This window comes from Oryctolagus cuniculus, chromosome X, assembly GCF_051225735.1.
Source record: "Oryctolagus cuniculus isolate XC-2025 breed Fujian yellow rabbit chromosome X, ASM5122573v1, whole genome shotgun sequence".
Lineage (NCBI taxonomy): Eukaryota > Metazoa > Chordata > Mammalia > Lagomorpha > Leporidae > Oryctolagus > Oryctolagus cuniculus.
In genome coordinates this window covers 53018835-53083295 of record NC_142888.1, presented here as the reverse complement: position 1 = coordinate 53083295, position 64461 = coordinate 53018835, and the positions used below count along the sequence as shown (strand labels likewise).

General features: G+C 39.4%; 1 pseudogene; it reads left to right on the top strand.

Moving 5' to 3' along the window:
* Window positions 1-33353: 33353 nt before the first annotated feature.
* Window positions 33354-33532, top strand: LOC127485097 (small nucleolar RNA U3; annotated as a pseudogene).
* The last annotated feature ends 30929 nt before the right edge of the window (window positions 33533-64461 follow it).

Genomic DNA, 64461 nt, shown 5'->3' with positions numbered 1-64461 from the left:
GCTGGGACACAAACTGGCTCCCATATGGGATGCTGACTTCATGGGCAGAGGCTTAGCACACTGCGCTACAGCGCCAGCTCCTGATTCAACCTCTGAACTTGTTCTGTACCTATTCAATGTTTCTATTTCTTCTTGTGTGAATTTATATACAATGCGTGATTCTAGGAACTTGTTTATTTCACCCAAGTTATCTAATTGTTAGTGTATAATTATTCATACAATTCTCTTAAATCCTTTTTATTTCTGGAAGATGCTTGTAATATCCCTATTTTTTTGTAATCTTTTTTATTAGCATTACTAAACTTTTATTAATTTTGTTGATGATTTCTAAGAATCAACTTTTTGTTTTGTTAATTCTGTTTTTATGCTCTCACTTCTCTCTGATGTGAACTTATTAAGAAATAATAATTTCCATCCTTATCATTTCTGCAGGTTTTATTTGCATTTGTTTTTCTCATTCCTTAAAGAAAAGTTAGGTTATTGATTTGCGATATTCTCTCAATATGGACATTTCAAGATATAAGTATCCATCGATATTGCTTTCCCCATATTCAATAAGTTTTTACATACTGTGTTTTGTTTCTATCCTTCTCCAGGTAATTTCCGATTACACTTACAATTTCTTTTTTAAAGATTTATTTATTTGGAAGGCAGAGTAACAGAGAGAGGAGAGATGGGGGTAAAGAGAGAGAGAGTTCTTCCACTCACTGGTTCACTCTCTAAATGGCTACAAGAGCTGGGGCTGGGCCAGGTCAAAGCCAGGAGCCTGGAACTCCATCCAGGTCTCTTGCATAGGTTCAGGGCCCCAAGCATTTGGGCTGTCTTCTACTGATTTCTCAGGCTCATTAGCAGGGAGATGGATTGGAAATGGAGAATCCAGGACTAGAATAATATGGGAAGCTGGTGTTGCAGGCAGTGACTTAACTAGCTGTGCCACAACACCGGCTCCTAACCTTGTAATTTCTTTTCTGATTCATATATTTTTTAATGGTGTATTGTTTAATTTCATTTACTTGTGACTTGTACATTTAAGCTATTATTAATTTCTATTTTTTAATCTGTTGTCTATGAAGAAGTTACTTTGATTTAAATACTTTAAATTTATAGAGCTTTTTTTTGGCCTAATATTTTGTGTATACTAGGGATTATTTCATGTGTATTTGAGAAAAATGTCGATTGTGGTATTTTGCAGTGGCATGTTCTGTTTTTTAAGTCTCACTAATTTACAATTGTTTTCAAGTATTCTATTTCTTTATTGATCTATTTTCTAGTTCTTATTAATTAAAGTACATTATTGAAGTTTCCAACTATTACTGTAGAACTGTGTTTCTCCCTTTAATTCTATCTGTTTTTGCTTTGTATAGTTTGGGGATACTTTTGTTAGATGTGTGTATGTTTCTAATTGTTATATTTTCTTGATGTATAGAGTTGCAATCTTAAATAAAATAATGCTGTCTTCTGTATATACCTATATAGTTGCTTTTATGAGTGTTCTTTATTGGTATAGCTTCAAACTATTATCTAGTGTCCTTTCATATCAGCCTGAAAGACTTTGCTACTGTTTGTACGATAGTTCTACTTCAGATGAACTCCCTCAGTCCTTACTTATTTGAAAGTCTTTATTCCCTTTACATTCTTTTTTTTTTTTTTTTTGACAGGCAGAGTGGACAGTGAGAGAGAGAGAGAGACAGAGAGAAAGGTCTTCCTTTTCCATTGGTTCACCCCCCAATGGCCTCTGCGGCCGTGCTGATCCACAGCCAGGAGTCAGGTGCTTCTCCTGGTCTCCCATATGGGTGCAGGGCCCAAGGACTTGGGCCATCCTCCGCTGCACTCCCTGGCCACAGCAGAGAGCTGGACTGGAAGAGGGGCAACCGGGACAGAATCCGACGCCCTTACTAGGACTAGAACCCGATGTGCCGGCGCCGCAGGTGGAGGATTAGCCTATTGAGCTGTGGCGCCGGCCTCCTCTACATTCTTGAAGCATTGCTTTTTTTCTGCCAAAAATGCAAATCTTCACACTTGATCTTAGCCAAAAGGCCGAGAAGCGATTCAAAAATGCAAATCTTGATTGATAGTGTTTTTTTTTTTTTCCTTCCAAGACTTTAAGTATGACACCCACTGCTTTATAAACTTCCTGGTTTCTGAGGAGAAATTGGATTTTTTAAAAAGATTTATTTTATTTATTTGAAAGACAGAGTTACAGAGAGAGGTAGAGATAGAGAGAGAGGCCTTCCATCTGCTGGTTCACTCCCTAGATGGCTGCAATGGCCAGAGCTGCGCCGATCCGAAGCCAGGAGCCAGGAGCCTCTTCTGGGTCTCCCACTTGGGTGCAGGGGCCCAAGGACTTGGACCATTTTCCACTGCCTTCCCAGGCTATAGCAGAGAGCTGGATTGGAAGTGGAGTATCCGGGTCTCGAACCGGTGCCCATATGGGATGCCGGTGCTTCAGGCCAGGGCGTGAACCCGCTGCGTCACAATGCCGGCCCCGAGAAATTAGATTTTAACATTATTGAGAATACTTTCTCTGTTGAAAAACCTCTTGTTTCTTGTTGTTCTCAAGATTCTTTCTTTGTTTTCTAACAGGTGGATTATGATGTATGAGTATGTAAAACTCTGATTCTAGTTTGATTTTGTTAAGATTTGAATGTTTACGTTCATGGCTTTCATTAAGTTTGGCAATTTGTCAGCTATCATTTAATCAGATATTATTTTTGCTTCTTTCTCTTTGTTCTCTCATGCTCATAAACTTATGTTGGCCCATAGGTCTTGGAGGTTCTGTTTAGTTTTTTCTTCCTCAGACTGGATAATCTCCTTTGATCTATCTTGATGTTTGCTGATTGTTTCTCCTGCCTATTCAAAGCTGCTGTTGAATCACTTGGTGAACTTTTCATTTCTGTTATTGTGCTTTTCACTCTACAATTTCTAATTCACTCATCATTGTAATTTCTACATTCTTTATAATATTGTTCAGACATCATTTTCCTTGATTTAGTTCTTTGTCCATGATTCATTTTAGCTCTGAGCATATTTAAGATTTGAAGTCTTTGTCTCATATACTTAATACTTTTGCTTATTCTGTGACACTTTTTTTTTTGTTTCCTATGAATGGATGTATTTTCTTGTTTCCTTGAATACCTTATAACTTTAAGAAAAGCTAGAGACTTTAATGTTTTAACTCTAGAAGTGAGACATCTTCCCTTCCCCTTGGGTTTTTGTTGCTGCATGGTGTAGGTTGTAATTTATTGTATGTTTAATGACTATTCTGAACTGTTTTCAAAAGACTGCATATTTCATTGTGTGTGGTTACTGATATCTCTGTTCCAATAACTTAGTGGTCAACTACTTATTAGGCATATATTTTCTCAAATGACTTGAACTAACAAAATCATCTTGCTCTTTTCATTTTGGCTCTGTGTTGAGGGGCTCCTTCTTTACCCAACCACTTACAAATCTTCTTTAGTTTTCAATTTCTGCCTCTTTGGAGCCTAAAGGTCAGTCAAAGACAAAAGCTTAGGGCTTTGTAGGATATTTTCTGAGAATTCGTTCAGTCTTGGCCTGGCTTGGTCTTCTAGATTACCCTATGTATGCAAGAACTTTCTAAGCCTTTATTACCCCATAGGTCTTCCTCTCCAACTTCTTCCTTCCTAGTTTTCTCCATCTGTCTCTGTTTATCCTATCTTTTATGTTGTTTGAGGCTGGTATAGTAGTTTTTAAGAATATTTGAAATTGAAACATGGAGATCATTCAAGCCCTGAGAAAATTTTGAGGTGGACTAAATCAAAGCAATCTCCTTAGCCAAACCCCCAGGGCAGAACCTGACAAGACAAAACACATAACCAGTGTTCTTTGACAAGGTCTATAGTGCTCTCTCTGGTAATGGCAAGTCATAAAAGGAGTATCTTCAAAGCTGAGGAGTGGATGTACTAGGCAGATTTGTTATATCACACACTCCCTTATGAGATTTAGTGGCAGGCTTCTCTTTCCTTTATTTTTTTTTAAAGATTTATTTATTTATTTGAAAGTCAGAATTACACAAAGAGAGGAGAGGCAGAGAGAGAGAGAGAGAGGTCTTCCATCCGCTGGTTTACTCCTCAACTGGCTGCAACAGCCGGAGCTGCGCCGATCCGAAGACAGGAGTCAGGAGCTTCTTCCAGGTCTTCCATGTGGGTGCAGGAGCACAAGGACTAGGGCCATCTTCTACTGCTTTCCCAGGTCATAGCAGAGAGCTGGATCAGAAATGGAGCAGCCAGGTCTCAAACCAGCACCCAAATTGGATGCTGGTGCTTCAGGCCATGGCATTAACCCACTGCACCACAGGGACAGCCCCATGGCTTCTCTTTTCATTAAACATTTGCATTGTTGTTTTAAATTTTGGACTAGATTCCAAAGTGCCAAAAATGCTGATTCTGACAGGTTTTGCCACTATAATAGTTGCTATTATTAAGGATAGGGTTTGGGGGGTATTCTTTAATGTCATTTTCTGTGATGTCAGTTTATTTTTCCTTCCTTAAAAATAGTTTTGCTAGATATATTTATAGTTAATTTTTCTTTCAACACTGTCAATGTGTCATTACCCACTGCTGTTTGATTTCAATTATTTCTAATGAAAAAGTTGCTTTTTATCTTCCTGAGATTCTATTCCTGCTGAGTCACTTTTTTCCTCACTGCTTTAAAGATTTTCGTACTACCTATGGTTTCTAACTTTTTGATTAGGTTGTATCTATGTGTGAATCTCTTAGTGATTGTCTTACTTGAAGTTTATTGAGCTTCTCAAGTAGGTTGATTAATATTTTTAATCAAATTTAAGGGATTTTAATCATTAATTCTTCAAATATTGTTTTTATTATTTATTTCTCTTCTTTAGTATTCTCATTATTTGAGTTTGGTGCACTAAATAGTGTCCCACATTTTTCTGAGGCTTTGTTCACGTCCTTCATTATGTTTTCTCTGTTTTTTTTTTTTTTTTGATAGGCAGAGTGGACAGTGAGAGAGACAGAGAGAAAGGTCTTCCTTTTGCCGTTGGTTCACCCTCCAATGGCCGCCGCAGCCGGCGCGCTGCGGCTGGCGCACCGCACTGATCCGAAGGCAGGAGCCAGGTGCTTATCCTGGTCTCCCATGGGGTGCAGGGCCCAAGCACTTGGGCCATCCTCCACTGCCTTCCCAGGCCATAGCAGAGAGCTGGACTGGAAGAGGGGCAACTGGGACAGAATCTGGCGCCCCGACTGGGACTAGAACCCGGTGTGCCAGAGCCGCTAGGCGGAGGATTAGCCTATTGAGTCACGGCGCCAGCCATTCTCTCAGTTCTTAAGATTTAATTTTCTCTATTGATCCCTCTTGAAGTTTGATGATTATTTCTTCTGCCAGCTCAAATCTCCACTTGAGTCACCATAGTGAATTTCCATTTATGTTATATTTTTTAACTTCAGACCTTATATTTGATTCTGCTTCATGAATTCTATATCTGATTAATATATATTTCATGAAATATGCTTTCCTTTAATTCCTGAAACATGATTTTCTTTATTTTTGAACATATTCATAATAGCTTCTTTTCAATCTTATCTGTTCAGTCTAAAATTAGGGCCTGATCAGAGAAAAATTTCCCTTTTCCTGTCTTTGGATCATATTTTCCTATTTCTTTACCTATCTTACAATTTTTTGTATAACTGAACTCTTTGGACAATATTGCTTAGCAAATCTGAATACCTATTTACTACTTCCTCTGTGGCTTATTGCTATCGTTTCTTTTGGTCTTTTTAAAAGAGATTTAGCTGTCCTTAATCTCTGAAATCTCCCCATCCACTCTGAAATCTCCCTCCATTCTTGTACTGTCTAGCTCCTAATGTCCAGGCTCATATTGTTCTCCTAATTTTCTTTTCGACTGAGTTTTGGGTGGGGGGGAATCTTCTTTGGGTCAGCATGAGTTAATTTTTGCTCAAAGGCTGTACTTACAATCCTTCAGAAGTTAGCATCACCTTCTCTATTGATTATGTCTATGGCTTGGAAGACTGCTTTAGTTTTCTGGGAATTTACGATTCTGTTCATTATTCTGCTAGGGAATAACAACTTGAATGTTTTCCCTCAAATTGCTTTTGAGAGTGTGCTTGTATATGGCCTTCAAGTAGTCCAAGAATGAGTATTGGTTTTACTTTAAGTCTGGATTTCTATGAGTTGCTCCAGGGTCAGCTAGTGATTGATCAGAGGTTGTGCTTAAGTATCTCAAGTCAGTACTGCTTTTGTCTTCCATTCTTTGCTGATGAATCGGAGTATGCCTTGTACAGAATTTCAAAGATTTTCCCACACCATAACTCTGATTCCTTTTGAATAGGTGAGTCCTAGAACATACACACAGCCTTCCTGATCCTCAGATTTCAGTGTGCTCCTTAGAGGGCTTTTGCAAGTTCTTTTATGTTTCTGTTGGTTAAACTTCTAGTTGTTCTGCCATTACAGCTATTGTTGCAAGTATTATAGAGACATCAGTTCCCTCATAATTGCTATTCCTCAAGATCTTCACTGTTTTGAGAAAGAAGTAAAGTATGAAACCTCCCTTGCTGGCTCTCAGCTCTTTACTGAGATGTCTGCATGTCCTGTCAGGGGTACTCTCTTCATTAAACTTTGCTAGCATATTCATCACTAAAAAAAAGAAACATCTTCTGCTCTGATTCAAACAAAGTCAGGAAGAACTGATCATTTTCCATCATTAAGGTGTATTCTAAGCATAACCTAAGCATAATCTTTACCACTGTGCTGGACCTGGGGGCAGGGACCATGGCCTACTTCTTGCAGAGTGACATCCTTACTCTGTGAGTGAGTACTGAACAGAGATTATAATGCCTGATTTTCTTGATTTGCCTTTTATAACACTTATTCCTTACTTTATGAAGAAACTGGCCCGAGACAATCAAAACATCAGTATTCTTGGCTCCCTGTGACTGAGATAAAGCTATAGATCCACAAGTGACGGTTCAGTGGGAAAAGGGAGACCCTGTACTTTCTTCTGTGCCTATTCACAATGGAGTTCTCATAGTATGCATCTGGGAGTAGACGTGACTATGGTAGGCCTCTCCCCTCAGTGCAAAACTGCAACTCTAGACTCAGATCTGGAGGGAGAGGAAACCCCTATCTTGGCTATTTTCAAAATGTAGAGGTCCTGTAGTAGTGCTTCCATCGCAGGGAGCTAGAAACAGGGTTAGGAGCAATTTCTGGCTCAAATGCCACAGCTTATCACTATATTGCTGAAATATAGTAGGTATTCTTGAATAAAAGACCACTATGGATGCAAACCTATTAGGACAATTTCCAGAGACTATTTTTAATCTTTAATTTATTTTCACTTGACAGATAATAATTGTCAGTTTGTGTTATTTTGGTATATTATATTATTACATCGTGTAATCATTAAATAAGGATCTTCAAGCTATCTATCATCTTAACATTTATTATTTTCTTTGTAATGAGATCTTTTAAATTTCTCTCTTCTAGCTATTTTCATTTATATAATTTTTTAAAGATTTATTTATTTATTTGAAAGTCAGAATTACACAGAAAGAGTAGAGAGATAGAGAGGTCTTCCATCTGATGGTTCACTTCCCCCATTGGCCACAACGGCTGGAGCTGCGCCAATCTGAAACCAGGAGCCAGGAGCTTCTTTTGGTCTCCCACGTGGGTTCAGGGACCCAAGGATTTGGGCCATCTTCTACTGCTTTCCCAGGCCATAGCAGAGAGCTGGAAAGGAGGTGGAGCAGCCAGGTCTCAAACTGGTGCTCATATGGGATGCTGGCACTCAGGCCAGGGCATTAACCTGTTGTGCCACAGTGCCGGCCCTAATATAATATAATATAATATAATATAATATAATATTGTCAAGCATACTCATCCTACTTTGTAATATACACTAGAACTTATTCCTCCTATCTAGCTGTGGCTTTGAATCCATTAACCAATGTCTCCTTTTCCCCAGTTCCCTTTTCTCCCCACCCACTAGTAATCGCTATTCTATCCTCCGCTTCAGTGAGCTCAGCTTTTATATGATTTCACATGTGAGCAAAATCAAGCGGTATTTTTCTTCTGTTCTGGGCTTGCTTCCCTTAAATTTTTGATATCCGAGTCCATTATTTGCTTAAAATGACAATATTTCATTCTTTTAAATTGCTGAATAATATTCCATTTTGTGTGTGTGTGTGTATCCCACATTTTCATTATTCATTGATCTAGTGATTAATGCCTAGGTTAGTTCCATAGCTTTCCTATTGAGAGTAGTGCTGTAATAAACATGGGAGTATAGATGTATTTTTAATATATTGATTTCATTGCCTTTAAATAAATACTCATTAGTGAGATTGCTAGATCATGCGATAGTTCTATTTTTAATTTCTTGAGGAATATTTACATTGTTTTCCATACTGGCTTTAAATAGTTGTTTGTTTTTAAAACATTTACCAGTTAAATGATTATTTCACTAGGGAGATGGTATAGTAAGCTTGTCATGCTGCTATTCAGAGGTCCTGCAGTTGTTTCAGTTGAGTTGCCGATTAAGTGTGCAACTGTCACTTCATTGGATGCATTGTATTCCTCAAGTTAAATGTATGCATCACCTGTCTTTATTTATTATAAACAACTTGTGGAACACTTCTTTGTTTCATCCCCATTTACATCTATTAGGCCTGAATTTGGTGGCAGGACTGAGGAAATCAAGTTCTGTTAACAATATAAGCAATCTATTGAGTCTGAGCCCCTGAACACCACTTTCTCCTAGTAACTGATCAGAGCTTTCAGGAAGTTAATCTCAGAATGTACCCTTAGCAATGAAGAAATAAAGCAAAGCAAAATCATGATAAACTGTCTTCTTTTTCTCAATTTTTATGTTGTAAAGATCCTGATCGTGCTGTATATTTAGCTGCTGAAGTTTTTGAAGTACTTGTGCAAATCTGAGGAAAAATATCTTCCTGTCACGCTGTAGGCAAATGTGTAGGGCTCAAACTTGTCCTATCTGGGATGAAATCAATTAGATGGGGGACTTTGTCTTTTCAATCTTTGGAGTCCTTATGTGTCAGGTAAGGCAACTTTTATAAAAGTAGGATGGGAAAAGAAGCAAAAGAAAATAAACTGTGGCTTTTTAGATTTTCTGTTATTTTGTTGAAGTGCAAATGGAATCCCTGAGAACAGACACTAACCTATTTCAAGCTCTACACTTACTCGTCAATATTCAGGATAGATTGGACTTAGCAGAGAGATTTTAAGGTGGCAGACTTAAACATGAGTGAGAAGAGAAAGCAATTCTATATAGACCTGTGATAATATTGTACAGAAATATTTTGGAGATGTACAGTTTGGCACATGCTCAATAGGATTTACCCCTAATGGTAGAGTTAGAAACGTGCCAGGGGATTCCAATTCAATCCCATCAAGGTGGCATGTACCAGTGCCATCTCACTAGTCAAAGTGATCAGTTTCAGTTCATAATTGATCATAATGATAGGATTAAGTGTCAAAGGGATCACATAAACAAGACTAGAGTCTGTTAATACTAACTGATAGAATTTAAAAGGAGAGAACAATCCAACATGGGAAGTGGGATACACAGCAGACTCACAGAATGGCAGATGTCCTAAATAGCACTCTGGGCTCAGAATCAGCCCTTAAGGCATTCAGATCTGGCCAAAATTCCCTGAGAGTATTTTAGGCATGGAAAGCCAAGACACTCTGGGGAAAAAAAAAAACACAACAACAACAAAAAAACACTAAATCAAAGATCTCTGCGAGTGAGATCCCAGCGGAAAGAACAGGCCATCAAAGGAGGTACCTTTCTCTGAAGGGAGGAGAGAACTTCCACTTTGACTATGGCCCTGTCTAAATATGATTAGAGTTGGCGAACTCAAAAGGCTTCCATAGCTCTGGCAGCTGATGACAAGAGCCTCGGGTGATTACTGACGTCATAAATAAGAGTGTAAATTGTTAAATCAACAATAGTAGTCACTGTGCACTTACTCCCCATGTAGCATCTCTGTCCTTAATGTGTTGTACTATGTGAATTAACGGTATAACTAGTACTCAAACAGTACTTTATACTTTGTGTTTCTGTGTGAGTGCAAACTGTTGAAATCTTAGTATATACTAAGTTGGTCTTCTGTATATAAAGATAATTTAAAATGAATCTTGATGAAGAATGGGATGGGAGAGGGAGTGGGAGATGGGATGGTTGCTGGTGGGAGGGTGGTTATGGGGGGGAGATCTGCTATAACTCAAAAGTTGTACTTTGCAAATTTATATTTATTAAATAAAAGTTAAGAAAAAGAAATATTTTGGAGAGAAAAAAAATCTGCAGGTATCCTGGGAGCAACAATAGCAGCCATAGCAGTAGTTGCAGTGGCAGCTGTCATTCAGCATTCCCTGAACAGGTTAAGCCTAGGTTTCTTACAAACCCAGAATAGCTGTATATGAGGTGGTCTTCAATTAGTTCATTGGAAATGAGTTTTATAAACAACCAATGTATGGATTTCAAATACTTTTTGCACCTAAAATAAACTTATTTTTGAATTTCACTTTCCATGATCTTTTTGAAGTACTCATATATGCAACCAATAGGGATTTGGGGAGATCCCCATATTGCTCTCTGGAAAGCTCTGGAAATTCTGTTGAAAGAGTCTCAGATTAGTGACTGGTGTCTCTGGATAACTATAGGCCCCAAGTTCCTAACTATTCTCAAATAAAGCAACCTCTGAAAACAGTAAGCTGCTTTATTTTGAGACTGAAGAGTGGGGGATGTTGTTGTGGCATAAGGGGTAAAGCCACCACCTGCAGGGCCGGCATCCCACATGAGTGCCGGTTTGAGTCCTGGCTGCTTCACTTCTGATCCAGCTCTCTGTTTTGGCCTGGGGAAGTAGTAGAAGATGGCCCAATTCCTTGGGCCACTGCACCTGTGTGGGAGCCCCAGAATAAGCTCCTGGCTCCTGGCTTCAGATTGGCTCAGCTCCAGCCATTGTGGCCAATTGGAGAGTGAACCAGTGGATGGAAGACCTCTCTCTCTGCCTCTCCTTCTCTCTCTGTGTAACTCTTTAAAATAAATAAATAAATCTTTTAAAAAATGAAAGAGTGGACCTGTCTCTAAATTAGTAGCTTTTCTTTCCCACATGATGGCCCTCCTACTGTGGTCTGCAGGTTTTCTTCTCATGTAAAATAGGTCTTTTCTACAAATACTCTCCTTTCCTCTCTACCTGATGAATTACCTTCCACTAACTAACATTCTTTCTTCTCTGATAGTAAGACTTCCGGCTCAAACATTACATATTTGCTTCGTTTTAGCTAGGTTTTGTTTCATTTTTAAAAAAGATTTATTTATTTATTTGAAAGGCAGAGCAAGAGAGAAAGAGGGCTTTTATCTGTTGGTTCACTTCCCAAATTGCTGCAATGAACATGGCTGGGCTTAGTCAAAGCCAAGAGTCTGGAAATCCATATGGGTCTCTCAAGTAGGTATAGGGGCCCAAGCACTTAGGGCATATTTCACTGCTTTCCCAGGCGCATTAGCAGGAAGCTGGATTGGAAGCAGAGTAACCAAGACTTGAATCAGTGCCCTCATAATGTGATGCCAGCATTGCAGGTCATGGCTTTAACTGCAATACCACAATGCCATCCCCTTTAGCCTGATTTTCTTCTGCAGATTTTAGGGTTTTTCTTTTGGCCTGTACATATTCTCTTTGAGCAATCAGATTCTCAGAGTTTGAAGGTAGATTCTTCCCCCATCTTGGAAAAGTGAAGTTTTTCAGCCAGTAGGCAAGTGACCTGTCCCATTTGGTCCATTCTCTACCCAAGAAGGGTGGTTATCATTTCCCACTAGTTGTGTTTTTCACTAGTGGAGGAATGACTCTCCACCCTTTCCCAGACTGGTGAATTTTCCCTTTAGCTTGGTGAGAAGTCTTTGCTATAGAAATCAATCTCTTCAAAAATTGCAATGGCTTTTTCCTAGGTATGTGGGGTCTTTTTCCAGGAGTCAGGTTCTCTGGTTGAATATAGGAGCTTCCCTATTCTGTGAGTACTTCTGCTTCTACTAGCGGTCCCTTTATACCTGCAGATGTCTAGTGAGGAGCACCAGACCACAAATTCAAATGCTTACAGTGAATGCAGACAAATATTTTTCAAATAGATGATGGTAACCTCACATCCACAATCCCAGATAAGCAGACCTTCTCATGGCTGTAAATAGCTTGTTTTCTTACCTGGAATGTTTCTTGCATGGGAAGGGACCTCTCTCAAGAGCAGCTTTTCATATATGAAGCTCTTACAAATTCAGACTAAAATAGGATTTATTGAATGCTGTGGGCATGAATATGGTTTATTTGCTCTGAAACTTATGTTGAAATATAATCATCATATGAGATATTAAGAAGTGGGACCAAATGGAAACTTTAGGAGGTGAATAGGGCTCTGCCTTCAGGAATAGGCTATTCCACTTATGTGGTTACTGGATTAACAGATTAATGAGTTTATAGATTATCTCAAGAACGGGTGTTCTACAAAGGTCAGTTTGGCTAGGTGTCTCACATACTTCTTATCTTTTGCCACATGATACCCTATATCACTTCAGAACTCTGCCAGCAAGGAGGGCATCACCAGATGTGGCCCCTTGACCCTGGACCAGAACTGTGAGTCAAAATAAACCTTTATTCATAATAATGTGTCTATTCTGGTGTATTGAGTTATTAGCAAAAACAAATGGATGAAGACACTGCATATGTGAAGACACACATAATATATTTATGTGTGAGTGGAGGTAGGGGATTACTGGTCATGGGAGACTGGCAAACTTTTCTCATTTATAGGATCATCAACCTTTAAAAAAGACTTATTTGAAAGTCAGAGCTACAGAGGGAGATGGAGGGAGGGAGAGAGAGAGAGAGAGAGAGACTTTCCTTCTGCTTCTAGCCAGGGCTGGACCAGGCAAAAGTCAGGAGCCAGAAGCTTCATCCAGTTCTCCCAATATGGGTGTCAGGGGCCCAAACACTTTGGGACATCTCTTATTTTTCCAAGGCCATTAGCAGAGTGCTGTATCAGAAGTGGAGCAGACAAGACACAAATTGGCACACATATGGGATGCTGGCAAGATAGGCAGTGGATTTACTTGCTACGCCACAACATGGGCCCCAGGAACATCAGCCTTTAATTATTTTAGATTTTTTTTTACTTATTTGAAAGGCAGAGTTACAGAGGAGGAGAGACAGATCTTCCATCTGCTGGTTCACTCCCCAAATGGCTACAGTGGTCAGGGCTGGGCCAGGCTGAAGCCAGAAGCTAGGAGCCTCCTTCAGGTCTCCCACATGGCTGCAGGGGCCAAAGCACTTGGGCCATCCTCTTACTGCCTTCTCAGGCACATCAGCAGGGAGCCAGATCAGAAGTAGAGCAGCTAGGAATCAAACCAGCACCCATATGGGATGCTGCATCACAGGAGGCAGCTTTACCCATTATGCCACAATGCTGCCTTCCACTTTATGCTATTCAAAGCAACACTATATCATCTCATAATTTTCACAATAGTCTGACATATCTACATGAAACTAAAGAGTTTGTTTGGAAACCAAAAGGCTATATATTCTAGTGGGTGATTTTCTGTTAAGAAATAATTTATAATTTAATTTTGTTTGCTTATAAGATAAAATATGATACAAAATGAATAAAGTAATATATGCTTAGTTATATATATATTATTATGTATCACAATATATAGTTATCTTTTTTGTGGTGAGAATTCTTGATATCCAAAATTTTTCAAGAATACAATATTTTGTCATTAACGATAGTCACCATATTGTATACTAGATCTATTGAACATTTCTTCTATCCAGCTGTAATTTTGTATTTTTTGAATAACAGCTCTCCAATTCTCCTCTCCTCCAACCATTCTAGTCTCTGCTAGCCATCATTTTATTTGCCACTTCCATGAGGTAAACTTTTTAAAAATGTACATAAACCTAGCTTATTGCATTTAACACAATGTCTTTCAGGTCCACACATGTTGCCACAAATGACAGTATTTCCTTCTTTGTTCATGAATGAGTAGTATTTCATTAAATATATGGCACAATTTCTTTATTCATTCATTTATGAACACTTAAGTTTATTACATATTCTGACAATTGAGAATAAAGCTGCAGAAAACACAGGGATGGAAATATGTTTTTGATTTATGAATTTCATTGCCTTATGGAGAAATACTTAGTTGTAAAATTGCTGGATAATATGTTAGCTGTATTTTTATTTTTTGAGGAACCTCAAATGGCTGTTCAAATTTACACTCCTAACAACAGTGTGAAAGTGCTCATTTTCCTCTACATCCTTACTAACATTTATTAACATTTTATTTTTTGGTAGTAACTATCCTTACAAGAATGAGATGGTAATAATTGTGGTTTTAAACTGCATTTCCTGACTGTTAATGGTGTTAAGCATTTTTTCATATACCTGTTATCTATTTACATATTTTCTTCTGGTAAATGTCTATTCAAACTCTTTACTCATTTTAAATTATATTATTTGTTTTCTTGCTATTAAATTGAGTCTATTATACATTTTGGACATTAACCCCTTATCGTATGTATAGCTTACAAACATTTTCTCTCAGTTTGTAGGATGTATCTTCACTCTGTTGGGTGTTTCGTTTGCTGTGCAGAAGTCTTTGATTTTTTTAAAAAATTGTAAAACAGTGCTCTTAAACACCAAAATCTACCACCATGATTTAAATAAGTTATTTCCTGTTTGGTCTCAAGCTAGATGGATTTTAAAACATCCCCCAATTCTCAAATTCTATGGGATCCCTCCTGCTTCAGAAAGGCCTTCAGAACAGCATAAACTCAATGAGTCTATTTGAAGATCAAACCCACAGTGCTGGTCTCCCAGGCATAGAGTTCAATTCAACTTAGTATTAGATTCAGGAAAATTAAGCATTCATCTTACTTTTTACTCTTTGGCAACTTAGCACATTTATTCCTTTTAATTTCTGCTTCTTTAGCTGCAAAATGAGTATTCTCTGTCAAATTTTCCTGGAGTTGATGTGAGGAGACTGTTCATCACCATGGGGCCCCCTGGTGGGAAGAAGGTGCATTTCCCACTGGGATGTTACTTCATTGTCCTGTCCCTCTTATTTCCTCATTTATTCAATCTGAAGGTAACATTCTTAGCCATGTTCACTAAAGAACGCTGAGAGATAAGCCCAAGACTAAGCTTCTCTTGAATGCTAACGTTTCTTTGTACAAGAATTATGAGGTCTAAGAACATAGCTTCTTACTTTGTCTAGGAGGTCTGAGGTCTTATCTGTCATATTGGAGCAACAGACTCCTTCAACATTTCACATAGCTTTGATATGCAGCAGGGTTCCTCTTTGCCCCTCCTTTCTTCAGGGGTTATATTGCAGGAAAAGGTGTGGATTTTCACAGCAAATAAAAAGGGCTATCCTAGTCTTTATTGTTTTCAGGAAAAAAAAACTGTTAGAAGGGAAGTGTTTATGACCCATGAGTTACACTAGAATAAACCCTACCAGTTCCTTTCTCTCATCAATGTGGGTCTGGCCTCCGGTGGATATATAATTGAGGAAGGTCTAATAATCTTTCCAGGAGAAGTGGACTCTCCTCTTTATCCAAAGAGCAAAGAGGGGGGGAGGGAGGGTGAGTTGTTTGGAAGGAAGTCTCCTAGATTAGTGAGGAAAAGAGCTGGATAGCGATGTTATCTGCCACACTTTCACAACTCTCACTATCCTGGTATTTGCCCTTTGGTGAGGAGATGGCTTATACTGATAATTTGCCTGTGCAAGTTTGTGAGTTTGAGTAGTTTTCTGACTTTGTTTTTCTGACTTTTAAAGGTAGGCAAGCAGCATTAAAAAGTAGGAGATGACTTTAACAATTCAGAGGGAAAGGTCAAGGATTTTCATTCAGAATCAGAAAGTGTTTCCTAGATCAAAAGGGTTGTTGGTGGGTGGGGAATCCAAAGAAGCAATACAACATCCCCAGTGACCATATGCTAAATAAACACTTTATGTTCTCAGGGACCTAAAACCCTGACAGTTCAGCTAGTTGACTTAAACTTCATGCAGTGCTTTTCTGGAACTGTGTCTTTAGCATGCTGAAGGAGGCTCACATATTAATAGTTTGGGAAGAGAAAGAAGGAAAGGAAAGAAAATGATAGAAAAATTGTTATCTGACCTAATGCAAGAGTTCTCCAGTTTTACAGTGCTTCCTTTTAGTGTTCTGTACTATCTTTCCAATCTTCCATTACTCTGTTTACTTATTCTTTGTCTTTTTATTCTTTCCCCTGTTTAAATCCTCATTTTTATTTCAGGAACACTGCTCATTCTTCTACGCTTCTTACTGGACTTTCAAGAAGAATCTAGTCCAAGTTCTGCCACTTGAACAATTCCATTTTCCTTTACATATATCAGTTTCCTCATCTATAAACAAGGAAGTTGGACTTCAAGGGGCATTTCAGTTTAGCTATTCTCTGAACTTGTGAATCCAATTAAGTTCTGGAATAAGTGAAGAAAATGGGAGATCAGGGTAAATAAAAATGGAGTATGTTAGAAATGCAAATAAACCAACTTCTCCGAACATGTTGTCTACACAAGATGTCAGAAACTAGAAATTGGAAAAAGGATTTTATCTACAACACTATATTATTTGACTAAGCAAGACTTAACTAGATACTGTTCTATGACTTGCTGAGAAGTAGGTGGAGTAAAAAAAATTCTCTCAGGGAGAATTAGCAGAGGACTGATGGTGGGAGGGGGAATATGTGAAATATATTGAGAGTTACCATAGTAGCATGGATAAACATTGAAGTACAGGGTAGAACCTTTAGATTCTTTTAAAAAGAAAAGTCTCATTTAGCTGGAAAATTTGTACATGCTATGCTTTACATTAAGAGTTTAAGGGTTCCTAAACCTGACTATACATTTGGGTGAGCTTTATAAAAACAAAAATACCTGGGTCCCACTTCAACTTCAGTTGATTAGAATATCTGGATATTTAAATCCCCCTAAGCAACATTCTGCTATCTTTATGTCTCTTCAGTACTTCTTTCTGTAACTTAGGGAAGCCATCAAAGAGCATGCGGGGAAGCTATTTCTGCTAATTTTGAAGGTCTCATTCCAGAAACGTTCTTTGGATAAAACTAAACTTTAACTGGTTGTCTTGTATTTTATGTGACAACCTGTCCCAGAAACAATAATGCTAGAAAGAAAGTTCCCATTGTCACACTCATGCCTGAATAGTCCCAGAAACAATCCTCATGAGGATAAAACTCATAGAATAAATGTTCCCAGGGCAATGCTTTTCATAACACAATCTAGCAGTGCAGCTTCCAGGTAAAATGCTCCCAGAATCAGTGCTCCCAGGGACAGTGATTACAGAATCAATGTTTCAAAAAAGAACGTTCTTAAGAAAAGGTTTTTTTTTTTAGAAAAATATTTGAGAACTGTGTTCCTGGGAGAAAAGATTCTCAGAAACAGTTGTAGCTGCTATAGTTATGTCTTGAAAGCTGGCTAAATAGTGTGTTGTATTCAAAATAATAAGTATCTGGATACAGTTCCTGTGGGGAGTGAAGGGCAATCACCATTTGTTCACCTTTACCCTTGTTAGATACTTGAATGAAGAGAGTACCATCCTAAATTTTCTTAGTGTGACTATTCTTTATAAAAAATATTTATTTTATTTATTTGAAAGGCAGGCTGACAGGGAGCGAAGGGAAGAGAGAGAGAGAGAGAGAGAATCTTCTATGTGCTGGTTCACTGTCCAAATGGCTGCAACAACTAGGGCTGGGCCAGGCTGAAACCATCCTGCAACTCCATCTTCCCACGTAGGTAGCAGGGGTCCAAGCACTTGGGCCAATTTCTACTGCTTTCACAGGTACATTAGTAGGGAGCTGGATCAGAACTGGGGCAGCCCAGACTTGAAATGTATGGCATGCTGGGTGTCACAGTTGGCACTTTAATCTAATGCATCACAATCCCAGCCCCCTGTGTGGATATTCTGTGTGTTTTTTTTTTTTTAAAGATGGTAACAGTCATATTGTAATTTAATTTTTTAAATATAAAGAGAAATTATTTCATGTACTTCATATTTACAATTTTATGTAGATAACCATATTGACGTCTCTTCCTCTCTCTCCTCACATCAATTCTCCTCATCCCTTCCTTTTTTCTTTAATTTTTGCAAATACATAGTTTTAGTTCACTCTAGAATCACAGGCTGAATGCACCACTAATCATAACATTCAACAAGTAAAAAATCTTTATAGACCACAGTCCCAAAGGATTGTAAACAAGTACTAAAAACAACAATCGAATCACAAGATATAAATTTTTTGTATTCTATATTAACTAGTATATATCAGAGAAAACATATATTTGTCTTATTGGACTAGTTTATTTCACTAAGCATAATGGTATCCAGTTGCATCTATTTTGATACAAAAGATAGGATTTCATTCTTTTTCATGACTGAATAGTATTCCATAGTGCATATATATATATATATATATCATATTTTCTTTATGCAGTCATCAGTTGATGGACAACTGGATTGATTCCATACCTTAATTATTGTGAATTGAGCTGCAATAAACATGGGGGTGCAGATAACAATTTCACATGCTGATTTCATGTCCTTTGGTAAATTCTCAGGAATGATATGGCTTAGTTATGTGGTAGATCTATTTTTAGATTTCTTTTCAAAATTTGTATTTACTTATCTGAGAGGTAGAGTTACAGACAGAGAGAGGGAAAGGCAGAGGGAAAGGTCTTAAATCCACTGGCTCACTCTCCAAATGATTGCAACAGCCGGAGCTTGGCCAATCTGAAGCCAAGAGCCAGGAATTTCCTCTGGGTCACCCACATGGGTGCAGGGTCCCAAGCACTTGGGACATCTTCTGCTTTACCAGGCCATATCAGAGAGCTGGATAGGAAGACGAGCAGCCAGGAATAGAAGTGGTGCCCATATGGTATGAAGGTGCTGCAGGTGGAGGCTTAGCATACTGCACCACAGCACTGGCCCCTATTTTCAGATTTCTGAGTAATCTTCATACTCTTTTCCATAATGGTTGTACTAATTTGTATTTCCATCAACAGTGTATTAGGGTACTTCCCCCTCACATCCTTGCCAGCATTTATTATATTTTGATTGTTGGATGACAGTCATTCTGATTGGAATGATGTAAAATCTCATTGTGTTTTTTATTTACATTTCCCTGATGGCTAGTGATCCTGAGAGTTTTTTTCTTGTGTCTGTTGGTCATTTGTAATTCATCCTTTGAAAAATGCCTGTTCATGTTCTTTGCTCATTTCTTACCTGGATTGTTTGTTTTGTTGTTGAGTTTCTTGAGCTCTTTATAGATTCTGAATATTAATCCTTTATTAATTGCATAGTTTATAAATATTATCTCCCATTCTGTCATTCACCGCTTCACTTTGTTGAGTATTTCCTTTGCAATGCAGATGTTTATTAGCTTTATGTAATCTCATTTGTCTATTTTTGCTTTTATCGCCTGTGCTTCTTGGGGGCTTTTCCAAGAAGTATTTGCGCCAATGTATTTCCAAGAAGTATTTGCCTGCGCCAATGTATTGCAGTTTCCCCAAAGTTTTCCTCTAGTAATTTGATGGTATCAGGTCATAGATTTAAATCTTTTATCAATTGTGAGTTTAATTTTGTATAAGATGTAAGGGAGGGGTTTTATTCCATACTTCTGCATGCATAGATCCAATTTTCCTAGCACCAATTTTTGAAGAGGCTATCCTTTCTCCAGGGTTTGATTTTAGATTATTAGTCAAAGATTAGTTGGTTATAGATGCATGAATTAATTTCTGGGCTTTCTATTTGGCTGCATTGCTCTGCCTGTCTGATTTTTTTCAGTACCAGACTGTTTTGATTATAACTGCCCTGTAGTATGTCCTGTAATCTGGTATTGTGATGCCTCTGGCTTTGTTTATGTTATTTAAGATTGCTTTAGCTGTTCAGGTGTCTTATGTGTTTCCACATGAATTTTAGCATTATTTTTATAGATCTGAAAAGAACATCCTTGGTATTTTGACTGGGATTGCTTTTGATAGTACGGATATTTTGATGATATTAATTCTGTCAATAGACAAACATGAAAGGTTTTTCCTTTTTTGTGTCTTCTTCTTTCTTTACCGTTTTGTAATTTTCATTGTAGAATTCTTTTACATCTTTGGTTAAATTTATTCCAAAGTATTTAATTTTTTATAGTTATTGTGAATGGTACTGATCTTACAAGTTCTTTCTTAGCCATAGTATCGTTTGAGTATTCAAAGGCTATCAATTTTGTGCATTCATTTTATATCCTGTAATTTTACCAAACTCACTTGTGAGTTCCGATAGTTTCTTAGTAGTCTTTTGTTCCCATATTTATAGAATCATGTCATTTGTAAACATGAATGATTTGGCTTCCTCCTTTCCATTTTGTATCCCTTTGATATTTTCTAGTCACACAGCAATATCTCTTTCTATAAGGTTGAAATATTCCTTTTGCATTTCTTACAAGGCAGATCTGGTGGTGATAAATTCTCTCAGCTTTTGTGTATCTGGGAATGTCTCTCATTCATATCTGAAGGACAGCTTTGCTGAACAAATAAATCTTAGCTGGAGATTTTTCTCTTCAATATTGTGAATGTCTCATCCTACTCCCTCCTCGTCTATAAGATTTCTTCTTAGAAATGTGTTCAGACAAATTTGGACCCATTTGTTATTTCCTCCTTTATTCTTACAGCTTCGAGAATCCTCTTTTTATCTGTTATTTCCTCCTTTATTCTTACAGCTTCGAGAATCCTCTTTTTATCATTAACCTTGGAGACCCTGATTATAAGGTCCTGGGGTAGACTTGTTCAGACTGAATATTACTGGTGACCCTTGACCTTCCTGTCCTGTAGAAGTTGTATCTTTCTTAGGTTCTTAGTTTGGAAAAATTTCTCTTTGAATATTCTTTCTACCCCTTAAGGATTCCCATGTCCCTCTTGCACCTCAATAACTTGAGTATTTACTCTTTTCATGCTATCCCAATGTTTCCCTAAGCTTTCTTCATTCCTCTTAATTTTTAAAATTCTGTTTAAGGTATACAACTTCATGCATTAAATATATACAGATTTGGGAACATGGTGATTCTTCCTCCCCTCCATCCTCCCACCCATACTCCCACCTTCCATCCTCTTCGCTCTTCCTTTCCCATTCTTATTTTTTACAGAGATGAATTTTCAGCTAATTTTTATACTCATAAGACTAACCCTACCATAAGTAGAGAGTTCACCAACTAGTATGAAGAAAAAAAGAAAAAAAAAAGAAAAGAACAAACCCAAACAAACAAGAAAAACATTGTTCCTCGACAGTCAAGGCAAGGGCTGCCCAAAATCATTGCATCTCAAGGGTCAGTTTTGATTTTATATATTACATTGTAGATACTCTATTAGTTACCACAGATTAGAGAGACCATATGATATTTGTCTTTTTGTGACTGACTTATTTCACTAAGTATAATGGCTTCCAGTTGTATCCATTTTGTTGCAATTGACAGAATTTCATTTTTTTTTACTGCTGTGTAGCATTCCATAGCGTATATATATACCGTAATTTCTTTATCCAGTCTTCAGTTGATGGACATCTGGGTTGATTCCATATCTCAGCTAATGTAAATTGAGCTGAAATGAATATGGAGTTACAGATTACTCTTTCTTTTTAAAAAAGATTTATTTTATTTTATTTATTTGAAATACAGAGTTACAGAGAGAGGTAGAGACACAGAGAGAGGTCTTCCATCCTCTTGTTCACTCCCCAGATCACCACAATGGCCTGAGCTGTGCTCATCGGAAGCCAGGAGCCAGGAGCCAGGAGCTTCTTCCAGGTCTCCCACGTGGGTGCAGGGGCCCACATACTTGGGCCATCTTCTACTGCTTTCCCAGGCCATAGCAGAGAGCTGAAATCTGAAGAGGAGAAGCCAGGTCTAGAACTGGTGCCCATATAGGATGCCAGCATATAGTGGTGCCCATATAGGAAGCCAGGGCTTTAACCCACCGTGCCCCAGTGCTGGCCCCACGGATCACTCTTTCATGCACTGATTTCATTTCCTTTGGATAAATTCCCAGAAGTGGGATGGCTGGGTCTTATGGTAGGTCTATATTCAGCTTTCTGAAATATCTCCATATTGTATTCCACAGTGGCTGTAGCAGTTTACCTTCCCACCAACAGTGGATTAAGATACCCTTCTCCTCACATCCTCACCAGCATTGTTGTTTGTTGATTTCTGTGTGAGGGTTGTTCTAACGGGAGTGAGGTGAAACCTCGTAGTGGTCTTGATTTCCATTTCCCTGATTGCTAGAGATCTTGAACATTTTCTCATGTGTCTATTAGCCATTTGAATTTCCTCTCTTGAAAATTATCTGTTCAGGTCCTTTGCCCATTTCTTGACTAGGTTGTTTATTTTGTGGTTGTTGAGTTTCTTGAGTTATTTATAGATTCTGGAAGTTAACCCTTTGTCAGTTGCACAGTTTGCAAATATATTCTCCCATTCTGTTGGTTGTCTTTTCACTTTATTGGGTGTTTCTTTTACAGTGCAGAAGCTACTCAGTTCTATGTAATCCCATTTGTCAATTTTGGCTTCAATTGCCTGTGCTTCCGGGGTCTTTTCCAAGAAGTCTTTTCCTATGCCAGTGTCTTGTACTGTTTCCTCAATTGTAGTAAATTGATCATATCACATTGTAGATTTAGGTTTCTGATCAATTTTGAGTGGATTTTTGTGTAAATTATAAGATAGGGGTCTTGTTTCATATTTCTGCATGCCTAGACCAGTTTTCCCAGCACTATGTGTTGAAGAGGCTGTCTTGGCTCTGTATTTCTGTGTGTAGCACATACTTTAGTATCTTTTGTAAGCCTGGATGTGTAGCGACAAATTCTCTCAATATTTGTTTTTTGGGGAAGGTCTTCATTTCACCTTCATTCATAAATGGGAGCTTTGCAGGGTACACTATTCTGGATTGACAGTTTTATTCTCTTAAGATTTGGACTATATGTTGCCATTGTCTTCTAGCCTGTAGGGTTTCTGATGAGAAGTCAGTAGTGAGTCTAATTGAAGATCCTCTGAAAGTAAGTTGGCATTTCTCTCATGCACATTTTAGAATCTTTTCTTTGTGCTTTACTGTAAAAAGTTTGATTACAATGTATCATGGTGAACATCTTTTCTGGTCATTTCTGTTAGGAGTTCTATGTGTTTCCTGTACTTGGACATTCCTTTCTTTCTCCATGTTAGGGAATTTTTCTGTAATTATTTCACTAAGTAGGCCTTCTAGTCCATTCTGTCTTTCCACACCTTCAGACAGTCAGTCCTAAGACCCATATGTTGGGTCATTTGATAGTATCCAAGATATCTCCAACACTATTTTTAAGCTTTCTAATTTCTTCTTGTTTTTGGTCTGCCTGTAAAATTTCTAGAGATTTGTCTTCTAGCTTGGGTATTCTTTCTTCTACCTCACAAACTATGTTGTTAGGGCTTTCCACTACATTTTTATTTGATCTATTGATTTCTTCATTTCTAGTATTTCATTTTGTTTTATCTTTTTTTTTTTTCAAAGATTTTATTTATTTGACAGGTAGAGTTACAGACAGTGAGGGAGACAGAGAGAAAGGTCTTCCTTCCATTGGTTCACCCCCAAATGGCCGCAACGGAGCTGTGCTGATCTGAAGCCAGGACAGGAGCTTCTTCCCAGTCTCCCATGCGGGTGCAGAGAAACAAGCATTTGGGCCATCCTCTACTGCTTTCCCAGGCCACATCAGAGAGCTGGACTGGAAGAGGAGTGGCCGGGACTATTTCCAGCACCCATATGGGATGCCAGCATTGCAGGCAGAGGATTAACCTAGTGCGCCACAGCGAGGGCCCCAATTTTGATTTATCTTTAAGATATCAATTTCATGGGAAAAATTTTCATTCATATCATGTATGATTGATTTGTGCATTTTCTTCTGATTGCTTTTGAATAACACTATGATTAATTTTTTGAATTCCATTTCTTCAATCTGTTCATCTTTACGTTCTAATACTGAAATGCTATTGTGTTCCTTTGAGTGGGTCATAATGTCTTCCTATTTTTGTTTCTTGAATTTATGCATTTATTTTTAGGCATTTGTATAATTTTTTTCATCTGATGGATTTTATCTTTGAGTTATACTCCTGTGGCTTAATGGAATGTCTACACCTTCAGTGTGGCCAGAGAGCTCTGGTCAATGCTCCAGGATGGGGTGAGTATCCAGGGTAACACCCAAGTTGGGTGTGGTAGCCCTCCTCTAGTTAACTGGATGGAGAGGAATGGTTACCTTTGTTAGTGCTACCACTCCTTCTCCTCCAAGCTGAGGAATGTCCAGGTATTAGACCCAAGTGTGTTCAACACTCAACCACACCACCATATGAACCACACATATGATCTAGACAGCTCCTCCTGTGAGCATGATTCCCTCTGTTATGAGCTGCTCTAGACAACCAAGGAGCTCTGAGAGCATGCAGCAGCACTCTGTGATCACCCAGAATCCAGCTACATCCTGCCTCCTCTCATATAGTCACAATGTTTTCTCAGTCTCTGCTCCCAGGGCTCTTATGGTCAAGGAGTGCCTGTGGGGCCACTCCACTCCACTAGCCTATCCTGTCCACATCTCTAAGGAGTCTCTAGGAACTTTTTATGGGGTCTCTGAGGGCATCTACATCCTGTCCTTAGGGTCCCACCCAGCTCCCTCAGGACAGCTGGGTGACTGCAAATGTCTATAGCCCATTTCTGGTATCTCCAACAATATCTCTAGGGGGTTTCTGAGGGTGTCTCTAAGCAAATATGAGGTCTGCTGGCATCTCTGTGAAGTCTCTACTAGGTCTCATAGGGCGTGTCAGATTTGCATATTTAAAGTGAATCTAAGGGGACCCTATGGGTGTCTCTAGGACATCATCCCTCAGAATGATGCCCTCAGAGATGCCCTCAGAAGTCAGCTAGAGACACCACAGAGATGTTCTCAGAGACACCTAGAGTCACTGTAGGTATACCCTACACATGCCATTAGAGACCCCCTTGAGAAGCCATGCATGCCCTCAGGACCTCCTAGAATGACCTGAGAGACACCCTATAGATGGGGTATAGATGCTTTCAGAGACCTCCTAAAAATTTCCTAGATACCCCTTGAGACTCCCTAGAGACACCCTCAGTGAACCCATAGAGACACTCTAGTGATGTTCTCAGAGACCCCTTAGATATGTCCTCAGAGACCCCCTAGTATCACTCTAGAGAAGCCCTAGAGATGACCACAGTGGTCCCTACACATGCTCTCAGAGATCCCCCAGAGACTCCTTAGGGATGTCCTCAGAGACATCCTCAGAGACCCTTTCATTGTCCTAGATCCACTGTCAGAGATGTCCTCAGAGACCCCTAAGAGATGTCCCAGAGATGCCCTGAGAGTTCCCCTGGAGTCGCCATAGATATGCACTACAGATGCCTTCAGAGACACCCTAGAGATGCACTCAGGACCCCCTAGGGAATTCCTGAGACACTCTAGAAATTGGCTATATATGCCCTCAGAGACCCCATAAAAGCACATTAAAGGCCCTGTAGACTCCTAAGAGATGCTTTAGAGACACCTTCAGTGAAGCCCTAGAAAGAAGCCCTAGAGACACCCTAGAGACACCCTCAGAGATCCTGTAGAGACTCCATAGATACAATGTCTGGAGTTGCTCTATGGAGGCTCCAGAGATGTCCTTGATACATCCTCTGAGAAGCTTTAGAGTCATCCTAGAGAGGCCCTAGAGAAGCACTCAGAGACCCCCCTAGAGATACTCCATACATGCTCTCATTGTCCCCTAGAGTCATCCTAGAAATACCCTACAGATTGTCTCAGAGACCCACTAGATATGCCATGGATGAACCCTCAGGACCCCCTGGAAACACCCTAGAGATATGCTATGGACATTCTAGGAGATCCCATAAAAACTTCCTAGAGACCCTCTACAGATTTCTTAGAGGAACACTGCAGACATCCTGATTGAATCCCTGACGAAGCCCTAGAGGCACCATAGTGGCATCCTCAGGACCCCTTAGAACCTCCCTAGAGTTTTCCTAGAGACCCCCTTGGAAATCTCCTAGAGACATCCTAAAGCTGCCCTGAGAGATGCCCTTGGAGTCTTCCTAGAGACACCTCAGAGATACCCTCAATACCCCAGAGTCATGCTGGGTATGCCTTACAGATGCCCTCAAAGACATCCTCCAACACACCCTAGAGAAGGGGTATAGAAACCCTCAGAGACCCCACAAAAACTCTCTAGAGACCCCCAGGAGACTCCAGAGACACCTACAGTGAACCCCTAGTGTGCTCTAGATACATCCTCATAGTCTCACTAGAGTTGCCCTAGGGAGAACCTAGAGATGCCCTCAGAGATCTTCTGGAGACTCTCCTCCCTGAGACACCCTAGAGAAGCCTTCAGATATGCCCTTAGAGACCTCTAAGTGACTCACTGGATATACACTCAGAGATGCTCTAGAGATGTGCTCAAAGATGCCTACAGAGATTCCCTGGAGATGCCCTCAGAGACACCCCCAGGACCCCCCTCAGAGACACCCCTAGAGATGCTTTAGAGACACTGAAACACTGTAGAGACATGTTAGAGACACCCTCAGAGACCCCCTAGAAACCCCCTAACAACTCTCTAGAGATGCCCTCGAGACACCTCATAGATGCCCTCTGAGATCCTCTAGAGCTGCTTCCAGAAACACTCCCAGATACCCACTATGAACTTCCTTAGAGACGCCCTCAGGGGCCTATAGAGAGCCCTTTGGGATACCCTGAGTGAATGCCTAGAGATGCCCTAGAGACACTCTCAGAGATTCCCTAAAGACACCCCAGAGAAGCCTCAGAGACATTCCTGGACATGCCCATAGATATCCCCAGAGATTCCTTAGATACACCCTGAGAAACTACTTAGAGAAACACTAGAGAGGCCATTGAGATACCCTTGGAGGTGCCCTAGAGCTGCCTGCAGAGATGCTCACAGACCTCCTAGAGATGCCCTAGATACGATCTCAGAGACTCCCTATAGTTGCCTTAGAGACACCCTTGTGAAGCTATCAGAGATCTCCTAGAGATCCCCTGAAGACATCCTATAGCTTTCCTCAGAGACCCCCTGAGACACCCTCAGAGATCCCTGATATGCCCTCAGACACCCCCTAGAGACCTGCTAGAGATGCCATAGAAATGCCCTCAAGACAACTAGAGACATCCTTGGAAATCTTCCCCGCCAGGACTCTCTCAGAAATGTCCTCAGTGATCCAATAGAAACTCCCTCAGAGACACCCTAGAGATGTGCTTTAGATACCCTGAGAGACCCCATGAAAATTTCCTGGAGACCCATTAGAGACTCTAGAGATGCCAAAGAGATGCCTTCAGTGAATCCCTAGAGATGGCCTAATGACTCCATAAGGGACCCCCTGGATATGCCCTCAGAGACCCCTTAGTGTCACCTTAGGGAAGTCCTACAGATGCCCTCAGAGAGTCCTTACAAATGCCCCAGAGGCACCCTCACAAACCCCCAAGAGTCACCCAAGATATGCCCTACATACGCCTTCAGGGAACCTTTAGAGAAGTCCTTGGAACCTCCGCCCCCAACCCAGGTTTCCCTCAGAGACCTCCTAGAGATGCCCTCATAGACCCAATAAAATCTCCCTAGAGACCTCCTAGAGCCTCCCTAGAATGCTCTCAGTGAACGCCTAGAGATGTCCTAGAGAAACACCCCCCCCCGAGATGTCCTCAGAGACCCAAGACACCCCCCAGAGATGCTGTTAGAGACTCCCTTAGAGTCACCCTAGAGAGGCCCCCAGAAATGCCTTCAGAGAAGCCCTAGATATAGCCTCAGTTAACCCCTAGGGACCCTCCTTAGATGTGTTCAGAGACCACATAGAGAGGCACTAGAAGTGCCCTGAGATATCTTCTAGAGACACCTAGAGACCCCTTAGTGACACCTTGAAAGACCACTAAAGATACCCTTGAGACATCCCAGAGATGCACTGATATGCTCTCAGAGACCCCTTAGAGTTGTTCTAGGGTGGCCCTAGAGACACCATCAGAGACCCCAAGAGATGCCCCAGAGATGCCCCAGAGATGCCCTAAGAGACCCCAGAGAGTCGCCCTAGGTATGCCCTACTTCCCTCAGAGACCCTCAAGAGATTCCCTAGAGATGTCCTTGGAGACACCTTAGAGATGGGCTAAAGAAGTCCTCAGAGACCCAACAAAAATCTCCCTAGAGACCCTCTAGAGGCCCTCTGGAGATGCCTAGGGAGGCCCTAGATACTTCCTCAGAGGCCCCCCAGAGACATCCTAGAGCCTCCCTCAGAGAACCCATAGAATCACCCTTGATACATCTTACATATGTCCTCAGAGACACCCCAGAGATGTCCCAGATAAGCCCGCCTTCAGAGAATCCTTGTGACCTTGAGATGTCCTACAGCCTCCTGCAGAGATGCCCCTAGAGTTGCCTTAGATCCATCCTACATAAGCCCCAAATGACCCCCTGGAGACCCTCTAAAGATGCCATTGAGACTCCCTCAGGATCCCCCAGAGATATTCTCGGGACTTCCCCAAAAAGATGCCCTCAGGGATGCCTCCAGGGACCCACTAGAAATGGCATCAGAGATATCCTAGAGACTTACATGCCCCCTCACCCCAATCCTTGAACTTGCTACTTCCACCTCACAAGGAATTTACAGGTGTTGTTCAGTTGAGGACCCAGAAATGGGTTTTTTTTTTGGGCTGTCTGGGTGGGCAGATGCTGTCTCAGGATCCTTAGGCAAGGGAGGCTGGAATCAGAGTCAGAGAGGGAGGCAAGATGGAAGCAGAGCCCAGAGCCACGTTTAGGAGGTGAAGGTCCAAAAGCTATGGCAGCCCCACAAACTAGAGGCAAGAAATGGATTCCCCCCTGGAGTCTCCAGAGGAGCCAGCTCAGCCCACACCTTCATTTTAGCCACGGGCCTGACAGAACTGTAAGGGAGTAAATTCTTGTTGCCTAAAAAAAATGAAATACATTTGCTCATAAAAGGAAAATATAAAATTAGTGTTTACATGGGGGCTGGAACAAGCAATGATGGGGCATAATTTCTCAATGGGTATGTGGTTTAAATTTTGATGGGGTTAAAATCTTTTGGAACCAGATGGTGGTGATGGTTGCACAACATTGTGAATGTACTAATGACAATATATTTTACACAATAAAGCTATGAAACACTTTGTTTTTAAGTTTAATTTGAAAGGCAGAGGGGAGAGAGAGAGAGAGAGAGAGAGAGAGAGAGAGACAGAGAATCTACCATCTGCTGCTTCACTCTCCAAATGATCACAATGCCCAGAGCCAGAAGAGCCATGGACTTCATCTAGGTCTCCCACGTTGGATGCAGGGACCCAAGGACCTGGGCCATCTTCTGCTGCTTTCACAGGCACATTAGCAGGGGACTGGATCAGAAGTGGAGCAGCTAGGAATCAAAACGATGCTCATATGGGATGCCAGAGTTGCAGCTGTGGGCTTGACCTGCTGTGCTACAATGCTGGTCACAAAAAAAAGTTTTAAAAATTACAATGGTTAAGATAACTAAAGATAATACTCTTTAAATAGCCCATCTTCCCTGGTATCAGTATATTAGAGAAAATTTGCTCTTTATTTTGCATATTATGGTACATTACTATCTAGAAAATATAACCTCTAAGGTCTTAATGGGAGTTTCAGGCCATTTAGTCATTGGTCAAGTTCTCACTTGTAAAGTATGTATACAGTTTGGTATATTCTTTACTTTAGTTATGTCGTGAGTTATCAGCATCATGTGATAGAGTCCTTTCCACTATACTGACAGTGCAATTTGTTGTTATCTTCTAGAGTGACAGAACAGTGTTTAATGTGTAAGACAAAAACAATAAATTTCAAGAAAGAAACTAATGAGAATGTCCTCATTAGTCTATGGTTGGTGAAGTTTACATTATTATGATATGAAAATAGTAAGACCTACAAAAGTTAAAAAAGTCATGAATTTGTCTTCATTAATAATAACTTCTGTAAATTCAAAGATACCACACATATGAGAGTATTTCAAAAAGTTCATGGAAAATTAAAAGCTAAATTAACTTTGGCACAAAAGCTGAAATCTATGCATGTGAGGGCTCCTCAAAAAGTTAATAGAAATTATGTACTATGAAATAACTATGGATAGATTTTAAATTTTTTTGAGCCACTATCAACTTATTTTAATTATGCTTATAAATTGATAAACTTTTTGAAGTACCTTCCTATAATAAAACTGTAAGCCATATTCTTATGAATGATAGCTGCCATGCAAATATGCTACAAATTTCTTGTAACTCATAAATAGAATGCTTATATAAGTCCTACAAATATATTTATTAAAAGATAAACTAGGGGCCAGCAGTGTGGCATAGTGGTTAAAGCCGCCACCTGTGGTATAGGCATCTCATATAGGCACTGGTTTGAGTCCTGGCTGCTCTACTTCTGATCCCACTCTCTGCTAATGGCCTGGGAAACCAACAGAGCATGGTCCAAGTGCTTGGGCCCCTGCACCCACATGAGAGACCTGGATGAAGCTCCTGGCTCCTGGCTTCGGATTGGCCCAGCTCTAGCTATTGTGGTCATTTGAGGAGTGAACCAGTGGATGGAAGATCTGTCTCTCCCCTTCCTTCTTTCTGTAAATTCTGCCTTTCAAATAAATAAATCTTTTTTTAAAGTTAAACTAGCCAATTAAAAATCATAGATAGGAATTTTACAAAATAGAATGTTCAAAGGCCAATAAATGTCTGAAAAGATACTCAGGACACTCCTCAGATACATAGATTAAAACCAGAATGTGGGGGCCGGTGCTATGGTGCAGTGGGTTAACACCCTGGCCTGAAGTGCTGGCATCTCATATGGGTGCCTGTTCGAGACCCAGCTACTCCACTTCTGATCCAGCTCTCTGCTATGGCCTGGGAAAGCAGTAGAAGATGGCCCAAGTCCTTGGAACCCTGCACCCACGTGAGAGACCTGAAAGAAGCTCCTGGCTCCTGGCTTCGGATCTGTGTAGCTCTGGCCTTTACGGCCAATTGGGGAGTGACCCAGCAAATTGAAGACCTCTCTCTCTCTCTCTCTCTCTCTCTCTCTGCCTCTCCTCCCTCTGTGTAACTCTGACTTTCAAATAAATAAATAAATCTTTTAAAAAAAACCCAGAATGTGATTCTAAATCTGAACCAGCAGAGTGCCAACAATACAAGAACTGACAATACCATGTATTGGCATGAGTATAAAGCAGCTGGAACACTCCATACATTGTTAAAGGAAGTGTTGAATTGTTCTAATCACTTTGGAAACTCTTTTGGCAGTAGCTGATAAAGCAAAATTCAAGTTTAGATTCTGATGCTGAAGTTTCATGTTTAGGCAAACGTCCAAAAAGAGTGCATTTGTTCATCCAAAGACATACGAAGATGTTCAAATGAATTTTTCTAATAATAGCTTCTAACTAGAAACAATCCAAACATGCCTCAACAAGAGAATGTGTGAAAGAATTGTGGAGTTTGCCATCATTAGAATAGTCACAAAAATTGAAAAATACCAATACAAGTATGGTTTGTTATGAATTCCAAATTTGATGTGGAGTGAAAGAAACCAGGAGTAAAATCATATACTGTGTGACTCTAATAATATGATATTCAAATCAGGCAAAAGAAATCTATGATGACAGAGGTCAGAGACTTAAATTGCATGAAGAATTTTGTGTTCAACCTGGGAGAAGCAGTGAAATTAGTGGTTTGGAAATATAATTAAATGAATTATAAGAACACTAACAAGAAGAGAGGTATATATACATTATTTTTCCATCATGTAAAATCATTCCACAGAGTTAAAAAGAGCATTTAATAATAAAAGATATATAAAAAAAGAAAAGAAGAAGAGAAAAAGAAAAAAAGAAGAAAAAAGAAGAAAAGGTATAATCCATTGGGAAGACATAACTGCTTCATATTTTTATGTACCTAACAATGTGCCCCCACAAAAACATAAAGCAATAATTGATGTAACTACAATTAGAAATAGATAAATACATAACCATAGCAAGACATTTCAACCCATTTTTATCATTAATTGGCAGAAGAAACAAATCCAATGAATAAGTAAACTTGTAACCATTATTAAAACTTATGTATTAAAATTCACTTAAGTGTTACATATTTAGCACATAACTAAAAACTGCAAACAACACATTACTTTAGCATACCTATAGAATATTTACAAATTTGCCCACCTGATTGGATATAAGCAAGTGTCAAATCATTTTGATGAATTTAAATCGTACAGAGTTGGCTCTCTATCCACAGTATAACTAAGTTAAAACTCAGTAAGAGAAAGCTAGCTAGGAAACTCCTATTGGAATTTAACAAATTCAGTATTAGTATTACTACTGGGTTAGAAAATATTTGACTTGACACTTTATATACCAAACTTGTAACACACAAATGAAGCAGTTTTTAAAGAGAGGTTCATAATTTAAAATACATGCATTCAAAAGGAAATAAAGGCTGAATTCTATATGTATATTAAGATATTAGGAAAATCATGACCTATAACCACATTTAAAGTAGAAGGAGGGTTGGTGTTGTGGTATAGTGGGTTAAGCCACTGCCTATGATGCTGGCATTTCATAACAGAGTGCATATTCCAGTTTCAGCTACTTTGCTATGTGTCTGGGAAAGCAGCAGAAGATGGCCCAAGTTTGTGGACTCTTGAATGCATGTGGGAGATCTGGATGGAGTTCCTGCTTCTGGACTTCGACCTCACTCAACTCTGATTGTTGCTGCCATTTGAGGAGTAAGTCAGCAGATGGAAGACTTCTGTCTCTGTCCCCCAACCCCCATCCTGGTCGCTCTGCCTTTCAAGTCTTTTTTTTTTTTTTTTGACAGGCAGAGTGGACAGTGAGAGAGAGACACAGAGAGAAAGGTCTTCCTTTTGCCGTTGGTTCACCCTCCAATGGCCGCCGTGGCCGGCGCACCGCGCTGGTCTGATGGCAGGAGCCAGGTGCTTCTCCTGGTCTCCCATGGGGTGCAGGGCCCAAGCACTTGGGCCATCCTCCACTGCACTCCCGGGCCACAGCAGAGAGCTGGCCTGGAAGAGGGGCAACTGGGACAGAATCCGGTGCCCCGACCGGGACTAGAACCTGGTGTGCCGGCGCCGCAAGGCGGAGGATTAGCCTAGTGAGCCGCAGCGCCAGCCTCAAGTCTTAAAAAAAAAGAGGAGGGACAGGAACAACAAAGGTAAGAATAGAAATTAGTAAACTAGGAAAGACTATACTTTCAGGGATCATTTCTGTAGTTCCTCACTGTAGAAGTTTCTATAAAGTGGAGAGCACCAGAAACCATGAAGAGGAGGCTCAGTGTTCTCTCCTGAACGTGAAGTTAGCTCTTGGTGCCGCTTCTTTCCTTTCCAGGGAATAAGAGGGGGAGAATGCCAACTCAGTGGTTTAAAAGTGAAAAGAATATAGGAGCAAACTTCAAAAGTGAGCATCAATAAAAGCCAAATGTGTATTTGAAAAAGGAAAATGTGTAAATGTCTGGTAGAATGGAAAAAAATAAAGAAAAAGTAACCTGTGTCAGGTGACATCACTAGAGATAACATGCATTTTAAAAGATAATTCTTAAGTGATAAGAACTCTCATTTGTGGCTGGTGGCAAATGGCACAGACTTTGGAAAACAGTTTGCTAGATTCTTAAGAAGCTAAACATAGCTATACTACACAATGCATAAACCTCTATGATTCCAGTTGTCTCATCCTGGAAAAGGTAAAACCAGAGTCAGTAAGTGATTTTTCAGAGTTTCAGACAGAGGAAGTAGGAATAAATTTCAATTTTTTTGCACCAAAATAAGCCTCTTTTAATTCTATTTTCCATGAACTTTATGAAGTGCTCTCATGTACACACAGACACATATATACAATGGGTAATATGTTAGGATAAAGTTGAGTTTTTTAAAAGATGTATTTATGAGAGAGAGAGAGAGAGAGAGAGAGAGAGAGAGAGAGAGATCTTCCATCTGCTGGTTCATTCCCCAAATGGCCACAATAGCCACTGCTGGGCCAGGCTGAAGTTAGGAGCCAGGAGCTTCTTCTGGGTCTCCCATGTGAGTGCAGAGATGCAGGTACTCAGGCCATTTTCCATTGCTTTTCCAGGAATGTTAGCAAGGAGCTGGATCGGAAGTAGAGCAGCCAGGACAAGAACGGGTACCCACATGGGATGTTGGTACTGCAGATGGCAGCTTAACCCACAGATTCACAACATCAGCTACCTAAAGTTGAGTTTTTATATCAATGAATGAAATCATCATAAAAACAAAGGAAAAGGCCTTAAGATTATCTAAATAGATCTAAGAAAAATAATTAATAAAATTCAGAATCCATTCATAATGAAACTACTATCAAGCCAGGAATCAAAAAGGAGTTATTTAATATGATAAATCATTTTACAAAAATTATCCCCAAGAGACGTAATTAATGCCACAGTGTGGGAAACTTCCTACGTTATAATTGAGACAAAGCACTCCTTGTATCTTATTCAACATTATGCTGGAGTTCCTAGATATGCAGAACAATAAAGCAAGAGAAAGAATAGTATAAGAATTAAATAAGAAGTGATAAAAGATTTTGTATTTACAAATGCAATGTGTACAAAAGATACAAAATATTAATAGGAAAAATAGAATGCATAAATTAATTATTCATGATTGATTATGCTAAAAGGTGAATTTATAAAATAATTTATGCAGCTCAACCTAAGTCAACCTGGAATCAACCTAAATGCCCATCAACAGTAGACTGCATAAAGAAATTATGGGACATGCCTAAACAGCAGTCTGGCCTCAGAATCAGCCCTAAAGGCATTCCGATCTGGCTGAAAAGCCCATGAGAGTATTTCAGGCATGGAAAGCCAAGACACCCTGGCAAAAAAAAAAAAAAAAAAAAAAAACCCTAAATGAAAGATCTCTGCGAGTGAGATCCCAGTGGAAAGAACAGGTCTTCAAAGAAGGAGGTACCTTTCTCTGAAGGGAGGGGAGAACCTCCACATTGACTATGACCTTGTCTAAACAAGATAAGAGTCGGTGAACTCAAAAGGCTTCCATAGCCTTGGAAACTCATGACTGGTGCATAGGGAGATTACTGATGCCATAAAAAGGAGTGTCAATTTGTAAAGTCAACAACAGGAGTCACTGTGCACTTACTCCTCATGTAGGATCTCTGTCCTTAATGTGCTGTACATTGAGACTTAATGCTATAATGAGTACTCAAACAGTATATTTCGCTTTGTGTTTCTATGGGGGTGCAAACTGTTAGTCTTTACTTAATGTATACTAAACTGATCTTCTGTTAAAAAAAAAAAAAGAAGAAATTATTAATTCCCAACTTGACTCTCGCTGGGATTAAACATGACAATAGGTCTGATCTGATTTCATCATCATTTAAAAAATCATCTATTATTTTTCACTTTATGTTTGTGTGGGAGCTAACTGTTGAAATCTTTACTTAATGTATGCTAAACTGATCTGTATATAAAGAGAATCGAAAATGAATCCTCATGTGAATGGAAGGGGAGAGGGAGTGGGAAAGGGGAGGGATGCGGGTGGGAGAGATGTTATGGGGGGGGAAGCCATTGTAATCCATAAGCTGTACTTTGGAAATTTATATTCATTAAATAAAAGTTAAAAAAAAGAAATTATGGGACATGTACTCTATAGAATACTATACAGCAGTCAAAAAACAATGAAATCTGGTCATTTGCAACAAAATGGAGGAATCTGGAAAACATCATGCTGAGTGAATTAAGCCAGTCCCAAAGGGAAAAATATCATATGTTCTCCCTGATTGGTGACAACTAACCGAGCACCAAAAAGGAAATCTGTTGAAGTGAAATGGACACTATGAGAAACAGTGACTTGATCAGCCCTTGTCCTGACTGTTGATGAACAACTGAATACTTTATCCCTTTTACTATTTTTTTTTGTTCTACTTAATACTATTGGTTGAACTCTATAATTAACACACAATTATTCTTAGGTGTTTAAATTTAACTGAAAAGTGATCCCTGTTAAATATAAGAGTGGGAATAAGAGGGGGAGGAGATGCACAGTTTGGGACATGCTCAATCGGACTTGCCCCAAACGATAGAGTTAGAAATGTGCCAGGGGATTCCTATTCAATCCCATAAAGGTGGCATGTACCAGTGCCATCTCACTAGTCAAAGTGATCAGTTTCAGTTCACAATTGATCATAATGATAAGATTAAGAGTCAAAGGGAGCACATAAACAAGACTAGTATCTGCTAATACTAACTGATAGAATAAAAAAGGGAGAGAACGATCCAACATGGGAAGCGGGATACACAGCAGACTCATAGAATGGCAGATGTCCTAAACAGCACTCTGGCCTCAGAATTAGCCCTTAAGGCATTTGGAGCTGGCTGAAATTCCATGAGAGTATTTTAGGCATGGAAAGCCAAGACACTCTGGCAAAAACAAAACAAAACAAAACAAAAAACAAAAAACAAACACCTAAATGAAAGATCTCTGCGAGTGAGATCCCAGTGGAAAGAACAGGCCATCAAAGGAGGAGGTACCTTTCTCTGAAGGGAGGACTGAACCTCCACTTTGACTATGACCTTGTCTAAACAAGATCAGAGTCGACGAACTCAAAAGGCTTCCATAGCCTTGGCAGCTCATGACAAGAGTGATTACTGATGCCATAAACAAGAGTGTCCATTTGTTAAGTCAACAACAGGAGTCACTGTGCACTTACTCCTCATGTAGGATCTCTGTCCTTAATGTGTTGTTCAATGTGAATTAATGCTATAACTAGTACTCAAACAGTACTTTACACTTTGTGTTTCTGTGTGGGTGCAACTGTTTAAATCTTTACTTAATATATACTAAATCGATTCTGTATATAAAGATAATTGAAAATGAAAAAAATTTAAAGATAAATATTCTAAAATATGTTACAATTAGAAAATAAAAATTTTTAAAGATAATATTTAATATAGTATCAATAAATATCAGATAACAATGGACACATTAAAGATGTGCCAGACAACAATCTGGAAAATTGTAAGCTATTCTTCGAAAAAAAGTATATCATGCTCTACAGAAATACAATGATTTTTCTTGAACACTTATTACATATTTCCATTTCTTAATTCCAAATCATGATTAGAAGATACCACAAAAATGAAAATAATCAGGTACAGATGCACATCTCTGTGAGTTTAGGGTAGCAGAAGAATATGTATACTGCTTATATTTCAATTAATCTTACACAAATCTTTTTCTTCTTATGAGGCACTTTGATGGACATTTAGAGTTCCTTTAAGATAACTCTCTGATACAAGAACTTGGAGAACACTATTCCATAATGTCAATTAAATACAATTAAATACAGATTATTTAACAAATCAGCCAAACCAGACACAGAATTGTGAAAGCTGAAGAGCTTAATAAGGCTATATTTACAGTGTAATAAAGTAGAAAAAATTCCTTGAATTTGTTAACTTTTCTATGGTTTCACCTATTTTTATACAATATGGGTTAAATTTACTTCTTGAAATTTTGAAAGGATACCCTGGTAATAATACAATCCAAATATCCTTTGGAAAGTCATATAAGGCCACTTTTTCTATTTCTCTATATGTTCATATGTTTTACTTACAATATTAACAGAAATGTCAAATATTAGAATTGGGATTTTCAAAGAGCAAGAAGTAACTCGTGTCCTTTAGAATTTTGCAAAGAGTACAAGGAATGTGAAACGAAAGAATCAATCACAAACAAGCGATTACAGAGAGATGCCATCTAGTGGCCAGAAATGGTATTACCATTATTGGAATTCATCTAAGAAAGACTAACTTGGGAAGAGTCCTGACTTGAGTTTTATACACAAATTTGTGTCTTCTAACTGGCAACTGTGTTTACATGAAGACCAGAGGAATGGATAACAATTATTTCAACACACTTAACAATGGAATCAACACTGACTGGACACACTGACCCGCTATATTCAAAGTATTAGGTTAAGTTGTTTAGTATATTCTTTGTCCTTTTTTCTTTTCAATGTTTTTTTTGACAGGCAGAGTTAGACAGTGAGAGAGAGAGAGAGAGAGAGAGAGACAGAGAGAGAGACAGAGAGAAAGGTCTTCCTTTTCCGTTGGTTTCCTCCCCAAATGGCCGTTAGGGCCGGCGCACTGCGCCGATCCGAAGCCAGGAGCCAGGTGCTTCCTCCTGGTCTCCCATGCGGGTGCAGGGCCCAAGCACTTGGGCCATCCTCCACTGCCTTCCCGGGCCACAGCAGAGAGCTGGACTGGAAGAGGGGCAACCGGGACACAATCCGGCGCCCCGACCGGGACTAGTACCCCGGGTGCCGGCACCACAGGCGGAGAATTAGCCTAGTGAGCCGTGGTGCCGGCCGTGCTTTTTTCTGATAGAACACTCAGAGTGTCAATTTAAGGTGTCTTGACTTGCACAGCCTTTAAAAAGTGAGACTAGTTAAGAATACGCTTCTGAATGTAGAACTAATCTTGATTCAAGGAATCCCATACTTCACTAGGACATTTGTTGGAACCTATATTGTGCGGAAAGCATAGTAGCTTAGTTTCAAAATTATGTTTGATGAGGAATTGAGCTTTGACACTTTTGATCATCTACCTTTGAGTGTGATTTTAATATAAGGTCTTTGTTTTATGGAGTCAATAAACCTGTAAAAATAAGTTTAAAATCAATAGTGCTCACATTGACATCCAGTAGCCAGTCAAATTTTAGTATTCTTGTATTGTCTTTATAGTACCAACTTTTCCTAAATTCAGTCATATACTCAGATTTTTGTAGTGAAAGGTCACTTCACTAGATACTCCAATAATTTCCTGACCATTTCCAGATATTTCCATAATTCAACTTTTCCCATAATTTGGGGATTTTTTTTCTTTTCTCACTACAGGAAAAATCATTTTAATGTATTTGTTTGGAATGGGATTTTCATTCTATGTGATATAGTCTAAGAAACTGTGATATAGGCAAAATTATACATATATATATATAATTCTGATTTCAATACTCAATGGCTAAACATTTTTCTAAAACATTTATTATGAGAATTCAGTTTATATGCATAGTTTGCAAACAATAAGACTTTTTTCTATTTCCATCTATATCTTTTCTAATTTGCTAAGTAAAAGGTGGTATTGTATTATTACTGAAATTTGCAGTTCCTTGGCTACCAATACGATTTAGTGTTCTTGCAAACATTTACCAGCCACTTGGATTTGTTATTTTGACATTTTATGGGTTTATGGGTACTCTTTTAGGCTGTATTTCTCTCTGTTGCATGTTTCAAAACATTTCCCATTCTGTATTTTTTTTTCAAATATTTATTTATTCATTTGAAAGTTACACGGAGAGAGGAGGAGAGGCAGAGAGAGATCTTCCATCCGCTGGCTCACTCCCAAAGTGACCATTGCATTGATCCAAAGCCAAGAGCTAGGAGCTTCCTCTGGGTCTCCCACTCAGACACAAGGGCCCAAGGACTTGAGCCATCTTCCACTGCTTTCCCAGGCCACAGTAGAGAACTGAATCAGAAGTGGAGCAGCTGGGACTCGAACCAGCGTCCCATACGGATGCCGGCACTGCAGGTGGCAACTTTACCCTCTACAGCACAGTGCTGACACCTCCCATTCCATATTTTTAAAAATATTTTATTTATTTATTCAACAGGCATAGTTACAGAGAGGAGAGACAGAGAGAAAGGTCTTCCATCCAAAGGTTCATTCCCCAAATGGTCCCAATGGTCAGAGCTGGACTGATCTGAAGCCAGGAGCTTCTTCCAGATGTCCCCATAGGTGTAGGGGCCCAAGAACTTGGGATAATCTTCCACTGCTTTCCCAGGCCATAGCAGAGAGCTGGATCAGACGTAGAACAGGCAAGACATGAACCAGCTCCCATATGGGATGCTGGCACCACAGATGGACGCTTAACCTACTGCGCCATGGTACCACACCCTCTTTTTTTTTTTTTGAAAGATTTATTTATTTATTTGAAAGGCAGAATTACAGAGAGGCAGAGGCAGAGAGAGATAAAGAGAGAGAGAGAGAAGAGAGATCTTTCATTTGCTGGGTCACTCCCCAAATGGCCGAAAAGGCCAGAGCTGCGCCTATTCGAATCCAGGAGCCAGAAGCCTCTTCTGAGTTTCCCACGTGGGTTCAGGGGCCTGAGGACTTGGGCCATTTTCTACTGCTTTCCCAGGCTATAGCAGAGAGCTGGATCTGAAGTAGAGCAGATGGGACTCGAACCTGTGCCCATATGGAATGCCAGTACTGCAGGCTGTGGCTTTACCTGCTACACCACAGTGTTGGTCCCTCTGTATTTTTTTGATTTCGTGACATTCTTTGTTGAAAGTGAGACATGTTATAAATAATATTGTTGACATAAAAAATTGGAAAATTTAAATAGAAAGCTTTAAATTAAAATAAGATTTAATGCATTAATAAGTATGTGTGTAATACTTGAAATATTTCTTTATGACATGAAAATATGTGCTCAAGTATATCTATAATCTTCATTATAACCTCTATTTTTGCTATTTTACTGTTACAGAAACTCTTAGAAAACTCTCTTACATGGATCTCAAGATCCTCTTCCAGCCTGAAAAAAATTTTCCTTTCATGAAAAGCAAATGAAATTAATATATTGTGATATTGTGTACAATTATTCAGCAGTATGTGAGTGTAAGAGACAATGCCTCAATTACTATTTAGAAATCATGATGGGGGCTGGTGCTGTGGCGCAGTGGGTTAATCCTCTGCCTGAGGTGCTGGCATCCCATATGGGCATCAGTTCTAGTCCTGGCTGTTCCACTTCCGATCCAGCTTTCTGCTCTGGCCTGGGATAGCAGTAGAAGATGGCTCAAGTGCTTGGGCCCCTGCACCCGTGTGGGAGACTGGAAGAAGCTCCAGGCTCCTGGCTTTGGATTGGCACAGCTCCAGCCATTGCAGCCATTTGGGGAGTGAACCAGCAGATGGAAGACTTTTCTCTCTGTCTCTCTCTCTCTCACTATCTGTAGCTCTGCCTCTCAAATAAATAAATAAAATCTTTTTAAAAAAAGAAATCATGATGTAAATAAGCACATGGAGAGCTCAAATATCATTCATCATTATGGAAATTAATATTAAAACCAAAAGAGATACTACTACACATTTATTAGAAATCATAAAATAAAAATGCCTATAATATCAAGAAAACAAATTCATTTATTTATGTATTTCTTTGGCAGCTTTTGTACCACAATAGCAGTGTTGAGTAATTGCAATTAGTGCCATGTAGAGCACAAAGCCAATTTTCTATGTAGCCCTTTACTGAAAATGTTTGCCAATTTCTATTTTAGTTGAATTTTTTAAGGTGGGTTGATGACTGTAGAACTACCTATATTATACCTACGCTATAAATTGTGTTTCTACTGCCTATATTTAAGAAGAATGGCTTATATCTTAGCTATTGTGAATTGAGCTGCAATAAACAGGGGGATACAGATAACTCTTTCATATGCTGGTTTCGTTTCACTTGCATAAATTTCAGTAGTGAGATAGGTGGGTCATTTGGTAGATCTATTTTCAAATTTCTGAGGAATCTCCATACTGTATTCTACAGTGGCTGTACTAGTTTGCAATCCCAACAGCAGTGGATTAGGGTACCTTTTACCCCACATCCTCAGCAGCATTTATTGTTTTTTGATTTCCATATGATAGCCATTCCAACCAATGACTGGATAAAGAAAATGTGGTATGTATGTATATATATACATGTATATATATACATACATACATGCACACACTATGGAATACTACTCATCTGTTGAAAAGAATGAAATCCTGTCTTTTGCAGTAAAATGAATGCAATTGGAAACCATTATACTTTGTGAAACAAGGCAGTCCCCAAAAGACAAATATCATCTGTTTTTCCTCATCTGTGGTAACTAGCAGAGAACAAAAAAGTAATGTATATGAGCGAAATCGACATTTTGTGATTTGATTATTGTTTATAGCACTTTTCTCTACTGTTTAAGAACAATGTTTCCATTTTTTTTTCTTCTTACTATTTGTTGAATACTTAGTGGAGAGTTAAGCTTATGACTATAAAATAAACTGAAAGCATGTCATTGTAAAAATTAAAAGAAAGAAAGGAGGAGGGAGGGTGGGAGTATGGGCGGGAGTGAGGGTAGGGTGGGAAGTATCGCTATATCACTATACTCCTAAATTTGTATAATGAAATACATGAAATTTGTTCACCTTATATAAATAAAAAATTTTAAAATAGTAAGCTCTAGAAAGAATTAAGAAGATTGGATATCAATGTTAATCCTAAAGTCAATAGCTTTTCTACAACTTATCAGTATTCATTTACAAAATATAATATTTGAGGTTTGTTTATTTTAAGTGTTTAATTAGGAGTAGAAGAGTAGGAGATAGAAGGAAGAAAAATAAGAACAAAATACTTTTCCCAGTTTTTGCAGGTTGGCTTTATACAGGGGGCATCAAATCTTAGCCAGAGTATTTACCGCTCTGCCTCAACCTTTATTTTCAGCTTTCACTAAGCCTAAAGAAAACTTGCAGGCCGGTGCCGCGGCTCACTAGGCTAATCCTTCGCCTTGCGGCGCTGGCACACCAGGTTCTAGTCCCGGTCGGGGGGCCAGATTCTGTCCCGGTTGCCCCTCTTCCAGGCCAGCTCTCTGCTGTGGCCCGGGAAGGCAGTGGAGGATGGCCCAAGTGCTTGGGCCCTGCACCCCATGAGAGACCAGGATAAGCACCTGGCTCCTGGCTTCGGATCAGCGCAGTGCGCCGGCCGCAGCAGCCATTGGAGGATGAACCAACGGCAAAGGAGACCTTTCTCTCTGTCTCTCTCTCTCACTGTCCACTCTGCCTGTAAAAAAAAAGGAAACTTGGAGTCTTCTCAGATCTTTTGTAAGTAGGCACTCTTCCCTGTCTCATGTACTGTCCCTGATTTGCCCTAGTGGTTACCTCTTACAGTACCATAGTACAATATCAAAGCTAAAAGGGCCAGTGCTGTGGTGTAGCAGGTAAAGCCTGCAGTGCTGGCATCCCATATGGGTGCCGGTTCAAGTCTCAGATGCTCCGTTTCTGATCCAGCTCTCTGCTATGGCCTGGGAAATCAGTAGAAGATGGTCCAAGTCCTTGGGTCCCTGCACTCACATGGGAGACCTAGAAGAAGCTCTTGGCTCCTGGCTCAGCACAACTCTGGCTGTTGTGGCCATTTGGGGAGTGAACCAGCAGATGGAAGATCTCTCTCTCTGCCTCTCCTTCTCTCTCTGTGTAACTGACTTTCAAATAAATAAATAAATCTTTTTTTAAAAGCTAAAATACTGGTATTGATATAATGTGTGCATATAGTTCTATGTCACATTATCACACGAGTACATTCACCAAACCATCTCACTATAACAATGACAAAGAAATAATAGATCTTCCAAATGAGTAGACATAGGTCACACCTGTACCCTTCTTCCCCACTGCCCCTAATACCTAGTACCAGTGTGTTCTCATCTCTAGAATTTTATCACACTGAATTAGTTAAATAAATGAAAGAACATAGCTTGTGACCTTAAAAAAAGAGGATGGCTCTGCTGAATATAAAATTCTTGGTTCATACTTTCTAAAACTATTTTCAATTATTGTCCCACTGTTGCCTTTCTTTGTATGTTGATTTAAAAAACCTCTAATCCCAGTTTAATTATTTTTCTTTTGTTACTTATTTCTTTTTCTTGTCAGACTTGAGAATTTTATCTTTATCTTTGGAGGACGTCCCTTGGAGTTGGTGATTTTGGCTCAAGATTCTCAGGTATCTGGTAAGTTTTTCAATGTATAGATTTAGGTCATTTTCTACATCTGGAAAGTTTTCTTATAGTTCCAAATATACACTTCTTTTGCATCTTCAGGAATAAAATATATTTTCTTTTTTACCTGTCTTCTTTAAAAAAAGATTCATTTATTTATTTGAAAGCAAAGTTACAGAGAGGGAGAGGGAGAAGGAGACAGGGAGACAGGGAGACAGGGAGACAGGGAGAGAGATTGGTTCATTCCCCAGATTGCTGCAACAGCTGGCAGTGGGCCAGGCTAAAGCCAGGAGTCCAGAACTCCATCCAGGGCAACCCTGTGGGTGCAGGGGTCCAAGCACTTGAGCCATCTTCTGCTGCTTTCCCAGGCACATCAGCAAGGATGCCAGATCGGAAGTGGATCAGTCAGAACTCAAACTGGGTCTCATATATAATACCAACATTGCAAGTGGTGGCAGTTTAACCAGCTGCACCACAACACTATCCCTCTTCCCATGTGCTACCTATTTCTTCTTTTTGTCACATTTATTTACCTTGTTATTTGTTTATTTTCTTAAATACTTGTATTTAATTTTTACATAGATACATTGTCCCTTGAACACACTGTAATTTATTCATTTAAGAAAAAATGTTTTTTCTTTCATTTGTTTCCTTGATTTTTAGACTATATTTTCATTTCTTACAGGTTTTTCAGTTATTTTTTACTTTGTAATTTAATAAATTGGCAAATAATTTACTTATGGGGTACAGCGTGATGCTTTGATATATGTATATAATATGAAATGATTATACCAGAAAAAATAATCCATCATATCACATATTTACTTTTTTTGTGGAGAGGACATTTAAACTTTATTCTTTTTGTAATGTTGAAATATGTGACATGTTATGAACTGTGGTCAATATGCTGAGCAATAGATCACCAAACTTACTCCTCTCTAACTGAAATTTTGTGGTTTATATTTTTATAATCCAATTTGTAGTTTTGTTGATCTTTTCTGTACTTTTACTGTAAGTCTTGGAATCAAATCATGTGAATTCACCAACTTTATTTTTTTTGAAAAACATTTGTTTATTCTGGTTTCTTTCATTGCTATATAACCTTAAAGATGAGCTTATAAATTATTTCAATGGTACCTACCTCCTGTCAGTATTTTAATTGACATTGTGATAAATCTACATATCAATTTTGGGAGAACTAATATTTTCTTTTTATAAAGATTTATTTATTTATTTGAAAGGCAGAGTTACAGAGAAGCAGAGGCAGAGAGAGAGAGAGAGAGAGGTCTGCCATCCGCTGGTTCTCCTCTCAATGGCCACAACGGCCAGAGCTGGACTGATCTGATGCCAGGAGCCAGGACTTCTTCCAGGTCTCCCACTTGGGTTTAGGGGCCCAAGACTTGGGCCATCTTCTACTGCTTTCCCAGGCCATAGCAGAGAGCTAGATCAGAAGAGGAGCAGCTGGGACTCAAACCTGTGCCCATATGGGATGCCGGCATTGCAGGTGGTGGCTTTTACCTACTAAGTCATGGTGCCAGCCCGAGAATTAATATTTTCATAAGAGTCTTCCAAATCATAAACATATCATATAGGTCCACTTATTTCAAGTTCTTTTGATTCTTTGAAATTTTCAACAAAGTTTTATAGTTTTCAGCATATAATTGTGCACATATTTTGTTATATTTATTCCTAAACAGTCTACGGCCATACCACCCTGAACACGCCTGATCTCGTCTGATCTCGGGAGCCAAGCAGGGTCAGGCCTGGTTAGTACTTGGATGGGAGACCTCCTGGGAATACATTTATTGCTAAACATTCCATGTTTTTAATGCCTTTGTAAAATATTTATTTTCAACTTCCAATTTCTCATAGATAGTAAATAGTAGCAGGATTCATCTTTGTATTTTAATCTTTTATTCTGTGATATTGCTAAACTCCCTTAGTTCTAATATTTTTGTAGATTTGTCGGGAATTCCATTAGGTCGTTTGTGAATAGAGTTTTATTACTTCATTTATTACTTCATTCATTAGTTTTATTTCTTGTTTTTAATTAATTTCATTGGTTGAGTCATTCATATACTTCTTTGGTGAAATATCTGTTAATGAAGGTATGCCTCTATTAAATCACTTTCTTATTATTAAATTTCATGTATTCTATACATGTGACAAATAAAAACGCCTTTCATATATATGGTTTGATAAAAATTTCTTCCAATCTGTGGTTTGTTTTTCATTTTCTTAGTAGTATCTTTTAAAGAACAGAAGGTTGTAATTTAGATAATGTGTCAAATTTTTCTTCACAGTTTTTGATTTTGGTGCCAAAAGTATGGAATTTCTGTATAACCCAAGTTTGCAAATATTTACTGTGGATAATTTTATAATATATATAATATAATATAATTTTATAATATTTACTGTGGATAATCTGGATATTTTACCATGTGTAGTGTGTTTCCTTGAGATCAACGTTCCATTTTAGTTAGTTTTTTTAAACTTTTATTTAGCAAATATAAATATCCAAAGTACAGCTTATGGATTACAATGGCTTTTTCCCCCCCATAACTTCCCTCCTGCCCGCAACCCTCCCAACTCCCGCTCCCTCTCCCATTCCATTCACATCAAGATTCATTTTCAATTATCTTTATATACAGAATAGATTTAGTATATATTAAGTAAAGATTTCAACAGTTTACACCCACACAGAACATAAAGTGTAAAATACTGTTTGAGTACTAGTTATAGCATTAATTCACATTGAACAACACATTAAGGACAGAGATCCTACATGAGGAGTAAGTGAACAGTGACTCCTGTTGTTGACTTAACAAATTGTCAGTCTTGTTTATGGCATCAGTAATCACCCTAGGCTCTTGTCATGAGTTGCCAAGGCTATGGAAGCCTTTTGAGTTCGCTGACTCCAATCTAATTTAGACAAGGTCATAGTCAAAGTGGAGGTTCAGTCCTCCCTTCAAAGAAATGTACCTCCTTCTTTGATGGCCTGTTCTTTCCACTGGGATCTCACTCGCAGAGATCTTTCTTTCATTTAGGTTTGGTTTTTTTTTTTTTTTTTTTTTTTTTTTTTTTTTTTTTTTTTTTTTTTTTTTTTTTTTGCCAGAGTGTCTTGGCTTTCCATGCCTAAAATACTCTCATGGGCTTTTCAGCCAGCTCCAAATGCCTTAAGGGCTAATTCTGAGGCCAGAGTGCTGTTTAGGACATCTGCCATTCTATGAGTCTGCTGTGTATCCCGCTTCCCATGTTGGATCGTTCTCTCCCTTTTTTATTCTATCAGTTAGTATTAGCAGATACTAGTCTTGTTTATGTGCTCCCTTTGACTCTTAGACCTATCATTATGATCAATTGTGAACTGAAATTGATTCCTTGGACTAGTGAGATGGCATTGGTACATGCCACCTTTATGGGATTGAATTGGAATCCCCTGGCACATTTCTAACTCTACCATTTGGGGCCAGTCAGCTTGAGCATGTCCCAAACTGTACATCTCCTCCCTCTCTTATTCCCACTCTTATATTTAACAGAGATCACTTTTCAGGAGTTAGTTTTAGTTTTAGTATGTGATGTATGGTATGGAACTTATTTTTTTAAATATATGATTATGTATTCTTAAAAAAAGATTTAGTTATTTACTTGAGAGACAGAGTTACAGAGAGAAGAATAGGCAGAGAGGTCCTCCATCCCCTGGTTCACGCCCCAGATGGCATAATGGCCAGAGCTGGGCCAATCCAAATCCAGTAGCCAGGAGCTTCTTCTGGGTCTCCTATGCGGGTGCAGGGAGCCAAACACATGGACCATCTTCTACTGCTTTCTCAGGCTATCATCAGGGAGCTGTATTGGAAGTATGGAAGTAGAGCAGCCAGGACTTGAACTAGCACCCATACGGGGTGCTGGCACCACAGGCAGATACTTAATATACTATACCACAGCGCTGACCCCAAATATATGAATATGTATTTTCCAGCAAGATTTCTAAAAAAGACAAGCTGTTCTTCATTGGATTGCTTTTGCACCTTTCTAAAGAATTTATTGACCATATTTGTTAGCATCCTATGTTTAGGCTATTTACTTAATTTGCTTTTTAAAATACAGTTTTATAAGGTAAAAACTGAAGTAAGTTAATTTGACTTATTTTTTCCTTTTCTAATAAAGGCATTTATTTTAATAATTTTATGCTAGTTACTTTCTTGCCTGCATTTCATTCATTTGATACATTGTATCTTCATTTTTATTATGTATTATTTTTAATTAATTTATTTGTTGAAGCCAGCACTCTGGCATAGTGGGTTAAACTATCTCCTGCAGTACTGGCATTCCATATGGGTGCTGTTTCAAATCCTGGCTGCTCCATTTCCGATCCAGCTTCCTGTCAATGTGCCTGGGAAAGCAGCAGCAGATGGCTCGGTTCTTGGGCCCTTGAATCCACATGGGAGACCCAGATGAAGCTCCTGATTTCTGGTTTCTGGCTTTTGCCTGGCCCAGCTCTGGCCACTGTGGGCATTTGGGGAGTGAACTAGAGGATGGAAGATCTCTCTCACTCTCTGTCTCTCTCTCCTTCTCTCTCTGTAACTCTGACTTTCAAATAAAGCAAATGAATCTTTGCTTTCAAGTTTTATTGAGGTTTAATTGATATAAAATATACATAATTAATGTATACAATTTAATGAGTTTGGACATATGCATGTTCTCATATTATCATCACCATGATAAAGGTCATGAACATATCCATCACATCAAAACGGTTCTTTGTGTCCCCCATTTTGTAGTTAGAACACTTTTAATATGGTTTCTGTCCTCTTAACACATTTTTAAACACATAATATCTCATTGTTAATTATATGTACTGTGTTGTACAGTGGGTCTTTGGAACTTACTCAGATTTCATAACTGTAACTTTATCCTCATTAAACAACAGTTGCCCATATTCTCCTCCTTCCATGCTCTAGTAACCACCATTCTGTTGTATGCTTCTATACTTTTGTCTATTTTACGAGTCTCATATAGGAAGAATCATGCTGTATTTGTCCTTCTGTGACTAATATTTTTCTTAGCATAATGTCTTCCAGTCAATCCATATTGTTGTAAATGTTAAGATTCCCTTACTTTTTAAGGCTAAATAATGTTCCATTTATGTGTATGTGATATTTTCTTCATATGATGATGGACACTTAGGTTGTTTTCATATCATAGATATGGTGAATAATACTGCAATGAACAAAAGAACACAGAAATCTCTGATATCTTGATTTTGATTGCCAGAAAAGGGATTATGGGTCCACACAATAATTCTAATTTTAATTTAAAAAATATTTATCTGAAAAGTAGAGTGAAGGGCATGGGCAGAGATAGATCTTCTGTTTGCTGCTTCACTTCCCAAATGCCCACAATAGCTATGGTTAGGCCAGGCCAAACCAGGAACCAAGAACAAAGCACTTGAGTCATCATCTGCTGCTTCTCAGGTACATTAGCGGGGAGCTGGATCAGAAGTGGAGTAGTCAGTTATTGAACCAGCACTTGGATATGGGATCCAGGCATCCCAAGCAACAACTTAACCTCCTGCACCACTGAAGTAAATAACACCAAATATTCATTCAGGAGTTCATGGACCACCTTATTCAAAATATACTTAGAAAATATGTAAGAGAAGATTGGCCTAGCACAGTAATATACAAGCATAGCAAGGGTATGACATCTGGCTAACTTCAAGTCCTCTGTAGGTCTCTGAACCTGGATAAGTTTGGTTTCTGTAGAATTGGGCCTGATGGAACAAGGAGTCATATTGTAGGCAGTTTTTTAAAAATTGTAGGAAGACAACCATAGCCTCAAAGTTGATCAAGAGAATTACTCTAGTTGTAGACCTCTGTCTTAAACAAAAATCTAGGAGCTGGTTGGAAAGGAGAAGGAAGGAAGCAACTGCAATTGAGTATGGAGTTTCTTTTTTGTTTGATGGGAATGTTCTATTGTTATATTGTGGTAATGTTTCCACAGCTTTGTAAATTCACTAAAAATCTTCATGGAATGTGAATTATGCCACAATACATTTAACAGACAAAAAATTGTACATATTTGTGGGGGTATCATGTGATGTTTTGATCCATGCATACACTGTTTAAGGTCCTATCAGGGGGCCATCTTCTGCTTTTCCAGGTGCATTATTAGGGAGTTGGAGTTTTTCTCCTTATTTATTAAGAAATTGTATTTCAGGGGAGCCAAGATGGTGGAATAGCAACAGGATGGTCCAACTCATGTTGAAATTAATACCTAGAAAGGGGAAAAAGTACACTCCTAGGTTAGAGCCATGGAGTACCCCAGCGAAAACAATAGAAATTATCTAGATCCACGCAGAAAAAGCAAATACTCAACAACAACAACAAAAAACAACAAAAAGCGTGGACCCAGGGAGGCAGACACCTGCCCTGGCAATCCAGGTGAAGGGGGAATCCACAGGACTATGGGACTGTTGATATAGTGGGAAGCAGAGCTTGGTGAACTGCTTTTAAAGTTCCACGCATGCCCCCTAAGACAGCAGAGGGGGTAAGAGGGAGGGCAGGTCTCACTTCCATCTCCCCCTCCACTACAGCGGAGACCTACAGCCAGCCAGGGGAAAGCTCACGCCATTTCTTTTTTTGGGACACAAGCGGGTAGCTCCCACCCCCACCTCCCATGGGCGTGCCCAGCAATAACAAGGGGTGCTCCCTAGCCAGACAGCCAGGGCCAAACAATTCAGAGGAATTCCTTCCCTCTCCAGGCAAACTGTAGCTCACAGGTTGCCTGGCAACGGGAGGGGAGGGGGAGCTACTCCTAAGAAGGGGAAGCCCTGCCTAGGGTACTCCTCTATAAGCTCAGCACCATTGAGAAGTCAGCTGGGCTGAAGTGGGCGGGTTCTCAGCTGCTCATTATGCCTGTGATCCACAGACTTAACCAGAGGGAAAAACCCCACCTCTTCCCATGGAAGCTGGCTTGGAGGAGCACACACAGACAATGGCTCAGGGAACACCTTAGTTTTGTTATAGACAGGACGGCTAGTGGGGTGGAGTGGCCCCACTGACAATCCATAACCCGGAGAGCCCTGGGACTAGGAAAACAGTGACTGCATAAGAGGAGACAGAGTGTGGCTAAGCCCTGGGCAACTACAGAGTGTTTCTCTGCACCCCACCCCCCAGCTCCTTGGTTACCTATGGCAGCTCATAGCAGAAGGAGCCGTGCTCACAGGAGAGGCTCTATAGATCAAATTGGCGGTTTATTAAGCAGTGTGGGTGAGTGCTGAGCACACCAGTTACTAACACCAGGGCATCCTGCAGCTGTGAAGAGAAGGATGGGTTGCACCAACTGAGGTGACCATTCCTTCCCATCCAGTTATCCAGAGGAGAGCTATAAAGCTCAATGGGGATCTTACTTTGGATACTCACCCCACCCTGGAAAACTGAACACAGCATCCTGGCCACACACACACACACACACACCCCTCTTGGTATTCACTGAAAGCACAGATGTCCCACTAAGCCACAGAGACACAGGCCAAAGATAAAAACCACCAGACAATAAAAAAACTATACAAGTGCCAAAAAAAGGAAAAAATTTTAAAAATAAGCTATTGAGGGAATGCCAGAAATGGAATTCAGAAAACTAATTATCGGATTACTTAGAAGCAATCAGAAGCAAATTCACGAACTAAAGAACTACGTATGATATGAATGAAAAATATCCCCATGAAATTGAGATATTAAAGAGAAATCAAAATGAAATACTAGAAATGAAGAATTCAATGGATCAAATAAAAATGCAGTGGAAGTCTTAACAACAGACTAAATGAGGCAGAAGAAAGAATATTCAAGCTAGAAGACAAATCTCTGGAAATTTACAGTCAGACCAACAACAACAAGAAGAAATTAGAAAACTAAAAAACACTGTTGGAGATCTATCAGATATTGTCAAATGATCCAACATGGGGGGTCTTAGGAGTCTCCAAAGGTGTGGAAAGATAGATTAGAAGGCCTTTCCAGTGAAATAATAACAGAAAATGTCCCTAATTTGGAGAAAGAAAGGAGCATTCAAGTACAGGAAACACATATAACTCCCAATACAAATGACCAGGAAAGATCTTAACTACGACACATTGTAGTCAAACTCTCCACAGTGAAACATAAAGAAAAGATTCTAAAATGCATATGAAAAAATGCCATATTACTTTCAGAGGATCTCCAATTAGACTTACAATGAACTTCTCATCAGAAACCCTATAGACTAGGAAATAATGGCCAGATGTATTCCAAGCCTTAAGAGAAAAAAAATATAGTACTCTGAAAAGCTCTTATTTATAAGTGAAGGTGAAATAAAGACCTTTCATAACAAACAGAAATTGAAAGAATTTGTCACTACCAGTCTAGCGCTACTAAAGATGCTCAACAAAAACACAGAAACGTGGTCATCACTATAAAGAAAGTGAAGGCAGAAAATCTCCCAGATAAAATACAAAGGAAATTCAAAATAAAAATAGATACATTAATGGAAAACTGATAGGGCAAAGTCATTAATTAACACTAGTCACCCTGAATGTAAATGGCCTCAACTCTCCACTTGAAAGACACAGACTGGCTGGCTGGATTTAAAAAAAGAAAACCTATCTATTTGCTGTCTACAAGAAACACATCTCCCCAACAAGGATACTCACAGACTGAAAGTGAAAGGATGGGAAAAGTTATTCCATGATAACAGAAACCAGAAAAGAGCTGGAGTTGCCATCCTAACATCAGACAAAATAGACTTCAACATAAAAACTGTTAAACGATACAAAGAAGGGCACTATGTATGATTAATGGATCAATTCAACAGGAAGATGTGACTATTATAAATGTATATGCACCTAATTACAGAGCACCTAGCTATTTAAAAGAAATGTTAATGGACTTAAAAGGAGACATAGACTCAAATACAGTAGTAATGGGGGACTTTAATACCCCACTTTCAGCAATGGACAGATCAACCAGACAGAAAATCAGCAAAGAAACTACAGAGATAATTGCTACTAAAGACCATATGGACCTAACAGATATCTACAGAGCTTTCCATCCTACAGTCATAGAATACACTTTCTCTGTGATTGACCACATGCTAGGCCATAAAGCAAGTCTCAACAATTAAAAAAAAAATCATACGATGCATCTTCTCTGACCACAATGGAATGAAAGTGATAATCAACAACTCAGGAATACTCAGAATATATGCAAACACATGAGATTGAACATCATGCTCCAGAAAGAACAGGCACAGTAGGAGGAATCACCTTGTTCTTAAATTTGTAATTGTGAGATGTATGAAGTCTTTAACTGTAAAGCAGTATAGTTCTGCACACATTCCTATAGATTTACTTCAAAGGTACAGTTTAAAAACTTGCCATGGACCCCAAACTCCCTTAAGCTGGGAGGTAAAAATTATATTTCAAGTGTTAAGGGATCATATGGATAGAATTAAGTGTTAAAGTGATCATATAGGTATGATCAAGTGTTTGGTAATAATAATAGACAGAATTAAAAAGGAGTGACTACTCCAACATGAGAAGCAGTCCATACTGCAGATTCACAGAATCACAATCACCTTAAGTAGCACTCTGACCTTAGAATCAGCCCCTTAGCATTCTGGTCTGCCTTAAAAGCCCAGGGAAGTATTTCAGGCATGGAAAGCCAGAACACTATGGCAAAAAAATGTTCTACATGAAGGATCTCTGTGGGTGAGATCCCAGTGGAAAGAAGCGGCCAAAGAAGTATGTACTTTTCTCTGAAGGGAGGAGAGAACTTCCATTTTGCTTATGGCCTTGCTGAGTTGTGGATACAAAATGCTTCCATAGCCTAGGCAACTCATATCAAGATCCTCAGGTGATCACTGACATCACACATATGAATGTTAGTTGTTAAATAAACAACAAGAGTCACTGTGCATTACTTACCATGCAGGACCTCTGTCCTCAGACTTAATAATAAAACTTGTCCCCAAGGAATCATTTCCTTTTAGTGTATTAAGTGGAGAATATTCTTATATCTCTTAAGTTATAGTTATGTATGTTTAAGAACCCACAAAAGATGTATTATTCTTGGGGTTTTCTTTAAAGATAATTAAGTTACTAAAAGGGAAAGAGGAGGGAAGAGAAAGGAGAGAGAAGAAAAGAAAGGTGCAATTACCTTTAAGATGCAATAACTTTGAACAGCCCTCGTCTGGACTGTTGAGGAACAATTTTTTCTTTTCTTTTCTTCTTTTTCTTTTTCTCTCTCATACAAAGCATTAAACTCAGTACCTAGAATAGAATTAATCCTCTGTATATAAAGTTAAATAAAAATGGATCTTGGTAAAAAACAGGAAGGGGAATGGGAGAGATGGTAGGAGGAGGGCTGGAAGGGCAAATATGGTGGGAAAAATTAGTATGTTCCTAATGTTGTATTTATGAAATTCATGTGAATAAGTAACAAAAGGTCCTATCAGAGTCTATCTTCTCAAAAATTTAACATTTCTTTATGGTTAAAACATTGAAAATTCTGTCTTCTACGTTTTTCTTTTTATAACATTAGCATTTATACACACACACACACACACACACACAGTGCAATGGAGCCCCAGAATTCCTTTCTAACTATAACTGAGTACCCATTAACCAACCTTTCCCCATCCCATCACTTTTCCTCCTCAGCCTCTGGTAATCGCAATTATACTTTTAAATTCTATAAAATCACCTTTGAAAACATTTAGTCTTCACAAATGAATAACATTGTATAATCCTTGACTTTCTGTTTGGTAAAACTTAAAATTTTAAAAAGAACATTTTTACTTATTTTTACATTTTTTGTGTGTGAAGCAGACAGAGAGAGACAGTGATAGAAAGCTCCTATCAACTGGGTCACTCTTCAAATGTTCACAATAGCCCAGGCCAAAGCCAGCATCTAGGAACTCAATCTGGCTTTTCCATGCGGGTGGAATGGATCCAAGTACAGGAACATTCACCTGCTCCTCCAAGGTGTGCATTATCAGAAAGCTGGAATTGTAAGCTGGAGCCAGGGTATGAACGCAGGTAATCTGATATGACGCACAGGTATCTTAACCTGTGTCTTAACTGCTGGGCTAAATGTCACTACCTTTGTGTTTTCTAAGAAGCTTTACAGTTACAGATCTTATATTGAATACTTAATACATATTTAGTTGATTTTTCTACATGACCTAAGATAAGGAGCCAGTTTCAATCTTGTGCATGTCAGCATACAGATTTTTTAATACCATTTATGGAAAACACTAGTTTCCTTATTGTATTTTCTCAACTTCTTTGTCAAAAATCAATTCACTGCAAATGCATGGATTTATTTCTGGGTTCTTGATTCTATTAGTCCATATGTTTTTTTTTATGGTAGTATCCAGCTGTTTTGATTACAAAAGATTTGTAACATATTTTAAAATTATGTGGTCTAATGCCTCCAACTTTGTTCTTGCTCAAGATTTCTTTTATTCCGTATAAATAGGTTTTTTTAAAAAAAATAATTTCTGGGCTGGTGCTGTGGTATAACGGGTAAAGCTGCCACTTGCAGTGCCAGCATCCCATATGGGCACTGGTTCAAGACCAGGCTGCTCCACTTCCGATCCAGCTCTCTGCTATGGCCTGGGAAAGCAGTAGAAGATGGCCCAAGTCTTTGGATCCCTGCATCTGCGTGGGAGACCTAGAAGAAGCTCCTGTATCCTGGCTCCTGGCTTCAATTCCACGCAGCTCCAGCCATTGTGGCCAACTGGGGAGTGAACCAGCAGATGGAAGACCTCTCTCTCTCTTTCTCTCTCTCTGCCTCTCCTTCTCTCTCTGTGTAACTGACTTTCAAATAAATAAAGAAATGTTTAAAAAATTCTGTAAAAAATGGAATTGGATTTTTAGTAGGGATTGAATTGAATCTATAGATCATTTTGGTAGTATGGACATTTCAGCAATGTTAATTCTCTCAGTCCGTGAACATGAGGGATTTTTCAATTTATTTGTGTCTGCTTTTTATTTTTCATCAAGGTTTCATAATTTTAAGTGTATAGGTATCTCATTTTGTTTGATTAAGTTTATTCTTAAGTACAGTCAGCCCTCAGGATATACAAGTTCTACATCCAAAGATTCAGCCAATCACAGATTGAAATTACTTGGGAAACCATGTATCTGTGCTGAACATGTACAGACCTTTTTCTTGTTATAATTCCCTGAACAACACAGTATAAAAATATTTATGATATTTATATTGTATAATATGTTATAGGTAAGCCCAAAATGACTGGAAAGATAAGGAAGAATATGTGTTGGTTATATGCAGATCCTACCTAATTTTATATAAGGAGCTTGAATATCCATGGATTTTGTCAAGTGCAGGGTGTCTTGAAACCAATTCTCCATGGATATTTGAGGAATATTGTAATTATTTTGATACTACTGTAAAAGTGATTTTATTTTTATTTGTTTATTGAAATGGTAATTGTTAGTGTATATAATATTGCTGATTTTTGTGTGTTGATTTTGTGTCTTGCAAGTTTACAATTCATTTGTTAATAATTTATTTGGTGGAGTCTTAAGGTTTTTCTATATACATAAGATCATGCTACCTGCCTAGAGATAATTGTACTTTTTCCATTCCAATCTGAAAGTCTTTTATATATATTTTCTTGCCTGAATACTCTACATAGAACTTTCAGAATTATGTTAAATAGAAATGGCAAGAGCAAACATCCTTGTGCTTTTCCTTATCTTATATGAAAAGTTTTCAGCATTTCCACTGAGTATGAGTTTAGCTGTGGGCTTGGAACAGAGGTGTCACCTGCCTCCCTTCTGTTGGCAATGGCAGCAAGTGAGCCAGGGTATGTACAAATGTTTGGGATCCTACAGCGCCATACAGAAGTGAGCAGATTCTGTGATGATGACGATTATGATGACCATGATGACGCTTTTGGATTAACATATCCCATATTAATAGGCAATATGCTATTTAGTTGTTATGAAATTACTTTATGAGGATCCCGAGCACAATTCAAAATTGAGAAGTGTTTTTGCTTCTAGAGAGCTGTCACTTACTCATAAGTCAATGGTTGGATGTCGTCACAGACGCCATGTATTCCCATCTATCAACTATTCCCCCTTTAATTCTTAAAGTGGCTCAGATTTCCTCCAATCATCTTTGAATGGCGAGGAGGGGAGGATTGGAAATAATTTTCTGGCAAAGAGCTCTGAGTTCCTGTACAGAAGACCCAGGCCTGACAGTGTGTCCATGGCCAGATTCTTTTTTTTTTTTTTTTTGACAGGCAGAGTTAGTGAGAGAGAGAGAGAGAGCGAACGAGCGAGAAAGGTCTTCCTTCCGTTGGTTCACCCCCTAAATGGCCAGCACGCTGCCGCAGGCGTGCTGCGGTGATCCAAAGCCAGGAGCCAGGTGCTTCCTCCTGGTCTCCCATGCAGGTGCAGGGCCCAAACACTTGGGCCATCCTCCACTGCCTTCCTGGTCCACAGCCGAGAGCTGGACTGGAAGAGGAGCAACCGAGACAGAATCCGGCACCCCAACTGGGACTAGAACCTGGGGTGCTGGCGCTGCAGGAGGAGGATTAGCCAAGTGAGCCACAGCACCGGCCATGGCCAGATTCTAAGCAGAGTGGATGCTCTACACTCTCAGGCCAACCTTGACCCTCTGCCTCCTCATGGCTTTGAACCACTCCATGGAATGTTTGGCTTCTGAGGTTAGACACTGAGGGGTTGAAAATCCACCTCTGTTAGTTTATACCTCGGTGATTTTGGGTGAGGGACTCCATCTCTTTAAGCCTCAGTTTCCTCATCTGCACCATGGTGATATATATCTATCTAAGTCATAGAATTTATATATATATAAATTATTATATATTATATATATGATATATATATCTAAGTCATAGAATTTAGAATCAATGGAAAAATGTTGCTCAAAGAGCACAATATCTGAAATGTAGTAAGCCCTTATAAATATTTGTTACTATTATCGTATATATTTTCAGAAGTTGTGGGTTCTATGTATCCTATTGCCCTGGGGGAAACTGAGGCAAGCGCCCAATGCTTTGCAGAAACTACAGGAAAGGAAAGTTGATCTGTTGACTTGCTGTTTCCATTCGCACATGCATTTTCACAGTGCTGGGTACTGCTGCTACAGTGCTCATTGTGCAGGTCAGAAATAGGACCCTAATACATCCCCACTCTCAAGGATCTCACGTTACTGGCTTTAGAGCAGGGTGTGAGATGCCAAGGCAAGAGAAATAATTCTGGCTGGGATGGGGGTGGGTGACAGCAATGGGCACAGGGACTAGAATTTATGGAGGAAGTGACTGTGAGCTGGGCTGGTGGCTATCTTGAGAGCTACATCTAGCTTACTTTATGTCCTCAACAAATGCAGCTGTTGATGTACTTGTTTAGTGCTTTGCTCACAACATTCACTGTATTTCTTTTGATTCACTTACTCCTAACTGGCAGTGCAAACAGATGATGCAGGTTTTTATCCTTGGTTCTTTTTCCAGAAGGTCTTCCAGCTTGTACTGAATGGGACTCATGCTCCATTAGCCATGGAAGTGGATCTGGTGATGTCACTGTATGTGATGTAAGCCTTGTTTCCTTCTGACTGACAGCAGGTCCAGCACTTTCTACCCACCTGGCACAGAGTGGCGGCAGACTTTCCTCAAATCAGCTTCCCATGGAGTCAACCAACCACTGCCTTTTCCAAGAGCCTTGCTTTGGGAAGGGAAGTTTGCTGCAAATTGCTGAAGACATGAGATTCCAATGTTTGCCAGTGCTGTTTGTCAGAGTGCTTCATCTTCGTGAGGTATTTATGCGCATACCCAAATTCAACGCTCTATTAAGACCTAATACTCACTTTCTGCTTCCACTTAACCTCATTGCAGTCTTAGCATTTTCTTTTGTCTCTTACTCTTTTTTAAAACTTTTATTTAATAAATATAAATTTCAAAAGTACAACTTTTGGATTATAGCTGTCCCCCCCCCCCATAACCACCCTCCCACCTGCAAACCATCCCATCTCCCACTCCCTCTCCCATCCCTTTCTTCATCAAGATTCATTTTAATTATCTTTATATACAGAAGATCAACTAGTATATACTAAGTAAAGATTAACAGATTGCACCCACACAGACACACAAAGTATAATGTACTGTTTCAATGCTAGTTTTACTGTTAATTCACATAGTACAACACATTAAGGACAGAGATTCTACATGGGGAGTAAATGCACAGTGACTCTCATTGTTGATTTAATAATTGACACTCTTATTTATGACGTCAGTAATCACCCGAGGCTCTTGTCATGAGCTGCCAAGGCTATGGAAGCTTCTTGAGTTCACAAACTCCAACCTTATTTAGACAAGGACATAAAAGAGCTGTCTGTACCTCAGTGTTTATTGCAGCTCTACTCACAATAGTTAAGACCTGGAATCAACCTAAATGCCCATCAACAGTCAACTGGATAAAAAAATTATGGGATATGTACTCTATAGAATACTATTCAGCAGGAAAAAATGATATCTAGTCATTTGCAACAAAATGGAGGAATCTGGAAAACATCATGCTGAGTGAAATAAGCCAGTCCCAAAGGGACAAATATCATATGTTCTCCCTGATCTGTGACAACTAACTGAGCACCTAAAAGGAAACCTATAGCAGTCTTAGCATTTTATCAGGCTGAATTCTTCCCACTTGAATTTAGTAGGTGCAAGTCCTCCTGCCTTGTCTGTTGAGGATAACTGTGAACCAGGCCCTTTGGATCCATGAGTTCCCATAACTCTATGACCATCCTGTGTAAAATTAGCCCCATCACTCTCTGTGCTCCTATACTGCCTCCCTGTTGCTCTCTGGCACTACACTGCCATTTGCATCGCTCTCTGTGCCTCCTACACTGTCACTCTCAACACTCTCTGTGTCCCCTACTTTGTGGTAAACACCATTTGACATGGCCTTATTGTCAAATATCCACAGTATCTTGCCCCCCCCCCCCAGGCTCCTAAGGAACGTTTGCAGGGTCTGGGTTTGGGATAATCTTAGGAGGTAAGGTTTATGTGAGGACAGCACGAAAAAATCCAGGTAAACAGGTTAAACAATGGTATTAAGTTGCATTCTGTCATGCTCTCTTATCTGCATTTCTATGGCAACTGGACAGGCTCAGTAGTGGATGCATATTTTGCTGGTCAGTGGGCCTAGAAGGCTGATACATTTTCTCCTGGGCAACTACTTGGCTAGTGGCCACTATTGTGGAAAAACCCCTATAAAAACAACTAATTAACTGTTTGTTGTGCTGTTGCTGTTATTGCTGCTGCTGCTGCCACACTGGCTGAATAAAGAATGTCTCATCTTCTTATGGCTCCACAAATGTTCTTCCAGCTCCCAGGCTGACATGGCCAAGCCTGGATTTTTAGTATCCCAATTTTACAAATAAGGAAACCAAGGCTCAGAGAAGTTAAGCAACTTATTTAAAGTCACACAGCTAATAAGCTCCCACTCTTAACAGCTGATAGATGTGCCTTAGCCCAAAGTCTGTTAGTTTCAGCTCCTTGCTTCTAAAGTTCCTTGCTCCTAAAGCTCCTAAAATCTGACAAGTTTTTCGATAGGCAGGTGCTTCTGTTGCTGCGACTCCCTGCCCCATCTGTCTATTGGCCAGTCTCTGCCACACACTCCCCCGCCCTGGTGCTCTCGATCTCATTATCTAGATATTTTTTCTTCCTCCCATCTCATTCCTCATGAACTTAGTAGCATAGACCATTTTTAGCTCACTCTCTTAATGAAACTATTGATTCATGGTGGTTACAACAAGCCTTAGTCATGTTTCACTTTACAGTCTCGAACAATGCATGGCTGTAGTTGAGACCTAGGCTTTGATAGGGGAAGCCCCTGACACCTTTGGGAGTAGAGCTTGGCATCCCAAAGACTAGATAACTTACTTTAAAGTTCCAGTCAATTTTCTACTTTCTGGCTGTGTGTACTTAGATGAATTACCCAGCTGCTCTGAGCCTGTTTCCTATTTTCACATGTCAGCAGTGATCAGGAGATGGCACCACACTCCTGCTTTTCTAGCCTCACTCCAGCATGTGATGAGAGTGAGGGGTCTCTGTCCTATATGTATCACCATTGTGTTCTTGGGGCTGTTTCAGATAAACCCCTTGAAATAGTTACTCCATCACCTGTTCTGCATTTCCCATTTGTGTATGGATGTTGGGGAACATACTGTCAACAGTGCTGCTTTCTGTAGTTGACTTCATATGCAGTGTTAGGACTCCCAGAGAGATGAAATGGCTGTTCCTGATAGCATACTGTGGTATTTGCAGTAGTGCTGGGCTCAGGACACTGTTGCACTTGCTTTCTTCGATAAATCTCTCTTCTTGCCAGGATAATTTGACTTTTATAACATCTTAATTTCTATTTCAATAATACTAAACCTTCCCCTGATTCTGAAAAGGAATTATGTTTATCCTGCATTTTATCTTGACTTTTTTTAGAAGGCAGGGAAGAAAGGAGGCCTATATAGTCTTCCCTTTATGACAGCAGAGTCCTTATGTTCTGTTTGAACCCTTTGCTCTGCTTTTCATGGGAGAGGTGTAAGGCTGAGGGCTGCTTTGCAAGCCTCCGGGCTTTCCAGCTACTCCTGAAGACACCAGGCAAATCCTACCTCTGTATCTCAAGTCTCTGTGGGGGAAGGCACCAGTGCCAGCATTAAGTGCTGGCTTGGAGACAGTCTTGTCAGTCTGATTGATCTCAAGTTGTCACCTTCCCTTCCAGAGCTCTCCATTTCCTACCCAGAGTTCCTATCACTTTGATGGTCCATCAAGAATAGGGATTCAGCTCAGCTTTGCCTTCATCCAATAAAATTATGAAATTGATGCAACATTTTTATTGGAACGAATTATCTAAGATGTTGGAATCAGAGGACAAGTGGTTTGGATTCTCGGCAGTTAAACCTTCCAAGGAGAGCAAGATGACTGCAGATTGGTCAATATGTACCATGAGGAAGGGGATGTGAAAGAGTGAATGTGAAATCAGTGGCTGTGTTTTGGTCAAGTGATAATTATTGACTACCCACCAAGGACAGTGCTTGGCCCTCCATGATGCAGGCCAGGCCCTCCATGGAGATTTAGAGCATGTTGGCCACTATGGTGCATACTTTTTTTGCTTGTGGCCTGACGTTTTTTGAGTCTCAAATAGCAGCTGACTCTATCCAGGACTCTTTTTGTTTTTCTTTAATTAAAAAAATTGGGAGATAAAAAGAAATCTCCCATCTTCCCACTCATTGGTTTACTCTTGGTCAGTTGGGGCTGAAACTGGGAGCTCAGAACTCCATCCATGTCTTACATGTAGGTGGCGGGAACCCAATTAATTGAGCCATCACCACTGCCTGTGCATTAGCAGGAAGCTGGAGTCAGGAGCGAGAGTCCAGAATAAAACCTGGTACTCAAATGTAAGACATGGGCATCTTAATCATTAATCTAAATGCCCTCTATTCAGGACTGTATCTTCTCTGCCCTGCACTTCTATACTCAGGATACTTATATCACTTGTTATTAGAGTGAGTGTCACTTCTCATTCAAACTAGAGAAGGCATTGCTCATGATTATGCAGGGACATCAGATATGAACCAGTTCTAAACCTCCTGGGAAAGTAAGGGGTGGGATCCTCTCCCCTTAGAACCCAGTGAATCTAAGAAATGGGCAAAGGACTTGAACAGGCATTTTTCAGGAGTGGAAATTCAAATGGCCTACAGACACTTGCAAAAATGCTCAAGATCACTAGCCATAAGGAAAATGCAAATCAAAAATCACAATGAGGTTTCACCTCACTTCAGTTAGAATGGCTCTCATACAGAAATCATCAAATGACAAATGCTGGCAAGCATGTGGGGAAAAGGTACCCTGATCCACTGCTGGTGGGAATGTAAACTGTGCAACCACTGTGGAAAACAATATGGACATACCTCAGAAATCTGAACATAGACCTACCAATATGATCCAGCCATCCCACTCTTGGGAATTTATCCAAACCCGAAGAAATCAGTATATGAAAGTCTTATCTGTACCTCCATATTCACTGCAGCACAAGTCACAATAATAAAGATATGGAACCAACCCAGATGTCCGTCAAATCTTGAGTGGATAAATAAACTATGGTATATATACACCATGGAGTACTACTCAGGTGTAAAAAATGAAATCCTGTCCTTTTGCAGCAAGATGTTCACAACTGGAATCCATTATACTTAGTGAAATAAGCCAATCCCAAAAAGACAGATATCATACGTTTTCTCTTATCTGATGCAACTAATAGTATACCTGGAATGTAATGTATTGAACTGAAACAGACATCTTGAGATTCGATGATTGTTTACAGCTCTTGTCTCTTCTGTTGAAGAACAGTTTTTTTCCTTCATATTATCTGTTGAACTCTTTTTTTAATGTAGGCTTAACCTTACAATCATTAAGTAAACTGAAAATAGATCTTTGTAAAAATTAAGAGTGGGAATTTGAAAGGGAGGAGGAGGAATGTTTGGAGCTTGGGTGGGAGGGAGGATAGGAGGGGAAGTATCACTATGTTCCTAAATCTATATATATAAAATATATAAAACTTGTATAACTTCAATAAAATTTAAAAATAGCTTGTGGGAAAATGAAAATAAAAGGTGTCTGTTTTGGTGCAAAAATTGTTGAAATGCATGTACACTTTTAGTCTTTGGAGGTGGATTTTGGATGTAAGTTAAGGTGAGGTGACAGTGGAGCAGGGAGGGCCTTAACTGAGTTGTATTGGTGGCCTCACAGAAAAAGAAGAGACAGAGAGACAGACAAGCAAAGCAGAGGCAACTGAAAAGAGAGGCTAGGTTGATGGTGCTGCAGATGCTGGGAGATGAAGGAGAAATCTGACAGGTCTCAGTGCTGTGGTCCTGTTGGCCCCTTGCTGTAAGATTGCCAACATCCAGACATGTGAGAGAACCCTTTTCTGTTGTGTGAAGCCGCCCAGCTTGTGGTCTTTTGTTAATGGCAGCCCTTGGAAACTAATATATTTTGGGGGTAATGCTTACTGATGTCTAGGATTGAACTTGGATAATGTATCTTTGCTAATTTCTTGCTCTATTAAAGGTCCTTTAGAAAGGGTTCAGTGAAATTCAAAAGTTGAGTTAGACCTTGTCCTTGAGTATTTCTGAGACATAGATACACTTGCAATACAATTGAAATGAACGAGAGGGGCCAGTGTTGACCCCAGGACCATCCAACAATGGGATGCACTCAGATGTAGATGTGACTTCTCTGTAGTTTTCTAAGGGGACATGTTTCCAATAAAAATTATAGTTCTAGACAATAGCATAACTTAACAGGACTTCTCTGGAGATACACTTGCCATGGGTGCAGGGTGGAGGGCTCCTGTGAAAGGCCTGCAGCCTGGGAGCTGGGACGTGTGACAGCCAAAGTGAGCAGATGCCAGTGTCTGTTTCTGCAGAGGCCAGGAAGCATTG